The sequence below is a fragment of the Saccopteryx bilineata genome, chromosome 1 (assembly GCF_036850765.1).
Source record: "Saccopteryx bilineata isolate mSacBil1 chromosome 1, mSacBil1_pri_phased_curated, whole genome shotgun sequence".
Lineage (NCBI taxonomy): Eukaryota > Metazoa > Chordata > Mammalia > Chiroptera > Emballonuridae > Saccopteryx > Saccopteryx bilineata.
In genome coordinates this window covers 2,540,157-2,611,351 of record NC_089490.1, presented here as the reverse complement: position 1 = coordinate 2,611,351, position 71,195 = coordinate 2,540,157, and the positions used below count along the sequence as shown (strand labels likewise).

At 43.9% G+C, this 71,195-nt stretch overlaps 3 protein-coding genes across 4 annotated transcripts in view; 2 read left to right on the top strand and 1 right to left on the bottom strand.

Moving 5' to 3' along the window:
* The first annotated feature begins 2,845 nt into the window (after window positions 1-2,845).
* LOC136321073 (HLA class II histocompatibility antigen, DQ beta 1 chain-like) lies at window positions 2,846-10,523 on the top strand. The gene is made up of 6 exons (XM_066254148.1): window positions 2,846-3,029; window positions 4,278-4,547; window positions 8,173-8,454; window positions 8,987-9,097; window positions 9,569-9,592; window positions 10,200-10,523. The coding sequence occupies exons 1-6, from the start codon at window positions 2,921-2,923 to the stop codon at window positions 10,211-10,213; spliced, it is 810 nt and encodes a 269-aa protein (XP_066110245.1). The 5' UTR covers window positions 2,846-2,920; the 3' UTR covers window positions 10,214-10,523.
* A 10,793-nt stretch (window positions 10,524-21,316) lies between these two features.
* On the bottom strand, window positions 21,317-28,991 carry LOC136321072 (SLA class II histocompatibility antigen, DQ haplotype D alpha chain-like). The gene is made up of 5 exons (XM_066254147.1): window positions 28,832-28,991; window positions 24,789-25,037; window positions 24,070-24,351; window positions 23,673-23,834; window positions 21,317-23,521 (listed from the first exon to the last, which is right to left on the bottom strand). The coding sequence occupies exons 1-4, from the start codon at window positions 28,911-28,913 to the stop codon at window positions 23,680-23,682; spliced, it is 768 nt and encodes a 255-aa protein (XP_066110244.1). The 5' UTR covers window positions 28,914-28,991; the 3' UTR covers window positions 21,317-23,521; window positions 23,673-23,679.
* Window positions 28,992-61,458: 32,467 nt separating this feature from the next.
* The window catches only part of LOC136321068 (DLA class II histocompatibility antigen, DR-1 beta chain-like), a 12,547-nt gene continuing 2,810 nt past the window's right edge, over window positions 61,459-71,195 (top strand). For both annotated transcript variants that reach the window (XM_066254137.1, XM_066254136.1), the window contains exons 1-3: window positions 61,459-61,632; window positions 68,302-68,571; window positions 70,260-70,541. In XM_066254137.1, coding sequence (XP_066110234.1) covers window positions 61,533-61,632; window positions 68,302-68,571; window positions 70,260-70,541 — 652 coding nt within the window. In that variant the 5' untranslated portion in view covers window positions 61,459-61,532. The remainder of the gene's footprint in view (window positions 61,633-68,301; window positions 68,572-70,259; window positions 70,542-71,195) is intronic.

The following is a 71,195-nucleotide window of genomic DNA, read 5'->3' as shown; positions in this document are numbered from 1 at the left end:
CAGGTGCCAAGGGATGCTGACCAAGGAAGATGATTTCTCCCTGAGTTTCCACATGCAAGGAGTCCACGCCTTGAATCTTCCACAGGAAACAGGGGACGTCCCCAGGGCAGAGTGTTCCTACTGTAACCCTGGCTCTTGTTCATGACTGTTTCTTTAATCTCATCATCTATACACTTGTGCACACTCTGCCCTTATCCTAAGCGCCCTGGCTCTCAGGGGCCTGGCAGAGTGAGTCAGGGTGAGGTGCCTGGAATCAGGTGGTGGTTTGTGTGAGTGGCTTTTGTCCCAGGCCAGGCCAGCAGTGACAGCCTGAGTAATGTAGCAGGGTGTGAACACTGCAGAGAACTAGAAAAAGTAAAGGTGCTGGTGGTCAGAGGAAGCAGCTGGCAGAAGCCCAAACCAGAGTCTATTGATCAGATTTCAGCCAATGAGGAAGAGGAGTCTAAGCTGACACTTCAGTTGCTGGCAGAGACGTCTGTGTGAAGAGGCCTGTGAGATGGGGAGTCCCAGGTGTGAGGCAGCCTCTCTGCACAGCCCAGAGCAGAAGCGACAGGATTGTCCTCTCAGGACAGCAGGGAGGGTGTAGGCCAGAGGCCTCTGTTTATTCTGAGGGACCCTGAAGTGGGGGGTTAGGGAGCTGAGACACCTTCAAGTTCCCCCTCATTCTGTTCCTTGTCCCCCAATCCTATTTCTGGTCCGAGTTGGATGCTCGTCCTCATTCCGGAGTGACCCTGACCCTGACACACCCTGCTGGGGACGCCCAGCAGGCTCAGGGGCTCTGGGACGGGACACCCGACAGAGAACTGGAGACCTCACCACCTGCATGAGCCATGGATGGGACTCCTTGTCATTGCCTCCTCCTCATTTCTGTTTACCTTGTAAATGTCCTTTAATGTGCTTTTAGATCCTATCTTCAATTTTAAAAGGAGAGACCCTAAAATGCAGGGAAGGAGGAGAAGAAGGGAGAGGAGAGAAGGACATACTTATTGTCTTGTTTATTCATGTTTGCGAGACATTGTTTCCATTGCTCTATAATGTTTAATTCTCCCCCTGGTCATGGGCGAGAGGAGCCTGGTAAAGATCACAGTCAGTGAAGAAACCTCACCAGTAGCTCTGCCATGTGGGTGGCACTTAGGGGCCAGCACAGCACACACTGTGACTCTGAACATCTGCTGCCTCGGGGACACTGTTCAGGCCCAGGAATGCCTTCTCCACATCTCTGCTCTCTGTCCTGGAAACTACAGGTGACTGTGTGGGAACGCTGTGTTTGTGGGCTGTGCCTTTGCTGACGTCTGATCCACCTGCTTCATGGCTCAGGGGGGATTTAAGCAGCTGGAGAGCTTATAGAAGAAAAGTCAAGTTTTCAGATACTTTCCTTCAAAGAGCACCAATACAGTGATTCCTGTACAACGAAGAGTCACGTGTTGGTGGGGCTGGGAGTAGAGTTCTGTGCTTGTTTTCTTGTTCCTGATATTCCTAAGAGTTAAACTTGGTAGCAGAGGAATGTTTCACAATATTAAACATTCTATTACTCCTAACTTTTTTTTTTTTTTTTGTATTTTTCTGAAGCTGGAAACGGGGAGAGACAGACAGACTCCCACATGCGCCTGACCGGGATCCACCCGGCACACCCACCAGGGGCGATGCTCTGCCCACCAGGGGGCGATGCTCTGCCCCTGAGGGGCATCACTCTGTTGCAACCAGAGCCACTCTAGCGCCTGGGGCAGAGGCCAAGGAGCCATCCCCAGTGCCCGGGCCATCTTTGCTCCAATGGAGCCTCGGCTGCGGGAGGGGAAGAGAGAGACAGAGAGGAAGGAGAGGGGGAGGGGTGGAGAAGCAGATGGGTGCCTCTCCTGTGTGCCCTGGCTGGGAATCAAACCCGGGACCTCTGCACGCCAGGCTGATGCTCTACCACTGAGCCAACCGGCCAGGGCCCTCCTAACTTTGTATATACAAAGATCAAGATGTAAAATGCATGAAACAAGGTCCACATTTTTCAAAGAGAACCCTGAAGCAAAAATGTTGTGGATTCTCATAAAACACATATGAGGTAGAGCTGCAGCTCGAAACCATCTCCTATAACACCAACGTTTGTAAGGTCTGACCCCTGGTGTATTCTATACACTTGAAACTAATGTAATAATGTATGTCACTGTAATTGAAAAATAAAAAATGATTTAAAAAACTCCAGATAGCTAGCTCAGTTGGTGAGATTATTGTATGGATATGACAATGTAGTGGGTTTGATCCCTGGTCAGGGCACACACAAGAATCAATCAATGAGTGCATGACTAAGTGGAACAACAAATTGATGTTTCTCTTTCTCTCTGTGTCTCTCTAAAATCAGTAAATTAAAATTTAAAAAAAGCTGTATTTGTTTTAAAAAAAGAAAAACCATCTCCTCTTAGAGCTGTTTCTTCCCACCACATCTTAAGGCTCCTCAGAGTGTCTCTCTAAGATAAGAGAAAGTAACATCTCAGTGACAATAATTTTCTCTCCCCTGATAAATCATCTCTCACTTACTTTGCCCTACTAAAAGTCTCAAGTGTAAGAACAATAGATTTTAGTTAAATGTCACAAAGATGTCTGCTCCTCAATCATTTTTCTCTCTTGGTTCTTTAAACCCCTAAGGCATTCAATCTTCAAATCTTCTCCAACTGAGAGAAACTCTTCACAGGTTCATTCAGTGCAATTTGATGAGGACGCGGTTCCAGGCACTGGATAAAGAACCTTCACAGAGAACATCTGCCCAGAGACAGATGATGCACGTCAGCTCCGGTGCTGATTGGCTCCCTTCCTGGGACTCTCAGATCCCACCTTGCAGGGACGCTTTCACAGGGTTTATTCTCTGGAGTGACTCCAGTGAGGTCATCAGGGGCAGCTGTGTTCACCAGCATTACTTCTTCCTCTGTCACCGATCATGTCCGGGAAGACGGCTCTGCGGGTCCCCGGCGGCCTTCAGACGGCGGCTGTGCTGGTGACGCTGGTGGCGCTGAGCGCCCCCGTGGCCGAGGGCAGAGACTCTCCACGTGAGTGCAGGGCAGCTGACCCCAGAGCCGCCAGCCTGGGAGGGGCCCTGAGGGACCCAGGCCGGGCGTGGGGTGGCTGTGACCTGAGAATAGTCTCCTGTCACACGTGTCCTCTCTGGGAGAGAGAGCTCTGTTACATTCTCATTTCCACCTTCTAATGAGGAGGTGAGGACAGTCCCCATCCACCAGCTATAATGGAGTGAGGACAGGGTGCGCCTAGGACCAGGGACAGGAACAGGGATATTTATGAAGATAGAATTTCTCCAAAGAAGAGACACAGGATTGTCCTCTCGGGGTCCCCACGACCCTGTCTGGACTAAGTGCTAAGGACCTGGGCTGGGAAATGTCGGGAGCAGTGGTCTCCGTGGGGTCAGATGTGAGGAAAGGGACCCCACCTTCCTGAGCCCGAGTGGAGGGTGTGGAGGTGACGTCTTGGAATCTGGGTGCAGCTGAGTGGGGCCCACAGACACGGAGACTTGACTTCAGGGTTCCCTGCTCTGTGGTCACCTAGTGAGTGCAGTGGGGTTCGGGTCGTGAGTGGATGGAGGACTGGACTTGGGAGAGGAGAATGTGAGGGGGACTCACACACACTGGAAACCAGGTACTTCAGACACCGGATCCCACCTTCACGTCAGTCCTGTCAGTGTCCTGACCCCTGGGTGTGGGGGTGAGGGTCTTTCTACACAATCACACTCACGGTGTGGACGCTCTGAGGAACCGTCCCCGCTGGTAACCGGCACAGCGTAGCTGGGATCTGATTTACCTCATTGGAAATCCTGTGCTGTTCCCATGAATAACATGTTACTTTCTGGGAGTCGGGGTGCCGGTCCCTGCTAACCACACAGTGTGGGAAGGACGGCACTTAGTCGAGGTCACGAGTATGTGTTTCTCCGGGCGAGGACAAGCTGAGTTCTAGACGGTTCTCTCCTTCTTTGTCCTTCCTTCGTGGACACGCGTCTCCGAGGCCCCGGGAGTCCATGGAAAATGGGATTTCCTGTGGGAGGTCCTGCCGGACCGAGTGCGGGACGGATGTGAAGTCACCGCACCGCGTTCCCGTCCCGGCGGTCAGGCTCCGGCGGGGTCACAGGCCGCAGGCTTGTCCTCGGGGACACTTCCCCCTCTGTCCCTCCCTCTCCGCGGGCAGCTCCGGACGCCCGGGGCAGGGGTGGGGCGGAACATTCTCGGGCGGAACCCAGTTCGAGCGGCCGCGCGGGCGGCGGGCTGAGGCTGACCCCGCGGTCCCCGCAGGAGACTTCGTGTACCAGTTCAAGGGCCTGTGCTACTTCACCAACGGGACGCAGCGCGTGCAGCTTGTCACCAGCCACATCTACAACCAGGAGGAGTACGCGCGCTACGACAGCGACGTGGGGGAGTACCGCGCGGTGACCGAGCTGGGGCGGCTGGTCGCCGAGTACTGGAACGGGCAGAAGGACGTCCTGGACAGCACGCGGGCCGAGATAGACACGGTGTGCAGACACAACTACGGGATCGAGGCCCACACGACCCTGCAGCGCCGAGGTGAGCGCCCACCGTCCACCCTCGGCCGGGACGGGTCTCTGTGCGCGGGGACGGGCGGCCTTGAGACCTGAGCCCTGGGGCCGGACGGGACAGATAGCGGGCGCGTCCGGGGGGCTTCAGCGGGACTGACCCGGCAGCCGGCCCGGTTCTCCTCGAGCCCCCCACGCTGTCCAGAGCGGTGGCTCCTTTTTCGGTTCTTTCCACCCACCTGCGCCTGCGCTATTAGAGAAATGCAAATCAAAATACAATGAGATACCACTCACACCTGTTAGATTGGCTGTTGTCAACAAGACAGGTAACAAGTGTGGGAGAGGCTGTGGAGAAGAAGGAACCCTCACTCCCTGCGGGTGGGAATGTAGACTGGTACAGCCAGTATGGAAGAAAGTACAGTGGTTCCTCAAAAAAATAAAGAATGGATCTACCACATGACCCAGCAATCCCTCTATTGGGGTGGGGTGGGACCGAGGGAGGGTGTGCCCTGCTCCTCAGTGGCCACCTGGCCCGCGCACACCGGCTTGTGTGTCAGAGCCGTGACGTGTAATGTTTTGGCTTTTTGGTCTCAAATTATTATTCACCTCAATCCTATTTTCTTAAATGTCTGTCACTACTCCTGGACGGACCTCTCTGGCATGAGGGACAGTCACTAATGGAGTGAGCTCACAACCTCTGTGAGCTTCCTGCATAAATGTTCTAGCTGCCGTCCAGGTAGGCTCAGCAGGAAACACAAGGGTAAGAAGAGCCGAAAACTGACTTTATTATTTTGTCCAGTTTTGCTTAATGTGTTAACGTATACTCTTCTTCATTTGGATCTTAATAATTTAGAGTTTGTGACTGCAAAGTGTGAGGAAAAAAGTGTTTACTAAAATAAAAACAACACTTGAATGGTGTTGTAATTTCTTAGAAGAGCACAACAAATGGTTCAATAGAGCTGATTTAAAAAAAAGTATTATTATTTTATTATTTTTATCTTTTATTTACTGATTTTAGAGAGAGAGGAAGGAAGAGAGGGAGAGAAGGACAGACACATGGTTATGTTCCTGTGTGTGCCCTGACAGGGGATCAAACCCACAACCTCTGTGCCTCAGGATGATGCTCTACCAAACGAGCTATCCAGCCAGGGCGAGCTCAAGTTTGAAGTAAATAATTGATTCTGTGTAATAATTGAATAAAAATCATTTCAGGTTTCTTTTGACCTAGACCTGCCCCCCCTGTCCCCAGAAGCCCTGATCACCATCTCTATTATGCTACTTAATGTCACAACTACTTGTGTGTTAGGAATTAGCATCACCACTTTAATATACTAATATTGGTACATAATATACACTTTAATTAGCCCACAGCTATTTATCAGGTCCTGAAGCCTCCTCTGCATACAATGGTTATAATTTTCTATATCACATGCATATATCACATGGAAGCAAAGCCTCATTAAATCCAGTTATGACCAGAAGCAGCAAAATAAGTCTATTCTTGCCAATTTTCAGTGTTGAGACAAGATGATACTTCAGGGGATTGGGAGTTCACTGATGGGTCCCTATTGTGACCCCAGTGTTACCTGTATACATTCACATAACCTTTAGCTGACTTTACACTCTCTTGCTCTCTGACCCACATCCTCATGCCACCAACTACTTACATTTTTGTTATTTCATGTATTTTTCACAAAAAATTATTTTAACATTTTTCTCTTGAATTTGTGCTCTCTGTTTTAACTCTCAGTCCATCTGAGCTGACAGATTTTTTTTTTGTTATTTTTCCAAACCTGGAAACGGGGAGGCAGTCAGACAGACTTCCGCATGCACCCGACCAGGATCCACCCAGCATGCCCACCAGGGGGTGATGCTCTGCCCATCTTGGGGCGTCGCTCTGTCGCAATCAGAGCCATTCTAGCACCTGAGGCAGAGGCCACAGAGCCATCCTCAGCACCCGGGCAAACTTTGCTCCAATAGAGCCTTGGCTGCAGGAGGGGAAGAGAGAGACAGAGAGGAAGGAGAGGGGGAGGGGTGGAGAAGCAGATGGGCGCCTCTCCTGCGTGCCCTGGCCTGGAATCGAACCCGGGACTCCTGCATGCCAGGCCAACGCTCTACCACTGAGCCAACCAGCCAGGGCCTAAGCTGACAGATTTTATGAGTCCGTCTAGGTGACCATGGACATAGTCAGTCTCCAGGGGGAGAGCCTGAAGCAGAGTTGAAGTCTGAGGTGGAAGCGTGATCCCTTCCAGACGGTGGCTCAGAGGTGTCTGTAAAGAGTGCTGAGACCACCTGCCGACCTCAGCACGTCCCCCTTACTTACCTGGTCACTTCACATTCTCATCCACCCAGCCCAGCTCTGCAAGAGTCTCATAACACTCTCTACAGAGAACACACGTGACAGGAATGTCTGGTTTCAGAACAAGGAAACAGTTCTTAATAATGAGCGGATAGAGTAAGGCAGGCTGCTAGTAATTAAACTGGCTTGAATGTTAAATGAAAATTAAGAAAAAAAGAAAATAAGTGAATGTAATATTCTCAAATAGATAAAACACACATGGACTATGTAGTATAGTTTCTCACCATAGGAATAAGGGAGAGGCAGTAACACAGCTGGAGAGGTAGAGGGTGAGACATATAAATCATCAGTAGGGAGAGGTGTGTGGTATTTGACCACGAGCGAGCGGCCGTCTGAGAAGATAAGGGACTTCACAGTGTTACTGGTTTTCAGGTTTCCCTCTCTTTTTCTTCAAAAATTACAAACTTTTAAAATAACATTTATGTTTTGGCTCTATTGCAAGTACTTTTTAGGACTGGGACCATGGTCTGTTGTTTAATTTCTATTCCCAGGGCCTGTTAAATTTGTGTTTGTTGAATAAGTGAATAAAATGTAGGGGGCATATATGATGTTGCTATGGAAGTTTATGTATTTAATAACATAAATTTTTATGGAAAGCTCACCACAGAATGGCATCTGAGCTAAGGTTGGGCTAACGGCGAGGGAGATGCTTTGTTGATGGGCAGCATGTCAGAAGTGCTCTTGCTGTTAAATTCTGTTCTATTACACGCTGAGAATCATAGAACAGGGCCTGTTTGAGAAACATTGCTTTGAAGGAAGGATGTGATGGTCACTGCCGTCCTACTTTGTTGGATGTAGAAATGTCTGTACATTCCTATTTTTCAATTCATATTACTGTTCCTGGAGCTGTGACCAGTGCTGATGGTCTCAAATCCAGCAAGAGTCTCAAAACTGTTGTATTCTCTGTACTGTGAGGAGCAGCGGGACTAACAGAAAACAGTGTCACTGCCCGAGTGTGACTCACTAGAGCTGATCCCGATGGTCACTTTTAATAGTGTGAGGGAAAAGAAGTCCAGGGTTATTATCCTTAGTTAAAAAAAAATATTACGAATAGTGGCCTGTATAAGATAGCAATTAGTCAATTGGATTAAAAAGAATAACCCCCATAAAATGATTACTATTATCTCTTGAGACTGAAAGATAAACCGACCCATGTGTTTCCTTAAGCTAACAAAGAGGTCCCACTCACCTGGAATCAGGCATCTTTCACTCTGGTACCAGGAGAACTCTCCCCGTGGGGAGACTAGTCATGGGCTCTCACGTCTCACTCTGTCTTTTCCTGTTGTCACCCCCTCAGTGGAGCCCACAGTGACCATCTCCCCAGCCAAGACAGAGGCCCTGCACCACCACAACATGCTGGTCTGCTCCGTGACGGATTTCTACCCCAGACAGATCAAAGTCCGGTGGTTCCGGAACGACCAGGAGGAGACCGCCGGCGTCGTGTCCACGCCCCTTATTCAGAACGGGGACTGGACCTACCAGGTCCTGGTGATGCTGGAGATGACCCCCCAGCGAGGAGACGTCTACACCTGCCGCGTGGAGCACCCCAGCGTCCAGAGCCCCATCACCGTGGAGTGGCGTAAGGGGCAGCTGGTTTCCCTTCACCGGGGGCCCCACAAGACAGAGAACAAACGGGGCTTCCCTGCCCGTCCCACCTCGTCCCCGTCCCTGAGGTCACTACTGAGCTGGGTGTCACAGGACATGGAGTCCCTCTTGTGCCATGGCAGGGCCATCAGAGGATTCCTGACACTAGGGAGGTCACCATACACACCGTGGCCCAGAACCAGCCCCGGGCTCTGCAGGACTGACTGTGCAGCTGGGGACAGGGCTCCTAGGGTCCAAGGTTAAGGACGTGTCTCAGGAGCAGGGTCCACCCCCTCTCTCTCACCCACCCGCTGTGCCCAAGGGTTTACTGTCTGGTCCCTCCCCCTGGGGGGACAGATGGAGAAGTAGATCCCCCTGGCACCCCACCTCCCGTACCTCAGACTGGACTTCCGGCTCCCCAGAGGGACACTGAGGGTGTGGGGACCAGCGCTGACACCCGGCTCTGCTCCCCAGAGGGACACTGAGGGTGTGGGGACCAGCGCTGACACCCCGGCTCTGCTCCCCAGGGGCGCAGTCTGAGTCTGCCCAGAGCAAGATGCTGAGCGGCGTCGGGGGCCTCGTGCTGGGGCTGATCTTCCTGGGGCTGGGCCTTCTCATCCGTCACAGGAAGCAGAAGGGTGAGGGCTCTGGGGACCTGGGGAGGTGGGCTGTGGCTGAGACTCTGGGGGGGGGGGACTCTGCTTCTGGGAGTAACTCCCCTCCTGACCTGGAAGAAGGGGGCTGGGCTGGTGGTGGGGGCAGAGCAGGCTTGGGGGGGGACTGTGGTCTTTGACTTTACTGGGTGAAAGGTAGCCCCCCACAGATGTGACTGCTGGGGTGGACCCCAGACTTCTTACAGTTCATCTCTGTCTCACTGGATCCTTTTTGAAAGATTCTACTTTAAAGAAGGTCAGAGCATTGACTTCCCTTCCTTCTAGTGACAGATCATTCATTCTGAGGCATTTTAGCTTAGGGAAGTTAAGGCCTTGTGCCTGGTGGGGAGGGGAAATAAATGTCCAGTTAAGTCACTTATCTCGTTTCCCTTTGGGGTGGCGGAGGGACTGGCTGTTTGTGTAACGAGACCTTCTCTGTACAACTTCCTTCTGTAGGATCCCACGGGCCTCCACCTGCAGGTACTGTTTCTGCTCTGACTCAGTGGGGGGGGGGGGGGGGGGGGCTGGGTGAGGACAGGTAAAAGAAGGAGGGGTGTGAGGTGAGTGTGCCTGTCCCAAAGGTCTCGGTTCATGGCCTCTGCCCTGCCATGGACTCTAGGGTTAGGGGAGAACATCACCCAGTTCCTGTAGGAAGTTCTGGGCTTGTCATCAGGCCCCAGGGCTTAGCTCTGATGGCATCTTTCTGTGAGACGTGGAGCCAGAGCCGCGTCTTGTGTGTCTGACACTGAGATGGTGCCCACTTTGTGACGCATGTTGGTGGCCACTGCCTCTGGGCATTTATAAGTGACTGAAAGAGCCGACTAGCAGCAGAAGCAGGTGACCTATCATCTAATTCACTGAAAAGAGTGACGTCTCCCTATTCCCCAGAAGACAGCAGCTCCCTCACTTCTGTGTGGAGCTGAAGTGCGTGTCCTCTGTGGCTGACTTCACTTCACACAGACAGTGGGGGAGGAGATGACCGTATGCCCTGGACCTCAGCTCTAATCCTTTGAGGCTGCAGGACCCTGAGAGGAGGGGAGAGGGTTCGTCCTCAGGGTGCCGGTGCTGACCACTCTCTCTTCTGCAGGGCTCCTGCACTGACGCCTGAGGAAGCTTCACTGGGCTTGGTTTTTGCTCCTCTGAAATGCGTGCCTGTTCTTGCCCGGCTGTCTGTTAGCCTGTCCGTCTCTTAGATCAGAGTCCTACAGGGAATCCTCAGTCCACCTCCCGTGACCCCCCAAGGATGTGACTGCGATGCTGCCTCCTGCCCTCACTTGGAGCCTCTGCCTGTCCCCACCCAGGTGTCCTGTCTGCATTGTCCCCCCACAGCCTGTCCCAGAGAGCACATTGCAACCAATTACCTGCCTGTGGAGCTGTTTATCATAATTAAACACATTCTGAGTTGTCTGTATCCCGAACCTCCTTACATGAGCAGAGGTAGGAAACCACTGCAGAATGAAAGGAACATATTTTGAGGTGACCCAGCCGGCCAGGGACCAGAAGGAGGGGTTTCCTTGAAAGGAGACTAGAAGCATCTTGGGGTGCCGGGTAAGGTGGGAAGGAGACAGAGTATCATTTCCATCTTAACATCCTCATGGCTCTTTAGCCCTGGTGCTGAGTGCGGGGGCCCTAGGGTGCACTGGCCGCTCTTCCAGTTCAGTGAGAATCCTGTAGGGAAGTCCGCTGGACTTGTTTCTGGATGGATGCAGTGGCCTCTGGTCACTGATGCTTCAAGTATATTCTGGCAAGTCTCATTGATCAGGGTCAATTTTTATTTTTGAGAAAGTATAATTGGCAATAAAAGTGTTACTTTTGGTTTCAAATGATAGAAATCCAACACAGATTTACTTTGTTTATGTTACAAGTTAACCTGGGGTCAGGTTGATTTCAGAAGAGACTAGATCCGGATGTTCAGTGAGTTATTCCCTCTCTGTTTTGTCTCTGTCTGTGCCCCTTCTCTCCCTGGGTGTCTCTCTTGGCCCCTGTATGTTTCTCTCAGTGTGTCTCTCTGCACCTGTGTCTCTGTCTCCTTGTTGGGTCTCTTCTCTGCCTCGCTGCCTCTTGGTCTCACTTTTCTCTGTCTGCACCTTGGTCACTATGCACCTGCATCTCTTTACTCCTCTGTTTCTTTCTGCATCTCTATTTTCTGCAATATGTTTCTTCTCTTTCTCATCACCTCACCTCTGATCTCATCTCTATGTGCATGTGTATGTCTTTCTGTATCATATGTTTCTAGAGTGTCTACCAGAGTTTTAACCATTTTAGCAAAGATTCTGGTTGGCTCACCCTGGGTAACATGCACACGTCTCCAAAGCATCACCTTGTACATGGGATGTAGACCACTGGTGTGCTCGTCACATGTTTTAGGAACAGTGACTGGATTTTTCCATGTCTTTGTGTTGCTGAAAATGACCTCCTAGAGTGACCTCCTCTGCACCTGTCACGTGGAGCCCCCCAGCTCCCTCTTACAGCGGAGCAGCACGGAGGCATTTTGTTTCTTGTGGAGCCCGCAAGACAAGAGGCAGAGCTCCCTCGGGTTCTAGTCCTCCTCCATGGGTGGGTGGGGGCTGCTCACTCTCATCCTATCTGTGTCTCCTGTACTGTAAGCTGCTGGCACTGCTGAGGTGGGATGCTTAGAGAATGGAGCTCCTGCTGTCTGTGAACATCCTTTTCCCAGGTGTTAGGAAGGTCACTATACACATTGATCCTTAGACATGGACCCAGCCCTGAAAGCCGGTCTCCATCCACCTCATCTCTGGGTTTTGTCATTAAGGTGGGTGGCTGGGAGCTTATCTCTAAGGTTCCAGAGGACCCTGCTCCAGAGGGGCAGCCATTCCCTCCTCCCTGCTCCCTCGCCCACCCACTGGGCCAGCGACAGCTCCTTCCTTCCCCTGCATGGGGTCCGAATGGAGAACTAGGCTTCCTCGGGACCTCCATCTCCTGGAATCCCGGCTGCCCTGCAAGTTGTCTGCAGGAACTCGGGGTGTGGTACAGACAGTCATACGTGGGATCCTGCACTCCAAGGGCATAGTCTGACTCCGCTGAGCACAAGATCCTGGGCGGTCAGAGTTTTTGTGCTGGTTTTGTGATCTCCACAGGGTCAGCGTTGTCATTCACTGTAGGAGTAAAGACAAAGTGACACTTCTGGGGGAGTGGAAGGACTTGTGTGGGTGTCCAGGGAGCCCTTCGTTTCTATATGTAGCTTTTTGCTTTTGACCGTTCAAAGATGAGAGGTGGGGCTGGATACTGAACATGACTCAGAATTTAGGGAGACATTGAGCTCTGACTTTTCTAGCTGAAATATAAGCCTCTTTATACCCTTTGTAAGGGTAAGTGGTAGAGTATATTCTGAGGCATTCTCATAGTTCCACAGTCACCCTGACCTCATGCTGGATTTTTTTTTTAATGAAACTGACAGGTTGGGAGAGAGAGTAAGAAGATTCAACTCATACTTGCATCACTTAACTTGTGCGTTGATTTCTTCTCATACATGCTTTGATCAGGGATCAAACCTCAGGTTCAAGCCAACCCAGTGTCCCTTTGCTCAAGACAGCGACCTTTGAGCTCAAGCTGGGGACCTTGTTTCTAAGAATCCTAATTAGAAAGACTTTAATAATTTGTTTGCTCTTAAATGCACCTTCCTACTAAATTTGTGATGATTTTCATTTTATTTTATTCTCTGTCATATTGCCAGATTTTCTGAAACCTTTGCTCTTCCCCCTTTAACCTTGTCTTTCACATGGTGTATACCATTTTGTCTCATTGACAGATACATTTCTTCAACTCTCCTTAAAGTTTTACCAAATTATACCTGGGTCCTGGTTTCTTTCTCATATTACCTTTTTCTTTTCTTTTATAAATTATACCATTTATAATTATATATTTGTGGAGTTATTTCATATATATATATATATATATATATATATATATATATATATATATATTTCCCACACTGGAGTATAATTTTTGTGAAGACAATGAAAGCATCTATGTTCACATTATTTTATTCAGTCAGAACATGGTATGTATCCCATACTGGTACTCAATGACCACTTTTGCATTATTATTTGAATTAGCAAATATTTTAATAAAGTTTGGGGCTTAATACAGTCAATAATAAAGGGAACATTACTTCACTTTCTTTTGCTATTATTTCTTGCTGTTTATACAATCTTTAGAGTTACATTTCTGAGAGTCCTCTAGCCTATAGCCTAGAGTAGCACTGGATACTCAGGCTTTCCTAAGTGTGCTAAAAGAAGAGAAAACTTTAAAAATCATCACAATTCAAATCGAATGCTTCTGTGCCTTTTTTTAAAACTCCCTTTCCCCTTTAATAAGCTCCCCACTCCCCTTTCTTCTGGTAACCAGCATACTGTTGTCTGTGTTATGAGTTTCAATATTATATCCCTCAAGTGAGTGAAATTATATGGTTCTTAGCTTTTTCTGACTGATTTTTGCACTTTGCATAATATTCCCAAGGTCTGTATAAACAAGAAAGTCCATTCATGTTGTTGCAAATGGCAGTATTCCACCTTTCCTTATGTCTGAGTGGTATCCCATTATATATATGAACCACATCTTCTTTATCCAATCACCTACTGAAAGATACATTGGTTGTTTCAATGACTTGGTCACCATGAATAGTGCTGCAACAAACAAAAGAGTGTATATGTCTTTGCAAGAAATGTTTTCAAGTATTTGGCTGGATACCCAGAAGAGGGGTTGCAGGGTTATATGGTAACTCTATTCTTAATTAACTGAGGAAGCTCCATTCTGTTTTCTATAATGGCTGTACCAGTTTACATTCCCACCAGCAGTGAGTGAGGGTTCCTTTTTCTCCACAGCCTCTTCAACACTTGTTATTATCTGTCTTGTTGATAATAGTCAATCTAATGTGTGTGAAGTGGTATCTCATTGTAGTTTTAATTTTAATTTTTCTAATAGTGGAGTTGAGTATCTTTGCATTTATCTGTTGGTCATTTGTATGTCTTCTGAGAAGAAGTGTCTGCTCAGGTCCTCTTCCCAGTTTTTAACTGGATTATTTGTTTGGTTTTGAGTTGTATGAGTTCTTTATATGTTAAGGATATTATCCCCTTATCAGAGTGTTTGCAAATATCACCTCCCATTCAGTTGGTTGACTTTTTGCTTTGTTGGTTTCATTTGCTGTGCAGAAGCTTTTTAGTTTGTAATATTTTTATTCATTTATTTTTGTTTTCCCTTCCCTTGCTTTTGGGGTAAATTCACAAAATTCTTCTAAGACCAAGGCCCATGAGTTTAGTTCCTATGTATTCTTCTATGTAATATATTATTTCAGATCTTATATTTGTTCTTTGACTCATTTTGAATTAATTATTGTGCAGAGGTCAAACTGTAGTCAAGTTTCATTCTTTGGCATGTTGCTTTTCAATTTTTCCGGCATCATTTATTAAAGCGGATTTCTTTTCTCCATTGTATGTTTTTGGCCTCTTTGTTGAAAATTATTTGTCCATACACATGTGGTTTTATTTCTGCGCTTTTGATTCTGTTCCACTGGTCTGTATGTCTGTTTTTCTGCCAGCACCATGCTGTTTTGATAAATTAGCTCTGCAGTATAATTTGAGGTCAGATAGTGTAACACCTCTGGCTTCATTCTTTTCGCACAGGATTGCTTTGGCTATTAGGGTCTTTTATGGTTTTATACAAATATGATGTTTTTTTGTTCTATTTCTTTAAGGAATGACATTGGAATTTTGATAGGGATTGTATTAAATCTGTATATTGCTTTGGGCAATATGGCCATTTTAATATGTTGATTCTTCCAATCCATGAACATGGAATAGTTTTCCAGTTTATTGAGTCTTTTTCAGTTTCTTTCCATGCTTTGTACTTTCAGTATATAGGACCTTCACATTCTTTATTGTTTATTCCAGATATTTTATTCTTTGGGTGAAAGTGTAGAAGGAATTGGTTTTTTCATTACTTTTTCTAAAATATCATTGTTAGTATATAAGAATGCAGTAAATTTTTGGACATTGATTTTGCATCCTGTAACTTTACTGTATTTCTTTATTGTTTTTAACAGGGTTTTTTTTTTGGTTGAGTATTTAGGGTTTAGAACTATCTCATCTGCAAAAAGTGATATTTTTACTTCTATATTTCCCATTTGAGTGCCTTTTATTTCTTTCCCTTGCCTGATAGCTCTTGCTAGGACTTCCAGAACTATGTTGAATAGGAGTGGTGAGAGGGACATCTTTGTCTTTTTCCTGATTTTGGAAGAAAAGTTTTCAGTTTTTCATCATTAAGTATGGTATTAGCTGAGGGTTTGTCATATATGGCCTTCATTATGTTGAGGTACTTTCCTTCTATACCTATTTTATTGAATAGTTTTCAACATAAGTGAAGTCTTCTGGTCCTGGACTGTTACTGGTTGGGAGGGTTTAAAAATTGGTTTACTCTCCTCACTATTGATCAGTATATTTAGATTTTTCAATTCTTCATGAGTTAGTCTAGGAATGTCTTATTTTTCTAGGAACTTATCCATTTCTTTTAGGCTATTGAATTTGGTGGCTACAGCCTTTCATAGTTAGGTTGTTTACTTGGGATCTCTCTTGTTTCTGGGGATAGGCCTGTAATGATATAAACTTCCCTGTTATTATAGCTTCCGCTGTTTCCCAGAAATTTTGATATGTGATGTTGTCATTCTCATTGTCTGTATATATCTTTTGATTTCTCCTTCTATTTCTTTTTTGACCCGGTCATTTTTTAGTTGTATGTTGTTTAATCTCCACACATTTGTGGGTTACTTCATTTTGCAGTTGTTCCTAATTTCAAAACATTGTGATCAGAGAATATGCTTGGCATGATTTCAATCGGTGCCGACATTTTGTCTTTTCTGGAATGCTTAAAAAATCCCCACAACTTTGTGTTATGGAAAATTTCAATTACACTGGGGAACAAAATTTTTGTTGCATCCACAAAAACACTTGTTCTTACCTAATTCGAGTATGCTCAAATCTGATAGTAGTTTTTCTCTGTAAGTTACAGTTTCTTTGCAATTCAAGATTTTAGGTTTTCTTCTTATTGTAATATTTTCAATATTTAGTTTAACATAATGAAGTACAATGTCTTCTTGGGCATCATCTTTGTGAAAATATAATAATTTATATAATGCAGTAAATACACTAATACACTAAAAGATATGATTGCATCAGAATTTACATTTTCAAAATAGAACATATTAAAACACTTATTTTAATCATAAAATTTGCATAAAACTTATTTAAATTCTATTCAGGCAAAAATTTGCGTTTGTAGCTCTTGCGTTTGTGTACTTGTTGAGGACAATCTCGTTTGATGCTCCAGCAGTAGTCTGCCATCACTAACAGCTCCAAGATTTTTGGGAAACTTATCAAGGTGACTGTTCAGGAAGTGAATCTTAACGCTTATGTTACATTCAATGTCGCAGAAAGCCAACAGCATTCTTTGAACCAGAAGTTCATAGTTTTCTGCTTTTTTGTTGCCAAGGAAGTTCTTTGTAACTGTCACAAAGGACTACCATGCTGCTTTCTTCTCCTTATTCATCTTCCTGGCAAATTCTTTGTCATGTATGAGGGTTCAAATTTGAGGTCAATCGAATACATCTCTTTTATCTTCTCAAAAGACAAGGCAGAAAAAGCAAAAATAATATGTTGAAAGCATTCACATTCTCTATTCAAAGCCTGAACAAACTGCTTCATTAAGCAAGTTTGATGTGAAGTGGGGGAAAAATGATCCTGTCTCAATTAACTACAGGTTCATTCACAATATTTTGCATCCCTACTTCCAGAGCTTCACGTTTCGTCCACTCCTTCTGTGTCCAGTGTTTCTCCCGAGCTCGGCTGTCCCACAAACACAGAAAGCAAGGACATTTTGTGAAACCACTTTGTTGTCCTAGCAGGAAATTTACCATTTTAAGATCCACACAAACGATCCAGTTATGCTCTGCATACTTCAGTAAGTCGAGGACAACTTTTATGTCATTATAATTTTCTCACAGATGAGTTGACTAACCAATTGGAACCACTGTATAAACATTACTGTTGTGTAGGAGAACACATTTCAGACTCAGTTAAGAGCTGTCAAGAAATAGCCGCCATTCTGTTGGACTGTAAGTGGTAACACCTAGCTGGCTGAGAAGAATACTGATATCAAGACAGTAAACACAGTGTTTGTCTTCAGGAAAAAGTACACAAAAATTTGTTCATGCTTCCTGAAATGGGATACTTTAGCTGACTGGTGAAGTATATTCTCTTCTTGAAGCCTGGAGGCTAATAACTCAGCTGCTTTCTTTGACAGGCCCAAATCTCTTACTAAGTCATTCAATTCGGGGTGGCTAAACTGCTGAGGGGTTAAGGACTGCTTGGCATCAGAAGAAGACCTTTCAGATTCTACAGCCATTTCCTCGTGCATCTTATCAAAATACACTTGATCACCATGTTCACTTTCTTCATCCTTAGAAGAAATAAAACCATTGAAAACTGGAACCAGGAGTGTCTCAGAGTGTGGCATAGGTCGTATTGCTGAAGGAATATTAAGATTTGCTATCATGTGCCGTTTTTTCTTCCCGATGCCATTTGTATGGATCAAACAGAAAGAACAGTTACTGCTGTGGTCCTTAGGTTCACACCAACCCATGGGAAAACCAAAAGGCATTCCTTTGCGTTTTCCTTTTGTCCAAACATGAAGCTTTCCTCACAATTATTACACACAATATAAGGAGGCCAATTCTTGTGTTGATCGCCAAGGGGAATGTGAAAATAGGCAATACATGCACGTGTCACAAATTATGAAATGTTGCGCCTTTGACATTGAAGTATGTAACAGCACATATATCACAGAAGGTGTCAGGACTATTTTTATATTTACACCTACTCGACGAAGCATGATTCAATCTTAAAACAAAATAAGAGGGTGTTATTTATCAGATTATAATTTTTTTTAATAATTTTATTTTTAATGGGGTGACATCAATAAATCAGGATACATATATTCAAAGATAACAACTCCAGGTTATCTTGTCGTTCAATTATGTTGCATACCCATCACCCAAAGTCAGATTGTCCTCCGTCACCTTCTATCTAGTTTTCTTTGTGCCCCTCCCCCTCCCCCTTTCCCTCTCCCTCTCCCCCCTCCCCCCATAACCACCACACTCTTATTAATGTCTCTTAGTTTCACTTTTATGTCCCACCTACGTATGAAATAATGCAGTTCCTGGTTTTTTCTGATTTACTTATTTCACTTCGTATAATGTTATCAAGATCCCACCATTTTGCTGTAAATAATCCGATGTCATCATTTCTTATGGCTCAGTAGTATTCCATAGTGTATATGTGCAACATCTTCTTTATCCAGTCATCTATTGACGGGCTTTTTGGTTGTTTCCATGTCCTGGCCACTGTGAACAATGCTGCAATGAACATGGGGCTGCATGTGTCTTTACGTATCAATGTTTCTGAGTTTTGGGGGGTATATACCCAGTAGAGGGATTGCTGGGTCATAAGGTATTTCTATTTTCAGTTTTTTGAGGAACCACCATACTTTCTTCCATAATGGTTGTACTACTTTACATTCCCACCAACAGTGGATGAGGGTTCCTTTTTCTCCACAGCCTCTCCAACATTTGCTATTACCTGTCTTGTTAATAATAGCTAATCTAACAGGTGTGAGGTGGTATCTCATTGCAGTTTTGATTTGCATTTCTCTAATAACTAAAGAAGATGAGCATCTTTTCATATATCTGTTGGCCATTTGTATTTCTTCCTGGGAGAAGTATCTGTTCATGGCCTCTTCCCATTTTTTTATTGGATTGTTTGTTTGTTTGTTGTTGAGTTTTATGAGTTCTTTGTATATTTTGGATATTAGGCCCTTATCTGAGCTGTTGTTTGAAAATATCATTTCCCATTTAGTTGGCTGTCTGTTTATTTTGTTATCAGTTTCTCTTGCTGAGCAAAAACTTCTTAGTCTGATGTAGTCCCATTCATTAATTTTTGCCTTCACTTCTCTTGCCATTGGAGTCAAATTCATAAAATGCTCTTTAAAACCCAGGTCCATGAGTTGAGTACCTATGTCTTCTTCTATGCACTTAATTGTTTCAGGTCTTATGTTTAAATCTTTGATCCATTTTGAGTTAATTTTAGTACAGGGGGACAAACTATAGTCCAGTTTCATTCTTTTGCATGTGGCTTTCCAGTTTTCCCAGCACCATTTATTGAAGAGGCTTTCTTTTCTCCATTGTGTGTTGTTGGTCCCTTTATCAAAAATTATTTGACTATATATATGTGGTTTTATTTCTGGGTTTTCTATTCTGTTCCATTGGTCTGAGTGTCTATTTTTCTGCCAATACCATGCTGTTTTGATTGTCGTGGCCCTATAATAGAGGTTGAAGTCAGGTATTGTAATGCCCCCAGCTTTATTCTTTTTCTTTAGGATTGCTTTGGCTATTCGGGGTTTTTTATAGTTCCATATAAATCTGATGATTTTTCGCTCCATTTCTTTAAAAAATGTCATTGGAATTTTGATGGGAATTGCATTAAATTTGTATATTCCTTTGGGTAATATGGCCATCTTGATTATATTTATTCTTCCTAACCAAGAACAAGGTATATTCTTCCATCTCATTATATCTTTTTCAATTTCCCTTAACAATGGCTTATAGTTTTGATTATATAAGTCCTTTACATTCTTTGTTATGTTTATTCCTAAGTATTTTATTTTTTTTGTTGCAATCATGAATGGGATTGTTCTTTTGAGTTTGTTCTCAAATGGTTCATTGTTGGCGTATAGAAAGGCTATTGTCTTCTGTATGTTAATTTTGTATCCTGCGACCTTACTGTATTGGCTTATTGTTTCTAGTAGTCTTTTTGTGGATTCTTTGGGATTTTCGATGTATAGGCTCATATCATCTGCAAAAAGTGATACCTTTACTTCTTCTTTTCCGATATGGATGCTTTTTATTTCTTTGTCTTGTCTGATTGCTCTGGCTAGAACCTCTAGTACCACATTAAATAAGAGTGGAGAGAGTGGACAACTCTGTCTGATTTAAGGGGGAAAGCCTTCAGTTTTGTGCCATTTAATATGATGTTAGCTGATGGTTTATCATATATGGCCTTTATCATGTTGAGATATTTTCCTTCTATACCCATTTTGTTGAGAGTCTTAAACATAAAATTGTGTTGTATTTTATCGAAAGCCTTTTCTGCGTCTATTGATAAGATCATGTGGTTTTTGTTCTTTGTTTTGTTGATATGGTGTATTACGTTAACCGTTTTACATATGTTGAACCATCCTTGAGATTCTGGGATGAATCCCACTTGATCATGATGTATTATCTTTTTAATATGTTGTTGTATTCGATTTGCTAGTATTTTGTTTAGTATTTTAACATCTGTATTCATTAGAGATATTGGTCTGTAGTTTTCTTTTTTTGTGCAGTCCTTGCCTGGTTTTGGTATGAGGGTTATGTTGGCCTCATAAAATGTGTTTGGAAGTATTGCTTCTTCTTCAATTTTTTGGAAGACTTTCAGTAGAATAGGAACCAAGTCTTCTTTGAATGTTTGATAAAATTCGCTGGTATAGCCGTCAGGGCCTGGACTTTTATTTTTGGGGAGGTTTTTAATGGTTTTTTCTATTTCTTCTCTACTAATAGGTGTGTTTAGGCTTTCTGCTTCTTCTTGACTCAGTCTAGGAAGGTTGTATTGTTCTAGGAATTTATCCATTTCTTTTAGGTTGTTGAATTTAGTGGCATAAAGTTTTTCATAGTAGAGAATATATTTTTCATTAGGGTAAAAACTCATGGTTAAATATTACAACTTCTTTCTACATCAACTCTCTTATCAACCCCTTCTCCAATGATAAATCACTGACTGCTCTACCCTCTCTATTGGCTCAGCCTAATCCAATTTAGTCTTTCTCCTCCTAGAGAGGAAAATATTCTCCAGTTAACATATAAAAAGAAATTCATCCACAGCTCCATGTTAGAAACTCCTCAATTATTAAAGGGATCAGAAAAACAAAAGTGCTTCCCATATAACATGATCCATTGGAAAATAAATTTGATAAAGATGTGGTACATATATACAATGAAATATTATTGAACCATAAAAAGATTGAAATCTTGTCATTTGTGACAACATGGATGGACTTGAGGGTATTATGTTACATAAAATAAGTCAGACAAGACAAATATCGTAAGATTTCACTTGTATGTGGATTCTGAGAAATAAAGTAAATGAACAAAGTAGAAACAAACTTGCTAATACAGAGAACATTTTGATGGTTACCAGATGGAAGAAGGGTTGAGGGGATGGTTGAGAAAGAAGAAGGAATTAAGAAGTAAAAACTCCCAATTTTATAAATTGTCATGGGGATGTAAAGTACAGCATAGAAAATATCATCCATCTATTATAATAATGATGTATACTGTCAGATTTATATTAGATTTATAAGGGCGATCACTTTGTATGTTATGTAAATGTCTAATCACTGTGTTGTACCCCTGAAAGTAATATAATATTTTATGCCAATTATAATTAAAAGATTAAAAAATTATAAAAAATAAATTTACTAATGATGGATATAAATAGCAATGTTTTCTTATGTATTTGTATTGTTTGTGTAAGGCACTGCCTACTTATCCAGTTATTCAAATTCTGTCAATACTTCTGCAAGGAAACTATTATTACTCCCATGTACGGATGAGAAAAATAAAGCACAGAAATGTTAGATGCTTTACCCAGTGTTATAAAGTTTAAAATAGTAGCTATGAAGTGCTGAGTCCTGGATTTGAATTTAAATTTCTTTGTACCAAACTATCAATTGTTAGTACTTGTTTTTCTCTCCCCTCCCCCAGTTACACTTTAAGCCCACTGAGGCAGGTGGCATGGATAGGGACAGTCTCGCACATTTTGCTGCTCTTTTATGATGTCATGCTAGAAGCAGTGAAGGAACTCAGTGATTGTAAAGTGGAAAGACTGCAGCAATGTGCCAGAAACATTCTCAAAGGGCACAAGGATTCCAGCTCAGGTCACATACATTCTCAAGAGTAAAGTGTTGGACACACTCAGGAGAGCCAGATTCCCTTCTATTGATCCCTGTGCACTGGAAGGGCTTCCACTGGGAGACGGTGAACCGAGAGGGGCACCCAGCACCCACAGCTGCTATTCCATTGTCTCAGCCATGCTGTCCCCTGTGATTTCTCTCTTACAGGGTCATGCTTTCCTCAGCCTGGAATAGAGAGGGCAGGGTCAGGGGAAGGTGGGCTGTTCTACTGCTCGACAAGGCACCCAGGAACACAGGGGTTCACGGAGCCTGACCTGGACTTATCTGCCTGGACACCCTGCAGCCACATTCACTCCGCTGTCCCTGACCCGCCATGGTGACTCAGGAAAATCTCCGTGGTTCTCTAGCAGGAATTCATCTATGAGGTGAGGCAGCTACACCTGTATTCTATGGACCTGAAATAGGTCTTTGGTTGCTACTCCCACCTTTTTCCATTTGATACTAACCCTAAGTAAAGACAAAGTATTTGGTCCTTCCCAGATACCTGGATTATTGTCTTATTCTAATGTTCTCTTAATTAACTTTCATTTCTTCTCCAGCTGAGAGTCCTTTTATCTCCTCAAGGGGGAGGAGGGAAGAAGAAAGCTGTTACTATCATTACTACACTTCACAAATTTAAAGTTTGGGGAACAAATACTGACTTCTGGTATTGTTGAGATACAAAATTTCTTTCTAGCAACTTATTTCTCTGTCATTACTTTAACAGCTATATTAAAATGAACACAGATTTATTCCTTGGTTTTTGTATTTCTCCTATAACAAATCTACATCAAGGACAGAAGGTATATATCAATATTACCTTCATTAATGCCTGACTTTGGGGGTGGGGGCCGCAGTGGCCAAAGGTGGGAACAGAGGAAGAGAGAAATATTAACCTCAGCTAAGGTATTAAAATGCTATAAGACTGTACCTGTTTTGTTTGTGTTACTGGGCATGAATCACGATCTGGGAAATGAGACTCAATGGGCCTGAAACATGAAGGGCCAAGATCTCAGTCAGTCCTGAGATAAAGGACAGGAAGGAATTCAGTAAAGACCTCATAAAGGGGGCTTATTCCTCCATGGAGAGATTAGCTCAGGGTCACTGAGGGATTAGGGAGCTGAGTGGAACACCCCAGGAATCCCACAGTAGGTAACCATCGAGAAAATAATTCAGGAGTTTAGGGGAAAATTCCGAGAGAGAGGTTAGATCTGAGGGTATACAGCACATTTAGTGACAGAGAAGATGTGCGAGGAGGAGTGTAGGAGGAATGAAGGGGTGTGATGAACATGGTTAGAGGACAGGGCTGGTCATCTAGCATGTCCACTCTTCTGTTCTTGTACATCGGCCACGCACCTGCAACAAGACAGACATGAGATCGATGGGTCCTAGTGGTTCCTGTGCTACCATTATGCTGTCTCCCAACTCTGAGTAAACTTTTCTACCTCATCTATGTCCACAGCCTCCTCTCTCTCCCTCCTCCTGTTTTTATAAATCTAATACTTACCTTCCCTTCACAAGGGCCCTTGCTGTCTGGAGGCACCACCGGAGCGCAGGCCCTGGATAATGAAGACGGTGCCCACCACGATGCCCACGAGGCCCACGGCCAGCCCCAGGGCACAAACCACCGTCTCCGTCAGCTCCGACATCGGGGCTGGAACATCAGGCTCTGTGAACGGGAGGGTGTGGAGGTCAGAACACAGAGCGCTCCTGTGCACGGACAGGGGGTGCGGTGGGAGGGGTCGTTCTGCAAAGCCGTGGGGCACGGGCTTAGGGGGCGTGTGCAGTCTGTCATAGAACCCTAGACGTGTTAGTTCTAGGGCCAGGAGAGTTAGGGGTCATCGGCAGGATGTGTGACGTGACAGAGAACAGGAGGAAGCAGGGGGCGTGACACTCACACTCACCCCAGTGCCGGAGGAGCGGCCCGTCCAGGCCCCAGTGCTCCACCCTGCAGTCATAAACCTCGTCCGCAGAAGGGAGGAAGGTCAGGTAGCTGATCTTGAGGAAGGAGTGGTCATTCTTGGCCAGGAAGCTCGTTTCAGAAACACCGTCTGTGACTGACTGCCCATTGCTCAGCCATGTGATGTTGACTACAGGGGGGAAGATGTTGTCCACGGCACAGAGGAGGGTGTTGGGCTGGCCCAGCATCACAGGAGACTTGGGGAACACAGTGACCTCAGGAACCTCTGTAGTGACGAAAGAGCACTGGATTAGATTTGTGTCCTCATTCCATCAGGAGGAGCCCTCCCACCAACATTCCATCGGACAGTATGGGAGCTCCTGGTCCCCTCTCCTGTGAGCCGAGGTACACAGCCCTCACCTCACCCCGTGCCCTTCTCCCTGAGGGCCTGATGGTTAAGGTAGGGGTTCTGTGGGACCTTGAAAGGTTCGAGGGTTGCAATAAGGGAACAAGAACCTTTGTATTACACAGAAATATGCAGAAATACGGGATTTGTAAGAAGGGAGAGGAAGAAGGTTCAGCAATTACCACGAGAAGATCTGGGGAGTCCTTGGAAAGCAGAGAGACTTACAGGGTAGTGAGGGGATCTGTCTGAGGGAAGGAGGGAGTGAGGCCTGTATGAAGAGGCAGGTTCAATAAACAGTCGGAATGGTGAACACGTACTGTTGGTAGCAGCGGTAGAGTTGGAGCGTTTAATCATGATGTCCAAGTTGTGTTTTGCTACACCCATGTTTCTCAGTGCACCCTGCGGGTCAAAACCTCCAAATTCACTAAACCCGGACGGCTGCCAGACAGTCTCCTTCTTCTGCAGGTCCACGTAGAACTCCTCGTCTCCATCAAATTCATGGGTGTACTGGCTAGAGGGACCGTAGGACTGGTAGAGATTTATGCCATAGGCAGCAACGTGGTCAGCTGATGAGTGAGGGTGGACAGCAGAGGGAGAGAAAAGGATCTCATTAAAGAAAAGTGACAGAAGAAGGTGACTTCCAGACGCTGTGTCCACCTCTGGCTCTGTCTGGAGACACAGTTCCCAGCGCCTGCTCCTCCCTTTGTTTGTCCCATTAAAATCCACTCCAACATCTGCTCCCCAGAACAGAGTCTCACAGGCTTGCTCACTGCTCTTTGCTGCTGGTCTAGCTCAGTGTCTTATGATAAATATTACAGCGGAATGAAATAAAGAATGAATGAATGATCATCGCCTTGTCTTTCTTTCCTAGAGATTCAGTTCACCTCTCTCTGTTTCATTAGTTTTTCTCTCTCACCTAATTTCTTCATCAGTTCATAACACACTCATTATGGGTCCTCTCCCCTCAGGACTGGCTCAGAAGAGAACATTTTGGGTACACAGATTCTTTCCTTGGCTTTTTTTTTAACCAAAAAAAGCATATAAGATCTCATTATTTATATTTATATATATATATATATATATATATTTTAATTTTTATTTATTTTATTTTGTTTCCAAAGTTAGAAACGGGGAGGCAGTCAGACTCCCACATGCACCTGACTGGGATCCACTGGGCATGCTCACCAGGGGGTGATGCTCTGCCCATCTGGGCCATTTCTCCACTGCAACTGGAGCCATTCTAGTGTCTGAGGCAGAGGCCATGGAGCCATCCTCAGCTCCCGGGCCAACTTTGCTCCAATGGAGCCTTGGCTGCGGGAGGGGAAGAGAGAGAAAGAGATGGGAAGGGTGGAGAAGCAGATGGATGCTTCTCCTGTGTGCCTTGAATGGGAATCGAACCTGGACCTTACACACACCTGGCCAATGCTCTACTTCTGTGGCAACTGGCCAGGGCCTCATTTTTATTATTTTTATTTAGAAATTTAATTTAATGAGGTGACATTGAAGACCTGATTATTTTTTAAAAAGTCTCCTTTCATTACTTCAGTGTATAAGGAAGAATATGATAAAGATAGTGACAACACTGTAAGCTGTATAAAACTAAGTGGTGTTTTTAAGGCCTCTGTGTTTGGAACAGCAGTGACCCTCAGAGGAGAGGTGTCCTCTGTTATAACAATAAAATCTTGATTAGATTTTAGGTTTCTATTATTTTTCACCCCTCTTTTTATTTCTGGAAGGACACAACTAAACTTCTTTTTCTAATTCAACCCACGTTTGTTGAGGACACAGGGTAAGCTCTGGCCCTTCCCTCACATGAACAGTGTACTTGACTGCAGATGCTGAGGTACATGGGCAGCCAGCACAGTATGACTCCACCCAAATGAGCCCGACTGGACACCTCTGAGTCTTTTACCACGTCCTCTTTCCACCATGTCTTCTTTATTGAGTATCAGTAAAGTCTCAGACATTGTGAGGAGCACCAAGTAAAACACATATTCTGCATGCCACCTGAGAGCTTGTTGGATAGGGGACACTCAGGTGAGTAAAACAGCCAGTAAGGTGTGTGGGGGCCCTGTGAAGGGATAACCAACAGCTGTATTGTCCACCATCCTCCACAATGCCTCATTTGCCAATCAAACCAAATGACATTATGCTTTCATGTTCCTTGCTCTTTACAAGAGTCTGTTTTTCTCCTTGAAATTATCTTTTAGGATTTCCTAGACACCTGCAGTTCATTTTTGAAAGCTCTGTTTAGTCACCAACTCCTTAATGAAGTCCTCTCCCTAAACATATTTTTGTCTACATCATGATCTCTAACCCCTCCCCCCATCCAATTTATCTCTACACATTTATCTCTTCCTCATCCCTACCCAGTGTCATCCTTGGGTTGGTCACTTAGAAGGTCCTCCAGCAAAGCCTCCTTGTTCTGTAATGCATCATTCTGACTCCCTTTTCAGACATGAACACAGGAGATCATCCTCTCACTTGGAGCTCGTCCTGGGCTGTACATGGTGCCCGAGAACATCACAGTCCTGGGCCAGCTGCTCCTAATGCTCTTCCCCAATTTCAGTCTTACTGGGTCCCTGTCCTGCTCAGCACTGGTCCTGCCCTCCTGCCCCATGTCGTCCCCATCACTAATATGAGCGCCCTCTGGGGGCAGACAGTGTGTCTTTCCATCTTTGAACCCCCAGCACTTAGCTCACTGTGTGCTCAGGAATGTGTACTCCATGCCACCTGCTCTTCTCCAGGATGACAGAGACTTGGGAAGGCTGGCAGACACAGAGGTAGCAGAATCCTAGGAAGGTGAGACTCAGCAGAGACCAGGGCTGCGTTATGACATGTGAGCCCTCAGTACTTGTTGCTAAGGTGGGGCCTTTTCCCCATGAAAATATTAAAAATGCATATTTTATGATCATATTGATATAAAAACAAATATACTGCTCACAAAAATTAGAGGATGTTTCAAAATGAATACGAAGCAATAAAATATCCCCTAATTTTTGTGAGCAAAATATAATCCACGCTAAATTAAAATAGTTTCTTCTACCCTAAAAGTTTATTTTTTTTCTATTTTTAAAAGAAAATCAAACACTTTCATGGGTTCCTACAGGCACAGCAGCCCCTTGGTCCTGTGTCCACTGTGGTTCATGGATAGGTCCCACCTGACCAGGGCAGGCTGGGTGACCCTGAGAACAGGAGATGTGGACGTGCTCTGGAGAAGCAGGCGGAACGTCACTACAGACAACGTTAGGTCGGAGCCGCCATGGAGAGTAAAGTTGTTGAAGGTTAGAGTGACCTCCTTCCCACTTCCCCTGTGAACTACCTGGCTTTTCCACCTTGGTTTCTACAAACCCAATCTTCATGCAACAAAACAACAGGAAAAAGAGCCAGATGGGTCCTGGAAAGAACAGAAGATGAAGGAATGTATGAAGGTGGGTGGAAGGAGGTGACAGCAAAGGTAGGGGCGCAGGGGACAAGGACTGTCTCCGTGCTGGACCCTCTCCCTCTGCAGAGCTTCCTCAGACGGGGTGAAGGGCAGGACGGTTGGGCTGACAGCTGGAAACTAAATAATTTAATTCACCAAGTTTTCATCACAAAGTTCTCAATTTTAAAATAATAATATTCTTTACTTTGTTAAAGAAAAATTATAAAGCTATACTTGTAATAGTCATAATTTAAAAATAAGAATACCCTTGACATTTATACGTCTTCATTACTTGGAAATCATATTTACAGACTTGGTTTACTTGATGTTCTTGTGAGATGACACAGAAGAGGTAACAGATCAAGTGAAGATGTGGTAACATGACTTGTCTAAGGGCGTCCACTGGGCTCCTTACCACTCCCCCCCTTGCCAGTTCTCAGTGTGGGAATGTATGCAAATATGAGACAATGCAAAGTACACTGCTTTATATCTACATAGTCTACAAAATTCTTGAAACTATGTACCCCAAGATAAAATACAGGAGAAATATAATTGTATATTAAAACAACTCCAACAATTGTTCAGAAAAACTTGGGAGCATTAGTTCATGAATTTTTAGTAACAAAACACCTGCTCATGAAAACACCCCTGTCTTTGAGGCAATCTCAGTACCAGAGCCCTGCAGGCTGTGTTCACTGGATCCAACACCAGAAACAGAACAATGTCCCCAGGGAAGGTGCAACAGCACAGCTAGCAAAGACAGCGGACCGGGACTCTGGTTTTCTAAGCAGGGAAGGACCATGCTTTTTGGATCTGCTTCCTGTTGAGAATGGCTTTGAGGAATCTCTACTAGTTCTATGCGAATCTCTGTGTTTTTCAGCCTCCAATTCTCTGTTTCCCAGGACCAGTCCCCACTCCACTCAGAGGTGCACTCACCCTCAATGTCTTCACCTCCACAGGGACTCATCATGGTAGTCAGGGCGAGGGTCCCCCAAATCAGAGCTCTGTTTAGGGTCATCGTCTCCTCAAGGTGGTCTCAGCAATGGCTGTTCTGAGTTGGAGAACAATAATGAGGACAGAGCTGAGAAAATTCTAAAAACACCCAAAGAGAATCCTAAGATCAGGTTCTGACCAATCAGAAAAATCCCCTGTGATGACACCTCAGTTGCCAGCTGAAGAGTTTGTACAGAGAGGCCTGGCAGGGAGTGGGAAGTCCCCTGGTTCTGCTGCAGCCTCCACTCAGCGTGGACCCGAGGGAGGTTTCTATGAAAGGGGGGAAGGTATCAAATCAGCATCTTCTCTTAGTCTCTGTACCTGCTGGTGACAAGGGATTTCTGAGCAGTCACGTGGACAGATGTGGCCATCACTAATATGGCATCCTTCAGGATTTTCTGGTTACAACTCTCAAGAATTCTCCCCTGAGTTGATCCCCCTCCCTAACCCAGCCCCCTCCCCATTCTCTGGTCCCCATGCCTAAGGTAGCTGTCTTTTTTTTTTTGTCTTCCATAGTGCCATAGTGTCCCTGGAATTCTCCAAAATTTGAGTTGATCCACTTACTTATGGGATCTCTGCTGGTGGGAGCCCAGGAACACTTTGGCCTTTTCTACCTGTAGAAACTCTGTTGAGTAAATGATTTCTCCTGTGCTCTGAAAAGCTCCCCTATTTGCACCTGGGACAATAAATTACACTCTAGTGCTGCGACAGTAACTGCATGATTTTACACTGACTCTTTCCTGCCTTGATTACTCTATGCTCTGCGTTTCGGTGCTGCTTATGGTACATTTAAAGAAAATTTAGGGACATTGATTCTATTTTTTTTAAAAAGGTTTTGCTGGGTCATTGTGATTTTTTTTTAAATTTAATAATGTCAAGTAAAATGATGGTAGAATGAGGGGAATTGCTGTGACCTAGAATACTGATTTCTTTCCCTTCACTTGCTGGATCTTTTCACATCGTTTATCCTGCCGCATGAAAATTCCATGTACTTGTGAGGGGCTAGGGGTTTAGCTAAAGGCAGAGGCAGTCAGTAGAGGGAGACCTGTTTTGTTTCAGAAGAATGGATGAATGGATTTTCTGTGTGTGTTTGGGAAGACATAAGGTAATGGGGGCTCCACTTGGAGTCAGCACCGTGTCCCTGTGAGAGGCCTCAGTTCTCCAGCACTGTCTTGCCTCACGGTGACAGTGACTGTAAAGAAGGGGGAGGCGGAAAACCCCAGTATCTAGGAGCTGCCTGGTGCTCCTAACCAGGCCAGGTGCTGCCAGGAGCTGTCCTGGGACTCACAGCTGGGCCCCGGTGTTCTCCTGCTGAACATAAGAAATCTGACAGAACAGCAGCCTTGGACAGCCAGTCTGTGACCGTGGTGGGCAACACAGAAAACAAGGTCATTTCACAATCGTGGCTGAACAGAAATAAAACATGAAAATCATCTGAAACCCAGAAATTACCAAGCACACTTCTCTCCCAGATAACGTGAATGACTGCTGCTTCTTCACCAGTTAGAGATTTAGCTTCAGTATAGCGTTCCTTCCTTCTAGGTCAGAATTAAGACACTTAATTATAGAACTACCCCACCTATCATCCACTTCCGACAAAATCCATTTAAGAACAAAGTCCCTATATCCTTTTGTAAAAAATAATTAATTAAATTTTCTTCTTTAATTTAGTGTGTTGATGTGGTTTCAAGGGTACAAATTATTATAACACCATCTACACACCACACTCATGGTATCTCGGGAGAATTCTGGGCGTCACACAAGCTGAAACAAATGACACAAATGTTTGGCACTTTTTCTCTTTATGTTACTAAAGTCTGTTTACTGAAGTAACAAATGCGAGGGAATTAAAATGTAGTATTTCATCAAAGGTATAATGAGTTTAATGGAATGAATAAATAAATATTACAAGCATAGTTCTGTCAAACTTTTTTCACCTATGGACGGAATGAACATGACTATGGGCGCTTAGAACACACTGTTGCACAGATGAACGTTAAAAAAAAAGTGAGGAATGTCAATTTGTGATTTCCACATTGGGTGGCTGTCCAGGCGCCCACCTTAGAGAGAACCCTGATGACAAGTGCCATTGTAACAACAACTGGTTCGCCACACTCAGAAAAAAAATTAGGTATCGGTTCTGCAGAACCGGTGACAACCTACTGAATCCCACCACTGCTAAGAACTCACAACAGCAATTCTACTCCATTCCATTAGTTAAAGCAAGTCACGGGACCAGCTCAGATCTAGAGGTGGACTAACAGACAGATCACATTTCTTGACAGAATGAGCTGCAAAGTATTTGTGGCTATTTTTGCAACTTGCCACAATGTTCTCCGGTTGTAGAGTGTATGTAAATGAGTTTGGTGTGTGAGTTAGGAGTGGCTCCATGTTTGAAATGAATCTGACCTGCCTGTCTGTCAGCATTTTACTCCACGTCCACTGAAAGCACAGCTCGGCTCTCTCCAGGCAGAGGGGACCTGAGGTCTGCTGAACCCCGTGTGCACAAGGGCTGCGGTGTGTTCTCACACACACGTCTTCATGATTTTACAACTGAAAGTATGGAAGGCTGGGGGTTATAAATGATCTTCTTATACTGTTCTGTTACCTGCTCACATGGCCTCTCACCGTATAGTGAAGTTTATGAAGCAGGTGGGCGTTGCAAAGACAATGATTCTGTTTTTCACTAAATATAATATTACTCCTACCAATTTTTGGTTGCTACCAGCAGCTCCTGCGTATGAACTAGTGACTTCAAATGACAGTTTTAATAAACTGCTCCCCAGTGTTTTTTCCGTGAAAACTATGCAGAATCACCTTCATATACGGGTCTGGGTTCACCTCGGCCCGGGGGGATCTTTAGCTAAACTGAACAGGTTTTTGTGAGGACTTTGTGCTGAGAGTATGGATCATAGTCAACACATGCCTGTGAGCTGGACTGAAGCTCTTACTTCATCTGAATCAAGTTACAGAACTGGCTCCCTGGAGACAGATGATGTTCTTAGTGTTTTGAGATGATTGGGTCTCTTTCTAGAATCCCCCCTGTTCTAATGTACCTATTCTGAGCACTAGTTGTATAGAAATCTACTTAGCATTAGTCAGTAAAACAAAAGAAAAATAATATATAGAAATTGTAAAAGCAATTTAAAATAAATTGCATGTTATTTTATTTTTGAGAGATAGAGAGAGAGAGAGGAGAGGAGAGAGATAAGAAGAATCAACTTACAGTTGCATCACTTTAGTTGTTTATTAATTGCTTCTTATATGTGCTTGACCAGGGTGGGGGTGCCAGGTTAGGGGCAGCTCAAGCTAGTGACCTTGGGATCATGTTGATGATCCTGTGCTCAAACTATGACTCCGTGCTCAAGCTGGTGAGCCTATGCTGAAGCCAGATGAATGCACGCTCAAACCAGCAACCTTGGGGTTTTGAACCTGGAATCTCAGCATCCCAGTTCGATGCTCTATCCACTGTGCTACCACCGGGAAGGCTCTTTCTGTTTATTTGTGTCATCTTCAATTCTTTTCATCAATGTCCTGTAGTATTCAGTGTATGGGTCTTTCCTCCTCAGTTACATTTATTTTTAGATTTTTTAAATTCATTTTGTTGTAATTGGAATTGAGATTATTTTTTAATTTCTTTTTCTGATAGTTTGTTACTAGTGTAAAGAAATGCATAAGATTTTGTATCTTGCAAACTTACTAAATTCTTTTATTATTTCTAACAGTTATTTTTTGATGAAATCTTTAGTGGTTTTATATATACTATTTGTCATCTGCAAATAGTGACAGTTTCACTTCTTCCTTTCTGATTTAGATGTCGTTCCTTTCTTTCTCTTACCTGACTGCTCTGACTAGGACCTTCAATACTGTTACTTGAATGAGCCAGGGTTCGAGGTGCCCACTGTCACAGAGCCAATCACAGAGATGAGATCCAAGTGGAATATGAAGGTCTTTAATCAAAGTGCTAGCACCCTGAGAAGGCAGGGGACTCACCACATCCAGAGCCTGCCTGACCGGTCTCAGCTGACTGGCTGGTTTATGTATCTTGGGAAGTTAGTAATTCATTATAGAGCAGGCAGTTAGGTAGCCGTGTGCAGGAGGTGGGAGTCCGGTTTCCAGAAGTACCTCCCTGGGATGCTCTTCTGACATCTAGTGTCCTTAACAGTGCTCCAGAACAGCCAGGTCTGGTGCCTCTGGGAGCCCTCCTGTGCTTCTGGGAACCACCTGCCCGAGAGACTCACTGCACCTGCGAGAGGAACTCACTGCATTCTTTAGAAAAATGCCGGGGTCCAGCCCCGGGGGGAGGATCCAGGGGTCCCACAGAAGGAGACGGCGTCGGCGAAAATCGAGTGAGAGAGCCGAATTCTTTTCTTTCTCTTTATTCTCTAGTTAGCATTTACTGCCAGGCATCTCTCTCAATGGCTGGTCTAACATTACTTTTTATGCACACACACTAAGTTACAATCACATGGTATTTTGAATACATCATTGTTTTAGTTTCACTATGGTTACATATTTCTAGATAACAGTTAATTCATATCTATAAGCTACAAGTCAGATGGTAAGTTATTCAAAGTACAGTTATATAATAGTAATAATAATATTGGTATAAACTTCTAAAAGATTAGTACTAATTAATAACTCTATTTTACTCTTGTTGTGAGTCAAGGGCACAGAAAGAGATAGCAGACGAAATCATCAAGGACTAGCAGAGGACCACTGCTTGCTCAGGCAAATAGCCTTGAGTTCATGTACTGTCCTAATTCTTTTCTCACAAGACTACAAAAGGCTTGCTATTAAGAAACTGACATAGTATAAAGAGTAATTTTTACTTAGAGATACATAGAGTGCACCTGCAAGATAGCTAGTAGCAACATAATATCAGAAGGCATTAGTTGCTACTGCTGCTATGAATCCCACCACATTCCTCTCCTATTCTAGGAAAATACAAAAATCTCATGAGAATGTTTTACTGAGAAAAGCCCAGCAACTGTCTTCAGTGACAAAACAAATCTTTTAACAAAACATTCTTTACTAGCCAGCTGCACTCCTATCCAAGGCCACGCAACAGGCCACTCCACTACACTTTACCTAAGATTCTAATGTCTAGTTAAACTTTATTTATTTACTATATTCATATACTAGCTAAGTTCTAACTTTATTCTTTCTAACATGATTAATAAGAAGAAGTTCTCCTACAAACTTAACCCTTTATGAGGGATATCATGGCCAGCCTCTTATGTTTATGAGCCCAGTTCAAGGGGCTTACAGGCTTTTCTGTGCAACTTACACCTTCTGTCTCATTTCCAAAGAAATTACTACAAATCTACAGGGAAAGCACGGTACTATTATCCCTGTGCTACAAATAATAGCACACACCCAGAAAAGGGGGGAATATAAGGCCAGATTAATTCAAAAGATTAAAGGGGGGAGTATCGTTGTGCCTATTCTTTGCGGTGACTTTGTCAACCTGCAGCTGTTGGTCTTACTGCGGTGACTCTATCTTCTTTTTGCTGTGACTTTGTCAACCAGCAGTTGTGGATCTTCTCCTGCTGTGACCTAGTTAGCCAGCATTAGTGGATCGGCTCCCGACAGAAAACAAAGTGAAAATTAAGCTTTGTGAACTAAGCTTCTAGTTATCTACAGTGCCTTAACTCCTTACAGGAGATTTCGTGACTGAGCCCTTATAAGAAATCATTGCGATTTAACCCATTACAATACTATGTTGAATAACAGTGACAAGAGTGGTCATCCCTGTCTTGTTCCTGATCTTAGGAGAAAATCTTTCATCTTTTCATAGTTGAGTATGTTGGCTATAGATTCGTATGTGGTTGTTTCTGTGTTGAGGATGGTCCCTCTATACCCACTTGTTAAGAGGTTTTTGTTTTCTTTTAATCATCATAAATGGATGTTGAAATTTCTGAGAGTTTTGTTGTATCTATTGAGATGATCATATGATCTTTATATTTTATTTTGTTAATGTCATTTTCTACATTGACTGATTTGATAATGTTAAGCTATCCTTCGTTTCCTGGATAAATCTCAGTTGATCATGGTATATGGTTATTTTTTTTTTATTGTGAAGTTGGGTTTGCTAATATTTTGTTGAGGATTTCTTCACTTCTGTTTCTCAGGGATATTGGTGTATCATTCGTATTTCTTGTGGTGTTCATGTCTGTTTCTGGTAGGGCAATGCTTTCCTTATGAAATGAGTTTGAAAATGTTCCCTTTTCTTCCATTTGAAAGAATTTGAGAAGAAATGATATTAATTCTTTTAAAACATATTTGATATATTCAACAGTGAAACCATACAGTCTTGAAAATTTTTTTGTTGTTGGGTGGTTTTAATTACTGATTCAATCTCTTGCTAGTAATCAGTCTGTTTAGATTTTTATTTCTTCATGAGTTAGCCTGGGAAGGTTGTATGTTTCTAGAAATTTGTCCACTTCTTCTAGGTGTGTGTTAGTTTATAATAATCTCTTGTGATCCTTTGTATTTTTGTGCTATCAGGTGTAACATATCCTTCATTTCTGATTTTATATATTTGCATCCTCTTTTTTATTCCTTGATTAGATTAGCAAAAGATTTGTCACTTTTCTTATCTTTTCAAAGAACTAGCTTATAATTTCATTGATCTTTTAAGTGTCTTTTTAGTTTTTATTTCATTTATTTCCCCTCTGCTCTTATTTATTTCCTTCTTTTTGACTAACGTTTGTTGCATTTGTTCTCCTTTTTTTAGTTTCTGAGATGTAAAGTTAGATTTCTTATTTGAGATCTTTTCTGTTTCTTACTTTATATTTTTTAAATGAATTCTTTATTTTTAAACAATTTTATATTTACAGGAAAGAGTACAAAAATAGTACAGTTCTTTTTTTTTCACCATGCACTTCTAGTTATACTATCTTGCATTTTAATGGTACACTTGCAATTATACAGAAACCAGCATTACTCTGAACGAAATTCCCAGGTGTCATTTGTCTTTTACCAGTTTTTCCAGTTATGTTTTTTTCACTTTTGTTTCAAGATCCATTTAAGGATAGCACATTGCATTTAGCTATCACATCTCCTTCAGCTTCTCTTGGCTATTATAGTTTCTAAATTTTTTCTTGTTCTCTTCTCTGACACTGATAGTTTTTAAAAAGGCCTGGCAAGTATTTTCTACAGTGTCCTTCTATTGAATTTATATGAAGTTTATCTTTTTTTAAAAAAATCTTATTTAGAAAATCAAATTGAATGGGGTGACACTGATCAGTAAGAGTACATAAGTTTCATGTAAACATTTCTATAACACTTGAACTGTTGATTATGTTGTCTACCCATCACCCAACATCAAATCATTTTCTATCACCATATATTTGTCCTTCTTTACTCCCATCCCCCTACCCCATCCCCTAAATTCTTTCCCCTGGTAACCACTTCACTTTTATCTATGCCCACGAATCTTAGTTTTATGTTCCACCTATGTATGAAATCATAGTGTTCTTAGTTTATTCTGATTTACTTATTGCACTCAGTATAATGTCCTCAAGGTCCATTCATGTTGTTGTAAATGTCACTATGTCATCATTTCTTATGGCTGAGTAGTAGTCTGTTGTACATATGTACCACATCTGTTGGGGACCGCAAGCTGACAGGGTTCTTGCGGTTTAGATTTTTGGGGGACAGAGGTGTGGGGGACTGGCAGTAAACTGAGAGTCTGCCCAACCCCCCACTTTATTTTCTTGGTTAAGTTGCTAAAGGCTAAGTTTTTCTCCACACCTCTACATTAGCTGTGGTGCTGGATTGTTTATATTAGTCCTATCCCCCCCCCCCCCCCCCCCCCCCGTGTCCCTCAGAGAGACTGGAGGCAATTTTCTTTTATTTCTTTGTTTTGTGAAGTTAAGATGTTATGTATGGTGGGGGTTTTCTGCACTTGGGTGAATTCTTGGGTTGCCTTGGAAATGTGACCAGAGATATAATTGATTTGCTAATGACTTTGCTCTGCCCTATAAAGATAGCAGTTTAGAGATGAAGACACGCTTTTTGCAAGCTAACTTTGAGTTGCAAAGAGATCTCTCAATCCCATCTTTTTTCTCTCTAAGTTTATTTTCTTCATTCCGTGTCATTCCCACTCAGAACCTGGAATTGCTAGCCCCGCTGGTTCACGGCACACATCTTCTTTATCCAATTCCCTATTGAAGGACACATTGCTTAATTCCATGTCTTGGCCACTATGAATAATGCTTCAGTGAAAAGGGAGTTGCATGTATCTTTATGTACCAATGTTTTTGAGTTTTGGGGTAGATACCCAGTAGAGGAATTGCTGGGTTATGTGGTAATTCTATTTTTAATTTTTTGAGGAACCACCATACTTTCTTCCATAATGGTTGTACTAGTTTGCATTCCCACCAGCAGTGAATGAGGGTTCCTTTTTCTCCACAGCCTCTTCAACACTTGTTATTACCTGTCTTGTTGCTAAGAGCCAATCTAACAGGTGTGAGGTGGTGTCTCATTGTAGTTTTAATTTGCATTTCTCTCATAACTAGTGAAGATGAGTATCTTTATATCTGTTGGCCAGTTGTATGTCTTCTTGGGAGAAGTGTCTGTTCAGGTCCTCTCCCCATCTTTTAATTGTATTATTTGCTTATTTGTTGTTGACCTTTGTGAGTTCTTTGTATATTTTGGATATTAACTTGTTATCAGAACTGTTGTTGGCAAATATCATCTCCCATTTAGTTGGCTGTCTTTTTGTTTTGTTGTCAGTTTCTTTTATTGTGAAAAAGCTTTTTAGTTAGATACAGTACCATTCATTTATTTTTGCCTTTATTTCCTTTGCCTTTGGGGGCAAATTCATAAAATGTTCTGTATGGCCAACATCCATAAGTTCAGTACCTATGTTTTCTTTTATATAATTTACTGTTTCTGATCTTATATTTAGAACTTTGATCCATTTTGAATTAATTTTTGTGCAGGGAGACAAAGTGTAGTCAATTTTCTTTTTATTGCATGTGGCTTTTCAATTTTTCCAGCACCATTTACTGAAGAGCTTTCTTTTCTCCATTGTGTGTTTTTGGCTCCTTTGTCAAAGATACATACAAAGAAACACACACCCTCATATTCAATACAGCATTATTCACAGTGGTCAAGACATGGAAATAACCAAAGTGTCCCTTGATAGAGGACTAGATAAAGAAGATGTAGTACATATGTACAATGGAATACCACTCAGCCATAAAAAATGATGACATAGTGACTTTTACGACAACATGGATGGGTCTTGAGAACATTATACTGAGTGAACTAAGTAAATCAGAAAAAGCTAAAAACTGTATGATTTCACACATAGGTGGGATATAAAACTGAGATTTATGGGCATAGATAAAAGTGAAGTGGTTACCAAGAGGAGGAGAACTGGCAATGGGGGTGGAGTAAAGGGGGTAAAGAGAGAAAAATATACAGTGATGAAAAATAGTTTGACTTTGGGTGATGGATATACAACATCATCAACAGTTCAAATTCTATAGAAATGTTTACCTGAAATCTATGTACTCTTATTGATTAATGTCAATTGTTAAATTTAATTTTCTAAATAAAATATTAAAATTGTAAAAATGCATTAAATAAAAAAGGAATGATTAAGCTGGGTGGAAAGGCATGTCGATAATCAAGACCAGCCAAAAGTCAGTTTTTGTACCAATGGTTAGCAAAATTGTGGGTGCAAAAAAGTTATTGAGGGATATTAAAAGTGCTACACCAGTGAACACAGAAATGATAAGGAAATAGAAACAGTCTCTGCTGATATGGGGGAAGTTTTAGTGCTTCAGATAAAAAAATCAAACCAGCTACAACACTCTTAAGTCAAAGCATAATCTAGAGCAAAGTCCTAACTCTCTCCCATTCTAAGAAAGCTGAAAGAGGTGAGAAGGCTGCAGATGAGAAGTTTGAAGGTAGCAGAGGTTGGTTCTGCAGTTTAAGAAAGGAAGCTTTCTTCATAACACAAAAGTGCAAGGTAAAGCAGTAAGTGCTGATGTAGAAGCTGCAGCAAGTAGTTCAGAATATCCAGCTAAGGGAATTAACGAAGGTGGCTACACCAAACAATAGATTTTTCCATGTAGATGAAACAACTTTATATTATAAGATGCCATCCAAGACTTTCATAGACAGAGAGAAGTCAATGCCTGGCTTCAGAACTTCAAAGGACAGGCTGACTCTCTTGTTAGGGGCTAATGTAGCTGGTGATTTTAGTTGAAGCAAATGATCCTTTACCACTTAGAATATCTTAGGGAACTTAAGAATTATGCTAAATCGTCTATCTATGTGCTCTATACATGGCACAGCAAAGCCTGGATGACAGCACATATCTTTACTGAATATTTCAAGCCCACTGTATACCTATTGCTCAGAAAAAGAATATTCCTTTCAAAATATTACTGCTCATTGATGATGCATCCACTCACCCAACAGCTCTGATAGAGATGTACACTGAGATTAATGTTGTTTTCATGACTACAATCACAACATCCACGGCAGGTCGGTCTTTTCCCTACGAATGTGACTATACAGTGACACGCTATAACCATGTTTATGGCTTAGTGTGGTGGTTCTCTGACCTGGATGGACAGAAGGATAATCTGGGGGAGATTTAGAATGTGCTCAAGCCATACTTTCCAATGTTCTTATTTAATTGGCTCAGAAGAAGGGCCGGCATGAGGTGACCTGTGTGTGCAGCTGTTTGAGACCACTGTTGTGAAGCAGGGGTTTTAGAACTGTGTTCTGCATCCACAGCATCTGGGCGTTGTTGTTGCAATGCGGATTCCGATTCAGGATGTCTCAGGTAGGACCTGATGGTCGGCATTTCTGATCAGCTCCTAGAGTCTGCAGACTGCACTTTGAGTGACAAGGCTCTGGAGGAGGGTTTCTCAACCCCAGCGCTACTAACATTTGGGGCAGGATAATTATTTGTTATAGAGGCTGTCCTGTGCATTGTAAGATGCTTAGCAACATACCTGGCCCCTATTTACTAGTAGCCAGAGAACACCAAAAATGTGTCTAAATGCTCTCTGAAGGTGAGTGTAAAGCCAGTAGCTACGGCCAGGGCTAGGGCCACCATCACAGCTGCCTTGCTCATGCAGGTTCGCATTGGATTCGGACAGTCGGTAAAGAAACAACGGAGCCAAGAACTGATGGGCTGTCATTTTTAATTCTAGCTTGCACCCGGCGGGCAAGTAAAAAATACACACTGGGCTCCAAAACCCACTCACATTCAGTGCTCACAAAGCTACTGACTTATCCGAGTTTCCTAGAATCAAAGGTTTCTAGCTCACCAGACTTATTCACCTCTGTTCCCATTGGTGGCGCAGTGGATAAAGCATTGACCTGGAAATGCTGAGGTCGCTGGTTTGAAACCCTGGGCTTGCCTGGTCAAAGCACATATGGGAGTTGATGCTTCCAGCACCTCCCCCACTTCTCTCTCTCTCTCTGTCTCTCCCTCTCCTCTCTAAAATGAATAAATAAATAAAAAACAAACAAACAAACAAAAAACACCTCTGTTCCCCATCTCCTTCCTTCTCCCTGCATAAACTGCACAAACTGGCCTCTCACTCAACACTCCGCCATCTTGGCTGCTTCTCCTGGCCACATGGCCTCTTTCTGCTCTCTGCTCTGCTCCCTCTGCTCTCTCATGCTAATCATCCCAGGAACCAAGAGAGCAAGCTCCCGCACTGTCCCCATTTTATAGTGTAGAAATCCAAACCCTTAATCCAATATACATAATAGGGAAGTCTCTAATACAAAGTCACTTCTCTGAGGCATGATAGGATTGTACCACCTCACACCAAAAAGGGTGGGACAGGTTTAATCTCAAAACCAAGGCTACAAGGATTCTGCCTGCCTACAGCCCGCCCCCAACCCATTGATATCACCTGGGCGACGGCCTCCACATGGGCAGCACCATTTTTAACAAAGTGAGCATAATACATTTTATCTGCCCAACAGTGAGGGTGGGGTAGGCTGTCCTCACTGAGAAACACTGCTCTCTGGTCTTCCTGCGTCCTCACTGCCTGCATCACATTGAAAAGATGGTCTTGCTATTACTACTTCTCTAACGTGCAAGCTTGTTCCCCTACTCCTCAAACCATGGACTAATACAATGTGTTCATTTAGAATTTCATATGATATTTGATTTATCTTATATGTCTTCAGATTTTCATGCTGAATCTGACAAGCTCAGGGAAAGCCTGCTTGGTGTCCTTACAAACTCAGGGACCTAAAGTCAGCACACAGGATGGTCTGAAATGGAAACTTTTCAACTAAAAGCGGTTTGTGGTGGGTAGTCATGTCCTAGGGAGTTATTCTCTATCTGAACAAAGGTCAAGGCTTGCTCTGAAGCTTGTCGCTTTTTCCATCTGCACTAATGTACCTGATAACATGCCTTTGAAATGTAGGGCTAACCTTCTCTTTTCTGCTCCCTGGGGGGCAGGCATCCCACCAAAGCAGGAATCACCGAACCCTTTCATTGTTATTATTATCATGTTAATTAACTTACTCCTCTTATGCTCCTACACATAAAAGAAGTTTCAGTATATACCGTATTTCCCCGTGTATAAGACACAGATTTTTTTGAAAAATTTTGGGTCTAAAAACTGGATGCTTCTTATACAGTGGTTGTGGCATTTCAAATGCCATAGATGGAGCTGAGGACGAAGCAGTAGATGGAGACAGTGATTCATCATCAGACACAGAGGAGGACAAGCTAATGGATGGGAGTTTTGATAGTGATGAGGAGCGGTATGAATTTTATGATGAATAAAACTGGAGTTCAATAACTTAATGTAAAACATTTTTTTTTTCAAATTTCAGGTCCCAAAATTAAGGTGTGTCTTATACATGGGGGCGTCTCATTCATGGGGAAATATGGTACATTTTCACTTTTTATCCAATCCCAGAGATTTTCCCACTTTGTTTTCTCTCAACGCCCTAATCAATCACCAATTTTATGTAACCCCCTTATGCCTTCCCCTTTGATTCTTTTTTAAAATTATTTATTTATTTTTTTAGATTTTACTTATTCATTTTAGAGAGAAGAGACAGAGAGAGAGACATACACACAGATAGAGAAGGGAGGGAGGAGCAGAAAGCATCACCTCCCATCCCCTTTGATTCTAATGCATAAAATAAGTGGTGAAACTGCCATTTTCCGCATCATTTTCTCAATCTGTTGAGACTTTGCTTCCTGGCAACTGTTGACAGTTTGGCTCAAGTAAATGCATAAAATTCTTACAGATTTGGAAGTATTTTTTATGTTTACAGATTAATATATATAATGAGCCCTGTTTTCCTTAGAGCTGTCCAGAGTTGGAAGTGAAAAGGAAGGTTCTTGGTCCTTCACATGACAAACAAGTTGTCATACACCTGGAAGAGGGTAGTTCTTTAAAAAGCCATGGTGATGTGTTTGAGAGACTGATGAGACCAGTTTTTGCAGATGTCAGCCTGAGCCTTTGGTATAAAGAGAGAGTAATTTTCAGAGTCCTATGTCCAGACTACTGCTGTGTTGAGGCACTCACAGACTTCCAGGAAGGTTTTTATGCAGCCTTGGATTTCTCAAATACCTCCACATGCACAACTGACATCACTGGCTGGCTGTGCAGTGACAAGGGGTTGTAAATTTACAACCAGAACTGTTAGGTTCAAGGAAGTGTGCTGTGGCTGCCAGAGTCTAACTCTTAGAAAAACAGGAACAGGGAAGTGCTGACAAGGTCCCTGTGAAGCTGAGAACAAAGAGTTCAGCACAAAGTTGGGCGAACCTCCTACATTCTATGAGTTAGAGACCCTTATCAGAAGTTTATGTTTGAAATTCTACACTGAGCTAAACCCTTCCCCTGTTGCTATGCTGCGTGCGACCCCCTTAACAAATAGCGAACTGCCACATCTGCTTCTGTATAATGCTTGCTCACTTAGGATATATAAGGACCTAGTTGTAAGCACCGGGGGCGACTCTCGGTTGCAGCCCCTTGAGGGTACAGTGTCTCCGGATGCTTTGAAAGTTCGTCCCTGCGCAGGTTAAATTTGGCCAATAAAGTAAGATTTAAACCCCTGAAAGTCTCCGACATTTGTTCTCGCGCTGGTGGATGCAACAGAACCAACATGACATTTGTCACTCCAGGGTCTGGTCACTTCCATGATGATGCAGACACCACGGAAACCTGCTTGTCTTTGTTTTTATTGGCGGGTAGCGTAGGGCCAGAGAATGAACTGTGCTTGTGTGTCTTTTCCAGCTACTAACTCCTGGAAATATACCAATCTACCAGACTACAGAGATATTTGAGAAATGATTGTCCTCATCAGGAAATAATTTGCACATTTAAAAGAGGAAACAGTTGAAAATGAAAAAGTGCAGTTGAGTAAAGAGTCATTTAAACCAAGTAGTGAGTTCAATAAAAGAGAAAAATGTTTTTTTGTTAGTCTTGCCTACTCCTCACTTCTAGTGATTTTTAGAATCACATCATTGTTAATTTTAGAACTTCATATGATATTTGATTTATCTTATATCTCTTCAGATTTTCATGTCCCGTTAAAAATATTTGTATGAAGTTTTGTTATTAGTAGAACTTTTCTCATGCTCTTTGTTTTCTATATATTGTTTTGTTGGCATTTTTATACATGGTAGCTCTTTTCTTGTTGGCTTTCCATTTTTTAAAATTTTATTTAGAAAATTAAATTTAACAGTGTGTCATTGATCAATAGGGTACATAGTTTTCATTCAGATAACTGTTTCTATAGCATTTGAACTGCTGATTATGATGTATACCAATCACCCAAAGTCAAATCATTTTCTGTCACCGTGTATTTGTCCTTTTTACTCCCTTCCCCCCACCCCCTTTCTTCCATCTCCTTCCCCTGGTAACCACTTCACTTTTATCTGTGTTCCTGTGGGTTTTCTTGATGGCTTAGTTTTCCGGAGACAAGTGATGCTGCCCTGCATCTCGTCCTCATTGGCTGGAGAGAACATGGTCAATGCCAGCTTGCTGTTCCACTTAAACACAACTTCTGCAAACGCTCTTTGTCAGCAACTTCTAACTTAGCTTACGCCCTCTTTGTGGGCGTGAGGTGGGGGATGGGTGTCGAACAGAAAAGGCGGGCTGCAAAGAGACTCTAGAGGTGCCTGTTTTTCCAACCCAGTGTCCTGTATCTGTCTCTAGGATTTACTTTTTTACACCCAAACTGTAAGTATTAATATTGTCATCAGCAATTATGGAATACATCATCTCCACATAAGGACAAAATCATACAAAAAATAAGCACAATGTTTGAAAATTCTGCAATATCATGGAGAAGAAAGCTAATTATTTTCAAAAGTCCCTCAATACACTGGCAGTGTTATAGATATAATTACTTTTCATATTGGCTTTTGGAAACACAATACCAATTTTTAGAACTGATTGAAACTGCACCAAATTTATACATTATAATCCTCTCTGAGCATATTTTATTCTGTCCCACTTTTCATCCCCTTTTCTTGTCTCATAAAGGTTTTTAATATTTTCTCTGATCATTTTATTCTTTGTTAAATGTGTATATATATACATTTGCCCTCATTAGTAGATATTTTTTCCATTTCCTATAACTAAATGGTTTTTCGTATAGTCCCTCATGGCTTAGTCTGCCAGAGACAAATGATGCTGCCTTCCATATGGTTTTAATTGGCCCAAGAGGAAGGTATCCAGTATCTTATTCTGGTTTCACTTCAGCCCGGGTTCTGCAAAGGCTGTTTGTCTCCAAAGCCTGGCTGTCTTAGAGAAGACCGGGTGGTGGAGGCGAGGACCGGGGTGAGGAAATGCAGACGTTAGACACGGCTGTGCCTTCCAGGGAGCTCCGCTTCTCTGTGTGGACAAACGCTCCATGTGCACAGAGACGTGAAGTGCTCACAATCAGAGAGGGGACACACAATACCGTCATGTGGTCTAGGTCTCAGTCATGTGTCGGGACTTAAACCAAGGATGGACTCACACCTGCAGCTCTGCAGAACTAGAAATAAGATCTTGGCACTGGCTGGTTGGCTCTGTGGATAGAGCGTTGACCCAGTGGATGAATGTTCTGGGTTTGATCCCTGGTCAGGGCACACATGAGAAGCGACCATCTGCTCCTTTTCCCCTCTCTCTCCCCCTCTTTCCTTCTCTTCCCTTCTCACAGCCAGTGACTCAGGTGGTTTGAGTATTGGCCTGGGTGCTGTGGATGGCCAGTGTTGGGCAGATAAAATGTATTATGCTCACTTTGTAAAAGAAAACGCTGCCCACGTGGAGGCTGTTGCCCAGGTGATATTAATGTGTGTTGAGAATCCTTGTAGCCTAGGGCTTGGTTTTGGGATTAAGCCTTTCCCACCCTTTTTGCTGTGGGGCGGTACAATCCAATCATGCCTCAGAGAAATGACTTTGTATTAGAGACTTCCCTATTTTGTATATTGGATTAAAGGTTGTGAAGCTACACTATAAAATAGGGGCATAATAGGAGCTTGGGTGGTCTTGGTTCCTGAGATTATCATTAGAAGAGAGAGCAGAGGAGAGCAGAGAAAGGCCATGTGGAGGAGGCCAGAAGAAGCAGCCAAGATGGCGGAGTGCTGAGTGAGATGCCAGTTTGTGTAGAGTTTGTATCTGGGATAAGGAAGGAGATGAGGAACTGAGGTGAATAAGTCTGGTGAGCTAGAAACCTTTGATTCTAGGAAACTCGGATAAGTCAGTGGCTTTGTGAGCACTGAATGTGACTGGGTTTTGGAGCCCAGTGTGTATTTTTACTTGCCCGCCGGGTGCAAGCTAGGATTAAAGACTATGACAGCCCATCAGTTTTTGGCTCCTTTGTTTCATTACCGACTGTCCGAATCCAATGCGAACCTGCATGGGCCAGGCCGCTCTGATGGTGGTCCCGGCCCTGGTTCCTGGCTTTACAGCCAGGTTGATTTGAGCATAGGCCCGAGATGGCGGTTGCTGGTTGCATCCCAGTTGGGGTACATCCAGGAGCCTGTCTCTCTGCCTTTCCTTCTCTCACTTAAATAAATAAATAAATAAATAAATAAATAAATAAAGTGACCCAGGCTCTCGTTACTGAACTGCCAATAAACCACCAAATCAAGTGTGAGTTCGACCTACAGGTGTGAACCAGATTTTTGCGATTTCGGAGTCAACTAACACATTCTGGGATGTGTCAATGGTGGGAAGAAAACCAGTGGGTGGGGAAGGAAGAAACCCAGCTATGACTACAAATGTCTGGAAGCTGGTTGTTCCCTGGAGAAGAATTGGGCAGCATCAGAGCCCAAAGCAAACAATGGCTGTCCTCGGATTCCTTCTCTCTCCCCCATTCGCACCAAAAGCCAGACTTCTTCCAGTGTTTGAACTTGAGCCTTTCTCCCCAGATACATTAGATCCCTATCAGCCAAGTGGGGAGAAAATGAAGACAGACTGCTGGGTTACCCAGTGGCCACAGTGATAAAGATAATTGATATCAGAGATGATGATAATAGAGCCTACTGTTTCTTGAGAGCTTACTACTGCTGGACACCCTTCTAAAGGTTTCCACTCTATTAACTGACTTTACAGAGATACCCTGAGGTCGGTATATTATTATTATGCCCCCTCAGCATTTCCTCAGTTAGAAAATGGTGGCAAGGAGAAGTTGGATCCTTGCCCAAGGCTACACCATTCGGAAGAGATGGAGCTGGAATTCAACCCCTGGCAATCTCCCCTCAGATGTGCTAGAGGACATCTCTGCTGCCCTGCGGCCCAGGGGTAAGTTGGTACACACTTCCTCGAACAGGACTGGATCACTGGCTACTCACTTAATCCTCCTAAGGGAGAATGGGGGTCCTCGGGTGTAAAGCCAGTAGCCACGGCCACCATCACAGCCACCTGGCCCATGCAGGTTCACATTTGATTCAGACAGACGGTAATGAAACAACAGAGGCAAAAACTGGTGGGCCATTACCTTTAATCCTAGCTTGCACCTGGCAGGCAAGAAATACACACAGTGGGAAAACACTTCTCTTTCCATTCAGTGCTCTCAAAACTACTGACTTATCTGAGTTTCCTAGAATTAAAGGTTTGTACCTCATCAGCCTTATTCACCTCTGTTCCCCATCTCCTTCTCTCTGCGCAAACTGGCTTCTCCTTCAGCGCTCTGCCATCTTGGCTGCTTCTCCACTCCTTCATGTGGAATTTCTCTGCTCTCCTCCTGCATGGGCTCCTGTGCTTCATTTTATAGTGTAGAAATCAAAACCTTTAATCCAATATACAAACAAGGAAGTCTCTGATACAAAGTCACTTATCTGAGGCATAATGGGATTCCTCATGACAGTGCACCACCCCTTATCATGCAACAGTCAATATTAGGCTATAATGACCCTGCCTGCTTACAGCCTGTCACCCACACCCAATGCAAACTATAAGCGAGCAAACATATACATCATATTTGCAAACTTACTTGACCAACATCGGGTTATGACAGTCTTGACATAGGATGTTTTGAGTTTATGATGCTCACTCCTGTAAAAACTTTAAGAACTGAGTCATGAATGTTTCAGCTTATGTTGTTAGCATCATACTAACAGACTACATGGGAAAATTAGTTTGGTTTCGCTCGGTGGAAGAATACACATGAACACAGCGTATGTTTTTATGTTCTAGATTATGATTTTACAACTGTGTAAGGATAGGTAAGTGACTTAGGCAAGGGTATGTTTTAACTGACACCAAAACTTGGGTTACATCACTGTTGTAGGAACGGAACTGTGTTATACCCAGAACACCCCCTGTAATTGCGAGAGAACCAGTCACTCCTCCATCTTCAACTGACTTCCCCCAGCAGTGTTTCTCAAGGGCACACCCTTGAGGTGGAAAGTCGCATTTTTGCAGACTACTAAGCCTTCCTTTTATGGATGAAAAAGAGCTCTTCCTCATCTTTGTTTCTCATACCTGACAGCATTTGGTCCATGCACACATGCATGTGTGTGTGTGCAAGGATGAACACTTCTGGTCTGGGCCAGGATATTTTATAAGCGTGATTAAAGAGACATCTACCTGAGGACTCAGAGACATTGTTCAGAGAGACTTGTTTAGGAATCCTACAAGTTCATCTACATTGAAGATAATAAAACTCTCTGACTTCATCATGAACCAAAGCAATGTTCCTGAGCTTAGGCCCCTGCGAGGCGGGGCTGCAGAGTGAGGCTTGCACCGAACCCCGAGGTTCCCACGCCAACGTCGCTATACTTTAACTGCAGCTGGGCATTTTTTTCCGAAAGTTCCCTTTAGCAAGGAAAGGAGTGTGAACCCCAATAGTGCTCTTCTATCCCTCATCACTTGAGCACCACAGGGCTTACGGGGGCAGAATTTAAGGCTCATCAGATTTGGGGAACGTTCATGTCTTTCATTTTCTCTTTATCTGTGAGAGACGATGTAATGGTTACTTCAGTTCTATGAAGTGAGCAGTTCAATAAAGAGCACTTCGGATTCCAGGAAAACAGAAGTAGAAATCACTAAAGATACATAAAAGGTTTGAAAGGTTGACTTGAGACCTCAGTGAAGATGGGGAACTGTGTGACCATTACCCCACACAGTTCCCCATCTTCACTGAGGTTTCAAGGGACGAGGACACCGGGGTTGATGAGGAAAGGCAGAGAATGGACACAGTGGTGATGGTGTGGGCAGGCAACTTCGGAATCTCTAACGGCACTCCATACACAAATTTCACTGAGCTGAGAAGTTAAAGGAATCTCTCTGCCTCCAGCCCTGCTTGCCACCATGAAGCATGCCTTCCCGGTGGGTCACTCTGCCAGAGACAAGTGACACTGCCTGCCCTCCACTGCCTTTTTTGGCTGGAAGGAGAAGTATTTCATGATATATCACGGTTTTGTGCGAATGTGGTTTATGCAAAGATTATGTCATCATCCTTCCTCTTCAAGTACAACCAGGGTCTAGTAACCATTTCCCGTGCCCAGATAGTGTCTTCCTTCCCACAAGCATCAAGCATGTGATTAGTTTCTCTCAATGTCAACTTTAAATGGCAATATAGTCTTGGGTCAATGGTTGAACAATCATTGCAAAAATTAGTAACTCATTTGTAGAAAATAATTTCTCCCAAAGAAAACAAGCATTTGGGAAACCCATTGTAGTAAGGAGGATCTAAAATTGTTTGATATAATAGTGAGGATAGTGTCCAGCTATGGGCCAGCGAGACATATTAAGGGCCTCGGTCTCAGTACAAGGGGTCCTTGGGTTATGCCATAGTTCCATTACCACAACAGTGACGTAACCCAAATTTTGGTGTAAGTCAAAACACACCCTTGCGCTTTTAACAGTCCAAAATGGCATAGGTAAGGATACTGGGGGATGCCAACTCCCTCACTCACACTCCGCGTTACTGCGTATTCTTAAGGTGACCAATCATTCTTCCTTAGGTGATGTAAGGTACCAAAAATCTGAAAATTGATATTGATATTCTGGGAGGAAAGGTCAGGCTTTCCTATCAGGCTTTCCTGTCCTGTTCCTCTTTTAGGGAGAGGAGGGAGAAGAATGTAGAAGTTTTTGGCTTGCAAGAACAATGGGTCATTCAGTTTTAAATCTAAAATAAAGATTAACCTAGAAACTTCTTCTCTTTCGATGGGAGACAGAATTTACATGCCACCTTGCATTGACTGTAGTTCTTCCCCCTTCCTGGAATTTTGAGGGTAAATACCTCTAGGCTAGTGAGGGAAGATGAACCCTGAAAGATTTGTAAACATCTTTGATTGTGTTACCTTGAGAGTCTTAATGTTTCTGTGTATCCCTTAAACAAATGTTGCCAGTTTGGACCATGATGTCATGCTCTCCCTCACCCGTGTGAGATCAAGGGTATATAAGCAGCCCCTGAACTGTTTTTGGAGCTCGCATACAATTTGGATCTGTTGCCCTGTTTCAGCCATATGCGGCTGGCATATTTAATAAATCTCCTCCTCTAATAAAATTCTTCAAAACTCATCTGGACTTGGTGTCTCTACGAGAACCCGCAGAATTGTGGATTGGTTACTTTAGAACATAGGGAGGACAGTCCTTCTTTTGTAAGTTTCGTCCTTCCTCAAAAAGTGTCCTCCTTTTTGATGTTGGAAGACTAATCTGTAAATGTCCGTATTCGATCAATGCAGAGTCGGTCCATTGTGTGGGATGTGACGTATTTGTATCTAAATGAGTACTTTTTTCTTACAATTATTATTAAAAATTAATAATAGACATGTAAGCATAATGACAATATAAAATATTACATATGTTTTCATTATGCATTTATCATATTATAGTGTATTATTGTTGCAATGAATAAAATGTTTCTTTTATTTACGATATTGTTTCCTTGAATTTATTTTTGTCCTCCTTTTCATTGTAAAAAAGTTATTCATCTTAATATTCTGCTGCACGCAACCGTCAGCTGAAGCAATCTCATCTCAATTTTTAGAAGTTTTTATAGGAGTGAGCATCATACACTAGAAATATCATATGTCGAGACTGTCGTAAACCGAGGACCCGTGTAATTGAAAGGCACTGGGCTTACATGGTGAGGACTGCATCAACCAGGGGCAGGTCTGCCTGGCTCCCACTTGAACAGAGGTTGGAAACGTGCTGTCAGCTAGGGGTCTGCTCAGTGAAAGGGCCCCCGTGGAGGCCACTCCTCAAGCCCTGTGCTTGTGCGAGGCCATCAGCAAGGACACAAGTGTGTTCTCTGGAACAGCGAACCCCTCAGGGCCTGGGCTGAATGAGCCAGGTCCCACCTCTGCCTCTGCCCCACCCAGTGGTAGATCTGAAATACAGCTCTGATTTGCTTTGCGTGATAGAATTTGCTAAATGGGTTGGCAGATAATTTGAGTGAAGTTGGTTAGTACCACAATGGACTCAAGTATCAGAAAAGGATTACGCTTTGCGTTATGAGTCTACCAGTGACAGACAGTGCCTCACTGTCCTTGCCGTGCCCGCTCTTGTCTAGTGCTGATTCAATAGATTCATGTCATTAGGAACTTATAGGACAAGACTGGTGCCATAAATGCTCACATTTAGCTCCCTTGGATTTTCTCTCATAGTTTATTGTATCTTTCTCAGTCTTGCTGAGGCGTCATCAGTAGGCTTATCAATCTTTTTCTTCCAGTATATGTCCTATATCTAATTTTTAATTTAAGACTAGGAATCCTTTCTAATACTTGGACACTGACAAGAAACCCTTCTTTATTTTTATTTTTTTATTTTATTATTTCCTTTTTTCAGTGAGAGGAGGGGAGGCATAGACAGACTCCCGCAAGTGCCCCAACAAAGATCCACCCAGAAAACCCAGTAGTGGGTGATGCTCTGCTCAACTGGGGTGTTGCTCCATTGCTCAGTAACCAAGCTCTTCTTAGCACCTGAGGTAGAGGCCATGGAGCCATCCTCAGCATCCAGGGCTAACTTGCTTCAATTGAGCAATGGCTGCAGGAGGAGAAGGGAAGAGTGGGAAGGGTGGAGAAGCAGATGGTCACTTCTCCTGTGTGCCCTAACTGGGAATCGAACCCAGGACTTCTACACGCCGAGCCAATGCTCTATCATGCAGCCAACCGGCCAGGGATATTTTTATTTTATGTTGAAATCAATTATTAGGCCATTTCCTTCTTTTTCTTGTAATTATTTTCAGTTATTGAAATAGTCAATGACAATGGAATAAAACATTAATATTGATCATTTTCTAGAAACCAGTTAGATATTAACATGGGAAACGATGTAATTCAAGCCCTTATTTTAATGAAGAAATAAAAACTCAAGAGGAAAGCATTGGACCAACATAAAGACTGGGCGCCGGAATCCTGATCTCATGACAATGAACACAGTGCTTTTCAACCGCACAATACGTAGTCACTGACTGAGCTCCAGAGTCATTTATAATTGGAAGAGAAAATAGTAAGTTGAGGTGTGTGAAATTTATAAAATGAAGGTGCAGTTAGTTTTTATTTCAGATGCTCTTCCTCTGATCTCAGTCAAACAAATACATTTAATTCCTAGATTTTGGACATAGGTCAAACTGAGTTTGAATCCTAATAATTGTAATCTTTATCTCTCAAACTCATTTATTAGTTAATGGACCAGATGTTTACCGAATGCTAAGAACTATTGTAGGTGCTGAGGATTCAGCAGTTAACAAGAATGCAAACCTGTTATGACGATTAATTGAGAGAAAACACCTCTAGAAGTCTGCTTCCCCAGAGCAAAATAATCAGGGCGTGACCATGTGGCTCCCTCCAATTGTCCTGTGACAGCCAGCACGTGGGATGATGGAATTTTTCACAATTTCCATCGCTTCCACCGCAGGTCCTCATGCTTCACCCGCAGGGAAAATTCAGCAGCGTAGCCATTTCCTTCTTTTTTCCAACTAAGCAGGGACTTCCCACCTATGCATGAAAAAGATCAGGTACCTGCCGCGCCTGACCCAACGCCGAGGACTCAGATCCTCACTCCCCACCCTGCTTCGCAACCATGAAGTGTGGTATTCTGGCTCTCCACACGGCGTGTTATTTCCTTCCATGAAACCAGGCTGTCAGCTGTCCCGCTCACCACAGACGGGTCATCCTGGCCCCTTGCCACCTTCTCCCCAAGACCTGGGATCAGGTCGGACCTTCTTAGCAGAGACATCTGCTGGAGACAGGTGATGCTGCTTCACTCTCTGTTCCGATTGGTCGAAGAGGAAGGTCGGTGAGCGAGGGGGGATTTCCAAGAACGCTTTCCGTTCTTAAAATGCCTCAGCGCAACAACAACAAAAAAAGCTGGAACGGCTTCCCAAAAAGGGGATTAAGCAGAACCGGAATCCAGTGAGGAGGCAGACTCCGGGTTTGAGGGCTGAGTCTGTCAGCACTCTCTGTAAAGACAGGGGGTGCGTTCCTTCCTAAAGGACCCCTCGTTTCCTCCTCAACAGACGCTGATTCCTAGCAGAGCTGCGAGAATATTCGTGCTCAGTGAATCCAAACCCTTCATTCTAACTGACACCTCCCAGCTTTCTAATTACATTCTGGAGTTACCACAATGGCCTATTGGATCATCCCCTTTCTGTTCGCAGCTATGCAGGTCTTTAGCTGTGTTGGGCTGGTTCCACTCTGTATCTGTTCCCGTTCCTCACGGAAGACTTTTCTACTATCTGCCAGGATCTTTCTCCCTGCCTGCATCCGGATCCTTTGTTCCCCCTACTTATCATTTTATTATATTTTCTTTACCCCTTCTTCTCCTTTAATCAACCTGAATTATACTCCGTTTCTTTTTGCATGAGTCTTATTATCTCACCTAAACGGAGCGCTGCAGTCTTTTCATTTTAAAGTCCTTATAGATCTGTAAAACACCTTAACAGTTTTGCCCACATTGGAAAACTAGTGGCTCCACCAATTTATGCTCTCATGGCACGTTGTAAGCAAATTGATTGAGGTGATTGTTACAGCGCACCACAGCAGGATTGTGTGGGCGCTACACGCGTAGGAAACAGGATACACAGACCCCACTCATCCTTGTAATGCCAGCACCTTGCAGGATGCTTTGCACAATGATAGCATTAATACATTTTTACCAAATTTATATTCCCTAAAGAGAATATGTTTTGGAAATCATGATATAATTCCCCTACTCTCACTATCACTTCCAAAAATGGCATAAAATATTATTTTCAGAGTTGTTATAGAAATTAAGTGAGGTTAATTGATTTTGATTTTATTTTCCCCCATTGCCCCTGCACTTTCTCATGATAATCAGCAGGTGGAGAGATGGCCCTTTATCTCTTTCTCCCGCTCTCTCCCTCTCTCCCCTCTCCCCCTCCCCAGACCTGTCTTCTCAACCTTCTCCCAGCCTCAGAGATTTTCTACCAGCAGTGAGCTGCTAGCATCACAGCCATTTCCTCTCCGCATCATCCTGGCTAGGGGCTTTCCAGCGATGCCTGAGAAGGAGCAAGGATCCTGGTTACAGCACTCTACACCCACTTAAATCGTGCGTGGCAGGGAAAAGGGAGTTCCTGGCAATCCCCACAGCCGCATCCCATTTCTTCGCACAGCTCCGGACATGAGACCTTGCTCTTGTCACCTCACTCACAACTTGCTCTGACATCACTTTCTCGTAGAATCTTGAAAGCAGACTCAGGCAGACTATCGCAGCGGTGTTATGCGGGGGAGACGCGTGATGTTCCTTCACCCATTGGTTGTATAGGAGGACAATTAATAAGTAATGAACATTTTCGTAAAGAGCCTCTGTTCAGCAAAGTAACCCCCTTTACCCCCACCCTCACCCCATCAAAAGGAAAAGGAAAAGAGAGGAAACAGTCTGGGATCCGAAGGCTGAATCCCCTTCTCATCCAGTAGTTCAGGTTTGTGAAGACACAGGCTGTTCAGGAATGCAGGCTCTCCGGTCCCACCGCCACCCCCTTAGCCTGGAAGCTCGTCCTGCCTGGCTGACCAGCCGCTGATTTCTGCTGCTTTGCATTGGTACGTTTCAGTTCATCACCTCCGGAAAGAAGTCACTCTCTGCCAGCCTCCATCTCCTGCCACATGACAGGTCCTCTCTGGGTATCATATGGGCTCTCATCCCTTCCTGTTCTTCAGCGTGAACGTTCCCGCCGCTCAACCAGAGCTGCCCCTTCTGTTAGTTCACCCCCACCTGGTGCTGCCTGGAATCATATCATCCTCCTGAGTCAAGTCTCAATTCTGTAAAAGAACTGTATTTTCCAGTTTCCTATAAATTCTGCAACCTACATGAATAGGTCCTATTTCTACTATTTTAAAATCTCGTTACTTTTAAAAAAAATTTATTTATTCATTTTAGAGAGGAGAGAGAAAGGGAGAGAGAGAGAGAGGAGAGAGAGACAGAGAGAGAAGGTGGGGAGGAGCTGGAAGCATCAACTCCCATATGTGCCTTGACCAGGCAAGCCCAGGGTTTTGAACCGACGACCTCAGCATTTCCAGGTCGACGCTTTATCCACTGCGCCACCACAGGTCAGGCCAAAATCTCGTTACTTTTTAATTATACTTTTTTTTTGGGGGGGGTATTTTCATTGTAGTTTATAATGCTTATGTTTACCCTTAGCATATTTTTTGTTAATTCAACTACTGTTAGTGATTACCTGCTCTGAACCAGGAGCTTCTCTAGGAAGAGAGGCTGGTACAGGAAGGACACAAGGTCTCTGAGTCACGGAGGAGTACTCTCTGTCTGTTACTGTCTTTCCTGCTAGACATAGACCCTCCTGAGATCTTCGTCGTGGTATTCCCAGCCCTAGCACACCCTTGTGAACATACCAGGTGTTCAACAGGTGTTTGCTCGTTGAATTACACCAGTTAATATTCCACGCGCCTGTGGTTCACGGAGCACTTACACAATGCTTGACATGCGTAGGCGATCAGGTGAATTTTACTGTTTAATTGATGCCATTTCATCAAGAGGAAATTCAGATGGTCCTTAAGGAAGAGTCTCCTTTTCTGACTTAGGAAAGGATCAGTGAGGAGGTAACCTCTGCCTGCCACTCTCTCCTCTGTCACACGTTTCACTGTCCCCTTGTTTCCCAGATTTAACTGCCTTTTCCCTTCAGTGCTTTCCAGAGTGTCTGAGGGCGTGCTCCTCCATCATTCTCAGTTCTGTTTCCCGACCGCAGCCTCGCTGGAGGCTGCCGGCACCTGTGTGATAGGCTCCTTGAAGGTCCTCGGGAGACTTCCTCCTACATCCTGACCCTCACTAGTCATGCCCAACAATCTCTCACTGTTGCTATTTAAATGTTATACTTGTGATTACTGGTTAATTCTTTTCATATGACTAGTGAACTTTGAATCCCATTTTTAAAATATTTTTCTGCTGGGCCCTGGCTGGTTGGCTCAGCCATAGAGTGTCGGCCTGGCGTGTGGAAATCCTGGGTTTGATTCCCGGCCAGGGCACACAGGAGAAGCGCCCATCTGCTTCTCCACCCTTCCCCCTCTTCTTTCTTTCTTTCTTTTTTTTTTATTTATTCATTTTTTTTTAGAGAGGAGAGAGAGAGGGAGAGAGAGAAATAGAGAGAGAAAAGGGGGGAGAAGCTGGAAGCATCAACTCCCATATGTGCCTTGACCAGGCAAGCCCAGGATTTTGAACCGTCAACCTCAGCATTTCCAGGTTGACGCTTTATCCACTGCGCCACCACAGGTCAGGCCAATCCCCTCTTCTTTCTCTCTGTCTCTTTCTTCCCCTCCTGCAGCCAAGGCTCCATTGAAGCAAAGTTGGCCTGGGTGGTACCATTAAGTTATTAAGAGAAAAATGTTTGTAAGTACAAGAGTCCTTTGTCATATGAGTGCTTCTGCACTCCATCCTCCTTTGCTACTGCAGATAACTATCCTCTCCCCTTTTATGTTATTGTTGTCACATATTATCCTAGTTTTCTACTGTGACCTTGTTGAAGCTTTTCTTGTAATTTTGAACTGTTTTTTTTTTCTCTGTATCTGGTTGAATAAACTGCTTGAGTATTTCCTGCAGTGGGGGATTTTCTGGTGATAACTTCTGTCAGCTTCTGTATGTCTGTAGAACTTTTTATTTCTTCTTTATATTTAAAACATAACATTGATGGATATCGTATTCTTGGCTGGTAATTCCTCTCTTTCAGTACTTTGAGTGTTTGGGTCCACCCTCTTCTGGCTTGTAGAGTTTCTGCTGAGAAGTCTGATGATAACTAATGTTCTTTCCTTTATATGTTGTGTTCTTTTCCTAGTTGCCTTGAAGATTCTTTCTTTGTCATTGATTTTTTACAATTTTATTCTGATATGCCTTGGAGTAGGTCTTTTTAGGTTGAGGTGGCTGGGTGTTCTGTTTGCTTCTTGGATTCGAGGCTCAAACTCTTTCCATAGGTTTGGGAAATTCTTATCAATTATGTGTTTGAATCAGCTCTCCATTCCCTTCTCTCTCTTTTCCTCTTCTCATGTGCCTATTATTCTTGTATTGCTCTTTAGGATGAAGTCAGACAATTCTTGTAGAGCTCTCTCAGTTCTTTAAATTCACGAGTCTCTCTCCCTCTTCTCTCTGGAGCATCTCTAGTTGCCTATTTGAGGTCACTGATTCTTTCTTCCATCTGACTTCTTCTATTAGCTAAACTTGCTACCTCAGTCTTCAGTTCATGTGCTGAGTTCTTCATCTCCATTTTTAAAGTTTCAATCTCCTTTCTGAGCTCATGATATTGCCTATTAGTGTTTTCCCTAATCTCGTTGAATATCTTCAGAACTTCAATTTTGAATTCTCTATTATTTAACTCTGCGGTTTCCATGTGACTGATTTTTTTTTTCTGGAGATTTTTCATTGTCTTTTTTAACTATGTCTGTCTTGTGTAGCCATGGTGTTCAATTTCTTCTTCTTTGATTGCATTTGAGACCAGACGGGAGCACCTCATTTCCCCAGGGGAGAGAGTGAATCTGGAAAGCCAGGTGTGGGGTTTGTCTCTGCCACTCTTCATACTGTGAGGTGAAGGAGATGGGATCTGGGAACCTGAAGGGGGTGCTGCACTTTATTATTCTCTGTCTCTGCCAAGTGCAGGCTGCAGGAAGACAACAGGAACACTGATCATGACCCTGTGCTCTGCCATTTTGGTTTATCCCTCCTCAGCCCCCTTATCTCACCACTCACTCCAACAGAAAAAGACCCAGCAACTCCAGGTTTCCCTCTCTGTACCCCCTCAGACAAAATGCAGATAGCTCAAGCTTCCCTTCCCCTCCCCCATAGTCCAGCAGAAAACAAAACAAAACAAAACCCAGTCACTCCAGGTTTGCCTCCTCTCCAGAGCTGATCATGAATGTGTTTTATCTTCCACTCCCCCTTTCAACCCATCCTACCGCTGGTCCATTTGGTGCATGGATCTTTCCAGTGCACCTGCAAGACCAGCTGGGGTTCCTTCACTGCATTATAGTTGTTCAAGTTGTTGAAATTTCAAGGGGAGAGATAAGGAGCATCTCTCACACTGCCATTACTCTGACCTGGAAGCACCACTTTGTTAATTGTCTTTTGGTTGCTTTAATAGTTCTCTTCTGTTCCTTTCTTCTTTGCCTGACCTTTTCCTTGTTGGATTGCTGGTTTTCTTGATTCTTTACATAATTTTTGGGTTTTAGGTTTGTGATTACCATGAGATTTGTGTATATTATTCTATATCTATGGCAGTCTGTTCTAAGCGGATAGATGTTTAAGTTCAAATTTGTTCTACAAGGACTACATTTTTACTCCCTCCTCTATGCTTTGTTATTGATGTCATGTTCTAGATCTTTCTGTATTGTGTTTGAGTGATTTCATACTTTATTTTTCTCTTTTGGCCTTTATAGTAGCTTTTTAAATGTCTGATTAACTGTATTTATTAAATATTTGGCTTTACCTGTGACATTTTTCCCTGACTCATATTTCCTAATTTCTGATTATAGCCTTTCCTTTTATGCTTAAAGAGACCCTTTAAATACTTTTTAAAAAACGCTTTTAATGGTGATGAGCTTCTTTAGTTTTTGCTTCTCTGGGAAATTCTTTCTCTCTCCTTCAAATCTGAATAAAATCCTTGCTGGATAAATTACTTTCCAGGTTTTAGTTTCCTTCCTTCTAGCATTTTAAAGATGCTCTGCCACTCCTTTCTGTCCTGTAAAGTTGATGCAGAGAAATCAGCTGATAGTTTTATGGGATTTCCTTGAATGGAGCTCATTGTTTTTCTCTTGCTCCCCAGAGAATCCCCTCAGTCCCTGCAGAGCTCCCATGGTTCCTCAGCTTTCTCTAGATGGTCTCTCTGTTGTTTCTTGTATCAAAAGTGGTTCTTGTAGAAGTGGCCACTGTGCAGTCTTTTTTTTTCTCCCTGAAGTGAGAAGCAGGGAGGCAGAGAGACAGACTCCTGCATGCGCCCGACCGGGATCCACCCAGCTGCCCACCAGGGGTCGATGCTCTGCCCACCTGGGGTGTTGCTCTGTTGCAACTGGAGCCATTCTAGCACCTGAGGTGGAGGCCATGGGACCATCCTCAGTGCCCGGGCAAACTTTGCTCCAGTGGAGCCTTGGCTGTGTGAGGGGAAGAGAGAGACAGAGAGATAGGAGAGAGGGAATGGTAGAGAAGCAGATGGCCCTTCTCCTGTGTGCCCTGACTGGGAATGGAACCTGGGAGTTCCACATGCCAGGCCAACAACTCTAGCACTGAGCTAACCAGTCAGGGCTGTATAGTCTTTATGGACTCAGTAGTTTTGGAAAGCCAATTGATGCTAAGAGGCATTTACAGTGTCTGGTCTCTGATTTCTGGAGCAGCTCCTGGCAGCGAGGATGAGTGCTGAGATGAAGCCCTGCTGTTCCTGTTTGCTCCCTTGGTTTGAAGAAAAAAGACCACACAGTATGTCTGGGAACACACCGAGATCATTCTGCAGATAGGCCAGAACACCCAACTACAGCCTCACCTGCCTCATCAAAGTGGATGGGACATAAAACAATCATGCTCAGCAGCTGCTCTGGTTCAGAGAGTTCCCAAAGCCCCAGGGGCTCCTGCAGCTCCCAGGATTCTCTATTCAGTCCCATTCTCTTGCTCGTTGTTCAGAAGCTGCTCATTCAGCCCTCAGCTCTCTTACAAGAGTTACTGCTCACTACAAACATGTACATTTGAGTCTGCTCCTGGGAGGGGCTGAGTTCAGCATCCTGCCAGCTGCCACCATCTTGGACCTCCCTCCACAGTGATTTGATACTTGTCTGTATTGTGAAATGACCACCACATGACCTCTAGTTAACACCTATCCCACACACAGTCACAGAGTTTTCTCCTGTGATGAGAACTTTTAGGTTCTACTATCTCAGCTGCACATAACATTCTCATGATTTATTTATTTTATAGCTGGAAGTCTGTATCTTTTAACCACCTTCATCGATTTCACCCACTAAATTGTAGTTATTTTTACTGAAGCAAGATAAGTATTTAGTCCCTGGAAATATGAAGGCATGTGAAGAAGGACTGTGTATCAGAACTGTGGTGGAGTGAGAATTAATACAGAACATGAGATAAAGTTATCTTTTAAAGTTCACTCTGGATATGAGATATTTCATTTATATTAATATGATAGGCAGTAATTATCTAAAAATTAAATTATATGTTTAAAAGTGTATGATTACATCATTGACCCTGGCCAGGTGGCTCAGTAATAGAGTGTCGGCCTGGCATGTGGAAGCCCCAGGTTCAATTTCCAGTCAGGAAACACAGGAGAAGGGTCCATCTGCTTCCCTACCCTTCCCCCTTCTTTTATCTCTCTTCCCCTCCAGCAGCCAAGGCTCCACTGGAGCAAAGTTGCCCTGGGTGCTGAGGATGGCTCCATGGCCTCTGCCTCAGGTGCTAAAATGGCTATGGTTGCAGCAAAGCATGGCAGAGCATCACCCCCTAGTGAGCATGCTGGATGGACCCTGGTCGGGCACATGCATGAGTCTGTCTTCCTTCCTGCTTCTCTCTTCAGAAAAATATAAAAATAAATAAGCAAATAAAGGTATATAATTACATCAAAGGATATAATTCATAGTTTTTCAATAGACTTCCATTTCCTGAGCACTGTATAACAATTTTATTAGCAGAGTCCTCTTTTATCTTTTCTTAGAATTAAGCAAGAGAAGTTCAATAAATAAGAAGACATGTCCTCTAGAAAATGAAAAAAATCATAAAATGAGGACTAGGAATTAGGAATTGAACATTCTTTCACATAAAATATTAATTATTTGAAAGCAAAGTTGTATCAAAGGCTGACTACAAGTGCTTTATCAATCTCTCATCCCCATGGATACTTTGTTTTAGACAGTTGGCCTTGATACATTGTTAGATTAAGTGCTCTTCAAAAGTACTGTCCCCTCCATTCCACAGAGATTGCCTCCTCTAAGCCCCTCTCTCTACATGTATTCTGGAAGTACCATTAAACTCAGTGACAGCATCAGAAGACAAATATGATGAGCCTTTTCACTCAGGTTAAATTATTGACCAATTTTCAATTTCCTTCAGGCAGAAACATTACTTCCTGTAAAGAAGTACAGATTATCCACTTCACTCAATAGCTGTCAGTCTGCCACATCAGTTACCAGGGGAGGCTGCTCCTTGAAGTGTCCACAGAACCACAGCCACTGTCAGTCCTGAGACACCTGAACCATCACAGCGACGTTAACTAAGAGCTTAAGTCATTCCCCAGATGCACACACAAGGTCATGGTGTCATAGTGACACAATTGAGGTCTCCTAACTGGCCATCTTCTTCCCTCTGTCCCTTCAACTCCTAAACACACTCACACACACATGTGTCAGAACAGCTCTGTCAGCAGGTGTGAGGACTGGATACTCCTAAAAGGCTCCAACTTGGACACACATCACTGACCAGCACAGAACTGGCTTACAATAGGGGCCCAATAAAATGTTTCTGATGTAGCAGGATCAAGCGTTTAAAGCACTGAAACAAAACAGTCTTTTTCATGCAGGAAATTCTAAGTTTCAGAAAAGGACTTTCATACCGAGTCTCTAACCAGCAACTGATGATGCTGTTTGTCTCTGACGCCGATTGGTTCTCAGTACCGGCATCACCCAATCAAAGAACAAAGAAACAAGTTCCTTAGTTGGTATCATTTGGGATTTTGGTGAGGAAGGGTCATAATCTTCACGGAGGAAAACTCTCCTGCTCTCTGCACCTGTTCCAGCATGGCGCGTCTGTGGTTCCCCGGAGGCTCCTGGGTGGCAGCTCTGACGGTGACAGTGACAGTACTGAGCCCTCTCCTGGATGGGGCCAGGGACACACCACGTAAGTGCACCTCGGGGGTGAGCTGCTGTGGGTGAGAGAAGGAAGGATGAGCTTTGTCACTGTCTCCAGGCCATGTCCCTTAGAAAACTGTGACATTGTCTTCAGTGACCCCCTGTCTTCATCCTGTGGATCCCGATTCTTTCCACAGCAGAAGGAGCCTGGGTGCTCGCCCTACGAGAGCCGTGTCAGGGGCTCCCTGTGTAGAGACCGTTTCTTCTCCTCTCTCCTCCAATAAACCTCTCCAGCCTCGTGTCCCATTCCCTCGGGGTCGTCAAGAGATTCAGAAATAATGATGTCAAAATAATTCCCTATTCTTTTATAATATTGAGTTATTCCATAAAAGGAGAAAGTTTCTTTGAAAATTTTGTGGGGAATCAAAAGGAATTAGAAAATCCTATGTTATGTCTTCAAAAGCATCTGTGATGTGGTGTCTCTCCCTAATAGATGAGGATGACATCTATTAGGGAGACCAAGGGGCCTCCCCACTGTCTCCCTTCCTCCCCCTCTGAACCCAGTATCCATAAAGCCTCGTACCTGTAACGGAGGTCCCCTGACAGACGCTGGAGTCAGTGCTATCTATTCCTCCTGTGGAAAGTCCCCGGGGCTGAAGCAGAGACTCTCAGTACTTAGAGTGACCCCACAGACAAGCAGCATCTATGGGGTCAGTGTCTCTGATGCCTTAAAGAACTCAAAGTGTCTCTGAACACCTGGCCAGGTTTGTGTTCCCTGTGAATCTATCTTGAACCTTTCTGTGCTATCAGATTCTCCTATATCACCCTTCTCGGGCCTGAGTCCACAAGTAGAGATTCAACCAGGAGAGATAAACTGTCTGATATTCTGTTTTAATAAGAAAAAAATATTAATAAAAAATGAAAAAATAGTCTAATCTTATTAATTTTATATGTTCAAACTATGAACCATGAACAGGACCCAGAGAGTGTGAAGGTTGTTTACATCCCATGAGGCTGAAAGTCAAGGGAACTCGCCAGACTCCTGTAATTTTGGCCCCAAATGTCACAGGTCCATTCATTGTGCCCCCTGATTCCCTGAATTAACTGTTTCGTTACCTCCACTTCCGGTTCCTCCCTATTCTCTCCTCAGCAGCGTCAGCACCATTCCTGGATCCCAGAGTTCCCCCAGGCCTCAGCACTAGACCAGAGTGTAGACAGGATACAATGTAGTGATACTTTCCCTCTTTGCATTAACGGGAATGTTTCCTCCAAGTAATAAGAGGAGAGGGAATAAGTGTCTCTGATTTTCTCACAAGAAACAGAGGAATATAATGTGTCATCCAAACAAAGAGTCTAGGAGCTTAAGCCCCTTCTTGTTCCAGGATCCCCACAGTGAACAAGTCCCAGAACCCTGGGTGTGTTCACTTAGACCACAGCTGGTTATCTGAGTGACTGTGTTATACTCTGCTCTATTCCAGGCTCAGAGAATCTTATTTGAACATGATAGAAAGTTCCCTTTTCTCATGGAACTTAGCTAATGTATGTTGAGAAATACAGTAACCCAATAAACATTTAAAAAAGAAAAATATTCAGAGAACAATAATTGCTCTTAAAAGAAAAAATATACCAGTGTCATAGGGCAGAGAGAACTAGATTCACCTGACTTCATTCAGGTGGTTGAGGACCTCTCCCTGAGAAGTGACACTGAGAGACATTTGAGACCTGAGTGATGAGAGAACCCACCCTGTGAAGGAAACAAGGGACAGGTGTTCCAGGGAGAGGAACAGGAAAGGACACAGTGTGGGGACGTGTTTGCCGTGTTTATGGGACAGAGAGGAGGCAGGAATGGCTGAAGCCCAGCGAGCCCGTTGGGCTGTGACCATGACACAGGAAGAGGGTGGAGAGGACAGGAGAGGGTGCGTGTTGGGCCCTGACGGCCCGGGTGAGAAATCTGAATATTATCTGAAGAGACATGTGAACTACTGGAGGGTTATAAGAAGAGTTCGTTTATATTTATATTTAGTTATAATTCTAGCCAGCATGTGGAGACTGGATGTCAGGGGTCACAGGTGGAGTCGGGGAGGCCATTTAGGAGCAGGAAGAGTTCTCAGGGCAGGTGCACTTGGGGCTCATGTAGTGAGGGCTGGAGGAGACAGTGGGGAAGGGGAGTGAGTGGATGTGGGAGATACATTTGTATTATAGTTTATGAATTAATTTGGGGAGGCATCAGAAAAAATCAAGCTTATCCCTAAGAATTTGTCTTCAGGAATCTGAATGAACATGGTGGCGCTGTGTGCTGTGATAGGGAAGACTGTGGAATAAAGTTATTTGAAGTGAGTGGTTAGGAGTAAGCATTTTGTTTCAATTTGAAATGATTCTGTGACATTTATGTGGAGCTGTGAAGAGGTCAGTTGAATACAGGAGCCTGGAGTTCAGGGGCAGCCAGTGCTGGGGGTGTGCATGCTAGTGTCACTGACACTTGCACTAAGTGGAATTCCAGGACAGTGGAGGAGGTGCACAGGGACAGAGAGAGTGTGTGCAAATAATAAGATGGCAAGGGTCACACTCAGGGGGCCATCGGCCAATGAGTCATTAAAGGGGGACTGAGAAGGTGGTGTTGAGAAAAACCAAGAGCATGTGACACATGGATGTGAAGGGGATAGATTTTTCCAGAAGGAGGGATTGTCCTGGTGTGGTGAGAACCACTAGAAAGTGGGTTTGGTGGATTTGATGTTTGCAGTGAGAGTAAGGAACAAGGTGGACATGAGACAAGACCGTCTGAGGAGAGAACAGGAGCTGGAGACGTGAGGGACAGAACTCAGGGACTCTTCTGAGCAGCTGACCTCAGGGAGAGACTGTGGTCTGGGTCAGGGGTCAGCAGGACCTAAAGTGTCGGAATGAACGAGCCCAAGAAGAAGCTGCAAGCACTTGAGAACCAGAGAGGCTCGGTCACCAGTAAGGAACCGCTGAGTGACCTTGAATGCAGAGTTGACGGATTATGCAGAGAGCCATTCATTATACAGCCAGTATTTATTAGTGACCCAGGACAGACCAGTCATCCCACTAAGTAATGAGAATGGGGTCAATACAAAACAATTCTGGTCTCCATCAGCATGAATGAAGAATTATAGCACTGTACAATTACTATGTATTAGGCTTACACATTTCAGTGTACAGTTCTCAGAACTCTCCTATCTGATCTGCAGCAATTAAAAATGTAATAATCTATGGAATCTAATTTAAAATGTTTAACTTACCTAGAGTTACAGTTAGTTGTAGAACCCAGAGGCTATGGTTTAATCTCAGTATCTAGAAAGTCCCTCTCTTCTACATCAGCATAATTTTGTCACATAGGTTCATGTGCAGTCTGTTATTATACATAAACTAATGTTTCTGTCCTTGTGTTCAAAATAGTATTTACTGATCACATTAATTAAAGAAAATTACCAAATGATGATGAAGATATTATTAGGCTTTAGATAGATGAAAATAAAAAGATCTGGTGAGCTTACATTCATAGGTGTTATAATAATTAAAATGCCCTGGTATTTATTGAGTACTTATTATACAATCAGCACTACAAAGAATCACTTTTTAATTTCACCCTTAACAGTATCCTGTGAGGAACTTACTATCACTAAATCTATTTTAGAGAGAAAGAAAAAGAATCAAAGATGTCACAAAATGACCAAAATGGAAGAGCTCGTTACAATGTAGTCTTCCTAACTCTAGAGCTTGATCTTCTAGGACTGGAGACAGTGGCTAGGTTGTGTCTGAGTTACTGGTAGAGTATCTGATACTCACATGTGCCGGTGTGTCTTAGGGTTGGGGCCAGGGAGATGCAAGAGCTTCTAGTTCCAATATAGAAGAAATTCACATTCATTTGCATTTATAATTTGAAAAGTTCCATTTGAGCTCACACTAGTGCAGAATATAGTGGGCACATGAGGGAGAACACAAGAAGTATTAGCTACTCTCCTCTGTGTCAGATCTTGTCAGGGTGTGGCTACTGCTGCAAAAAAAAACCCCACAGGATGCCCGACTGAATCTGTATTTCAGAGAAACAACAATAATTTGACTGAAATCCAACTTTAACTGGACACCCTGTATTATTTTTTTCCATAGTGAGAATCAGGGTAGCAGTCAGACAGACTACCGAATGCGAAGACTTGTATCCACCCGGCATGCCCCCCAGGGGGCGATACTCTGCCCGTCTGGGGCGTTGCTCCACTGTAACCAGAGCCATTCTAGTGCCTGAGGCAGAGGCCATCCTCAGCGCCTGGGCCAACTTTGCTACAATGGAGTCTTGGCTGCAGGAGGGGAAGAGAGAGATAGAAAGGGGAGGGGGAAGGGTGGAGAAGCAGATGGGTGCTTCTCCTGTGTGTCATGGCCGGGAATTGAACCTGGGAGTTCCACACGCCAAGTCGACACTCTACTGCTGAGCCAACTGGCCAGGGTTGGACACCCTGTATTTTTATTCATTGTATTTGAAAACCTTAAGTTGGACAGTGAACAAGGACGGACAGTGCTAACCCTGCAGGCTACAGCAGCTTCACACATTTTCATTTTTCAATTTTCTCATGTGTCAAGAAGTTACTAGAGAATTTGTGAACAATAAGATAGACCTTGTCTTACCATAGTCCCCTGGTCTCTGCCATCACTTCTATATGAAGGTCTCTACTCAGAGTCTGGGGACCTGCTCATTTTGGTGAACTGTCACATGAGAATTTCATCTTCCTAGTTTCTTCCCATCTGAGGGGACCTGACTATAGAAATGAGAGTTCCACTTCTGGCCGAGGCTGGTTTGTTGATGCCGACTGGTCTTACTGGCAGCAGGAGACACAGTTAGACAGTGAGTTGGTTGGGACACTGAACAGGAATCAGACGGCTGTGCTGCAGTTTCCTCCTGTAGATAATAGGGGACCAGTGGCAGAGAAGATAAGAGAGAAGATGATGTGAAGGATAAATTATCTGACTTGGTGATTGATCAGCAAGGCCAAGAAACAGATCAACCTTGGTCCTTAACTTTATTTCACTGGAAAACGTCTGCACCCAGACCAGATTCCTAGGAAATACGAATTTCATATAGGACCCATATTGTCAACAGCTACACTACCAGTACAGCTATCTATGTAATTGTCACCTGCTGCATCATCATTAACAGTGGCTTTATCACCACAGTTGTTTCAGAATGTTCACACTAGTGGAGGTCACCCTGGGAGGGCCACCACCTCTGGAACATCTGGCAATATCTGAAGTCATTTTTGTTGTCACCCTGGAATTGTGAACTCCTAGGTAGAGAGACCAGGGATACTGAGTACAGCCTTCTGTGTACAGAACAGCCCACCTCCCCCAACCGCAAAGAGTTACCAGGTTCAAATGTCAGTAGTGTTGTGGTTGAGAACACTGCTTTCACCGGCTGTTCCTAAAATTCTAGACTCACACTTTGTACACACACTCACCTTCCAATTCAGTTCTTCCTGGTTTAGTTTTGCTTGCTTTATTACCAAAAAGAGAAATAAAGTCAGTTGTACAAATTCACCACTTTCGTGTGGAATCCAATCAATCTAAAATAAAATCTTAATTTTTATTTTTTTGCCCTTTGCAATGTTTTCCCGAGTTTCCCGACTTCTCGGTCATCACATCTCTATAAATTTTCAACAGCCTGTCTTTCTAAGTCCCAATTACTTTTCAGTAAAGTGTCTCTAGTCTCTGCAGTAATTCTCCTCTCCACATTGATGACACCAGAAGCTTCCATTTATTCATCTCACTTTAACCACAGGCTTAGTCTCTGATTTTCTGAGCTTTCTGGATGTGGAAATGCAGAAAGGAGATGCGGCCCTGTTGGGATTGAGGTTTAATCTCCCTAAAACTTATCCATGGTCTCCTGTTACATTTAGAATAAGGTCCCATCCTAAAACACCCCCTCCCCCAGGTTTTCAGCATGGGCTCCACCTGACCTGTCCTGTCCCCTCCCCTCCCTGTCACTGTCTGTGCCTCAGAGCTCTGTCCCCTCTCCTGTCTGGAGGGAGTTCATGGTTCTCTCAGGCTTTTGCAGGTGGTGTTACCTTGACCTGAAATGTGCTTTTCTTTCCCCAAACACACACACACCTTCCAGTTCACACCAACTCAGCCTTCTTGTCACGTCCTCAGTGTCACTCAGAGGTGGCTTCTTGGCCCCGAATGTAACTTAGATCCTGTTATTCCTCTCTGTTCTGGACGCCACACTTCTCCTCTGACATCTCTCACTCCTGTATGAACTCTGTTCCCCTGGGCTACGACAGTCACTGTCACTAAACTTTAAGCTCCAGGCAGAGGGGAGTCTGTTCTCCTTCTGTGGACGCCCAGGGCAGCAGGGCGGCAGGAGGTCCCACCAGCCACGTGCTCACAGGAGGAGGAGGACGTGTTTAAGGAAAGGGGAAGAGGTGGTGAGAGGAGGGAGGTGGAAGCTTCTGGAAAGAGGTGAAAAGGAAGCAAATCTTCAGGAAATGGGAGTCCAGCCGCTCCACAGCGTAGCCGAGTGGATACCAGTGACTTAGGACCAGACGGGTCAACCCTGCCCGCCCGCCCCCCGCCGGACCCAAAAGAGAGGGGAACCCTGGGTGCGGGTAATCAGGGTCCCCGGGTCCTCGTGTACCCTCTGACCTGAGCGCCCCACACTGGGCGGGGTCGCCGTCTGTCTCTAACCAGTGTGACCAGATGGTTCCTGTCCCCACAGCACATTTCTTGGAGCAGGCTAAGTGTGAGTGTCATTTCTACAACGGGACACAGCGGGTGCGGTTCCTGGAGAGATACATCCACAACGGGCAGGAGTACGTGCGCTTCGACAGCGACGTGGGGGAGTTCCGCGCGGTGACCGAGCTGGGGCGGCCGGTCGCTGAGTACCTGAACCGGCAGAAGGAGATCCTGGAGCAGAGGCGGGCCGTGGTGGACACGTACTGCAGATACAACTATGGGGTGCTTAATGGGTTCCTGGTGCATCGGCAAAGTGAGCGCGGCGGGGGGCGGGGTGTGTGTAAGAGGGGTGGGGGAAGGGACGAGGGGGCACAAGGGACCGGGTGCCCTGCGACGGCGGCTGTCGAGACACCGGTTCAGCGTGTGGCCCCGTCCTGCGGAGGGGACGTTTCAGGGCTGTCGGGCTGAGGGTCGGGGAGCAGAGGTGACGAAGGTGACACGGGGGTGTGAGCAGAGTCACTTCTGTACCGGACAAACCCTCCTTTCCCGGACAGTCACGTGTTCCTGCACGGGTGTGTCCTCCATGTGAGGGCGGGGCTCCCGGCGCCTCTGCTCTTCCTGAGGCTCCTAACATGTCTCTCAGTTTCTGGCTTTTTTTCCACCTCAGTGTGAATATTTTTACATGGTTGAAGTGATTGCGAACAAGGTTTTAAAATTATAATTCTTACTTAATATTCCCATATTACTATTAATATTTCTATAATGCTAGTGCTATTTAAGTAGTTACATATCTTCCTATAGTTGTGACATTTTACTTCACATTTTGTTTTGTTAAATCTTTTTTCAATATTGCCAAATAGTTGGTTGAAAATTTAGGTTTCTTATTTTTAATTTATGCTTCTTTGATTCCTAAGACGCCTGAATATTTTGACTTTGAGAATATTTGATTCACCATTTTCTTCAGCTCCTGGTTTGTGTTATCATTCTACTTTATTACTTTCCATGTTGAGACTTTACACACCTTTAATGTAGTGAAATTCACCGCAAAAATGTCAGCAAGGATTTACCATGAATCTTATTATTTTGTGGTAATATAAACATGTTTCCCCCGGTTCCTCCTCCACTTCCTCTAAAATTGTATTTATTGAGCCTGGTCTCAGGTGGGAATAACACATGTATATGAACCCTACACCCTGTTCTGAGCTCAGATGTCAGCTTAAAAAGACAGATAATTATCAAATGATTACAATTGCAGTAATACATATACTTCTTTTGAAAAGGGGACTGATTGATCCACTGAGAGTGATTATCAGTATCTCTAATGACTGACTCCCGGGCTCCGCCGCCTCTCCTTCAGGACTCAGCCTTTCTGGGGCTTAGCTCTCAGAGTCAGGGACCCACCTGTCTTTCCTGCTGCCCAGGTGGGACCATGTCTGTGGGGTTCTCAGGTGTGGGTGTCACGACCCAGGATGTCGCACCCTGTGTCCCCATCTCTCCCACACTGCTTCTCAGTTTACCCACACTGCTTTGAGTTATATTTTCTCTACAAATGAACAATGATAATAGTAACTAGCTATAACATATTGCAGCTAAGTTCCAGCCATTGTTTTACATATTTAGACCCATTGATCCTCCCATATCCCTAAGAGGGAAGTTAGTATTATTACCCCTTTTATAGGTGAGAGAGCTGAGACACAGAGGAATGTAAACATTCTTCCAGGAGCAACCAATAAGAGCAGAACAGGGATTTGAATCCAGGAAGTGAATAAGTCAACAGTGAATAACTGTTCCAAGATATAAAAAAGGCCCCCAAATCTAGTGAGCCCATGCTGTAGGGATAGATTCAAGCCTCAGAGCACTAACTCCCGCTGGGCCACAGGGCCAGCTCTGAGGGAGCTGCCCAAGGACAGAGCCTGGGACTGGAGACTGGAGGCCGACAGGGAGCCAACCAAGGAGCCTCCCTCTGTCTTCCTCACATTCTACCCCCCTTTTCTCTCCCAGCTGCGCCCACAGTGACTGTGTATCCTGCACAGACCGAGCGCCTGCAGCACCACAACCTCCTGGTCTGCTCTGTCACTGGCTTCTATCCAGGACACATTGAAGTCCGCTGGTTCCGCAATGGCCAGGAAGAGGAGGCTGGGGTCAGCTCCACAGGCCTGATCCGGAACGGGGACTGGACCTTCCAGATGCTGGTGATGCTGGAAACAGTGCCCCAGAGGGGAGAGGTCTACACCTGCCACGTGCAGCACCCAAGCCTGACGAGCCCTGTCACCGTGGAATGGAGTGAGAAGCTTTCTGACCTCACCCGTGTCTCACCCAGCACAGGGGACCTTGCTTCTCCCTGAGGGTGGGGTTCCCCCTCCCCACACCGTGTTCTCATTTGTTCATGTCCCTCCTTCAGCACAGGTCCTGGGGGTCCCTGTGATAATTCTATAAACACCTCTACTTTCTGAGGAGACAGTTGTTCTCTGCAGGCAGAAGAGAGGCTGTCCCTGTTTTGAGCTTCCCCACGATGTCACAGGTCAAGGCCCCCTTGGCCCTGGTACCAGTTCCCTGTGTCAGGCTGTGCTGGTCCTTCCACACTGCTGCTCTGAGTTGTCCACTGTGATCTGAGCAGAGGCGCATCCTCTACAATGTGGGGGCCTCCCGACATGAGGGGAGCAGTCCCTGCTCTGTGTCTATTAGCTCTGTCCCCCTGGACAAGGGCTCAACCTCATTGAGTCCCAGGCTCCACATCCGTCAGATCATGAAGTAGTGGCCTGATGTCAGGGCTGTGATGGTTAAATGAGTTCAGTGCCTGAACGGTGTATCTACTCAGTGTGAGTTTTAGGTCTGTTTTCCAGAAATGGCCAATAGTTCTGGTTCCTTTAGGCAGCCTTCCACCCATGTTCTCAAAGTTCAGTCACAGGGTCTCATATAGACATGCTGAATTTCGGA

What these genes read in the sequence shown, in the direction of transcription:
- LOC136321072 (XM_066254147.1), bottom strand. Translation starts at nt 28,913, where the DNA reads ATGACCCTAAACAGAGCTCTGATTTGGGGGACCCTCGCCCTGACTACC. An exon ending in TGGAGGTGAAGACATTGAGG is followed by an intron (nt 25,038 to 28,831) that starts GTGAGTGCACCT and finishes CTCACTCATCAG; the next exon opens with CTGACCACGTTGCTGCCTAT. An exon ending in GCCGCTCCTCCGGCACTGGG is followed by an intron (nt 23,835 to 24,069) that starts GTGAGTGTGAGT and finishes TCCCGTTCACAG; the next exon opens with AGCCTGATGTTCCAGCCCCG.
- LOC136321073 (XM_066254148.1), top strand. Translation starts at nt 2,921, where the DNA reads ATGTCCGGGAAGACGGCTCTGCGGGTCCCCGGCGGCCTTCAGACGGCG. An exon ending in CACGACCCTGCAGCGCCGAG is followed by an intron (nt 4,548 to 8,172) that starts GTGAGCGCCCAC and finishes TCACCCCCTCAG; the next exon opens with TGGAGCCCACAGTGACCATC. An exon ending in CCGTCACAGGAAGCAGAAGG is followed by an intron (nt 9,098 to 9,568) that starts GTGAGGGCTCTG and finishes TTCCTTCTGTAG; the next exon opens with GATCCCACGGGCCTCCACCT.